We start from the raw sequence: 72,089 nt of genomic DNA, 5'->3' as shown, positions 1-72,089 counted from the left end.
GTAATCAGTTCCAATTATTGTTCCTATACAGTTAAATTTAAAATACTTTTCAATGAAAGAAATGGCTTCTAGATCTTATACACATTTGAGTTGCAGTTGACAAATTTACCTTAAAATATCACAAACTATAACTTGGTTTCATTGTACATAGGACTTCCACAGACCTCACACCACTTATGACATGAGTGTGATGGTCTCTGTTTAGACAGCCATTACTCGCCCACATGACTATTGCAGCCATGTCAAATTGCTAGAAAAGTTTCTACACATCTGAATGTCTGTACTTCTTGTCACAGACAGGGAATGAGAAATTTGTAGACTGCCCCATTCTACAGATCACAGTGCAAGTAGCTCTGACATAGAGCTGTGCCTTCATCCCCAGCTCCTGTTCTGTTTCAGCTTCCTACGTATTTCCTTCATAATCCTTATCACCATTTACCTTGTAATCATTATTTGTTTGTTTACTTTTTCCACATCAGTTTTCTCCGTTAAAATGTACCTCCATTAGAGTAAGGACAATGTCTGTCTTGTCACAGTTGTGGCTGCCAGAAGCTTGTACAGAGGGGATACATGACTATTTATGAAATGAATTATTAAGAATTATTTTAAAGGCACCAGAGGATGATGATGGTGTGAGAGAAAGGGCAAAGGAAGGAAACTAAAATTTATTCAGTCTTTATCATGTTTCAAGCCTTACACGGGGCATGTGACTTATTTCACCCTCACGCTAAAGCTGTGAAACAGATGTTATCATTCCTGCTTTAAAAAAGAAGGGAATTTGAGGTTCAGAGAGGTTAAGAAACTTGCACAGGGTCACATAGAGAGCAAATGATAGAGCTGGGATTTGAAGAATTTGGCTCCAACACTGACAGGATTTGTTGAGTGATTACATGTGTGCAAGAGCCTGGGAAAAGGGGTAATGGATCATACACTAACACAAAGGAGTACAAAACTTAAAGGAGGACCATTCTGGGATTCAAGAAGGAGTAAATATGCATTCGGTTTGGGCAAGTTTTGTTTTTGGTATAATCATTTGCATATGAGCCTAGGATGGAGATGATGGTAAAGACCTGAGGCTGGAGTTGTTGTGATGTCTAGAATTGACTGTGAAACACTTCCACACATACAGTGTGATAGTCTATGTAAGATACTTAGGCCACACGATAAGCCAGGTTCTGCTCATCTCTAATCAAGCATGCATAGTCCAAGAGGAACAGCTGATCCTCTACCCAAGAAATCCAACATGCGAAGGGAAATAAGCCAGATAGAGAAAAATGATGTATGATCTCATTTATATGTCAAACCTAAAAAAGTCAAACTTACAGAAACAAAGAGTAGAATGGTGGTTGCCAGGATTTGGGGAGTGGGGGAAATGGGGAGATGTTGGTTAAATAGTACAAACTTTCAGCTATAAGAGGAATAAGTTCTGAGGATCTAATGTACAGCATGGTAACTATAATTAATAACACCGTATTGTACACTTGGAAATTGTTAAGAGAATAGATCTTAAGTGTTCTCAACCACATACACACAAGACAGTAACTATGATAACTATGTAAGATAATGGATGTGTTAATTAACTTGACTGCAGTAGTCATTTCACAATGTATAACAAATTATCATCTCATACACTTTAAATATATGCAATTTGCAAATCATAGCTCAATAAAGCTGGGGGGAAAAAAGAACCCCATGCTCCAGAGGCAACTCCTATGAGTACACTCATTTCTGACATCTGGATCTCTATCCAAAACCAATGCTTTGTTTATTAGCATAGCAATCGTCAGAAATGAGTTTGTATTGGTGAAATGAATGACTTTTTAAATTTTTTCAATGAAATGTGCTTTCAGTGAAAGTAAAAGTATTAATAATATGTGGATCAGATAAAATACTTTAGAAGTACGTCCGACCTATCCCTACGCGTTCATAAACAGAGAATAAGAAATCAGCAGAGCCAGTAGCCTGCACTCTTAGTGATGCCATTGGTGAGTGTCAGCCATGAACTTGGGAGGACTCAGATTGTCAGAAGCTGATAATAGAGGTGAGCAGAATCTTGGTATCTTCTCAAGTTTGCAGAAGAGATTAAACACAATTGTTTCTTTTGTGATTACTCTCTAATAAATATTTAGATAATAAATGTCATATATGCGGCAGAATTTGCTCTGAGACTTGCTTTCATTATTACCTGGTGGTGATAGTGAAGTGTAGCTAGCTTCCCCCCTCCCCAGATTTTTTTCTGTGGCTACTGTTATCTACCAAAAAAGAACCTAAGAGTTGTGTTCAGGTCAGCCCTCAACAAGAGTTGTCCACATACAGTGGGTAGTTCAGATCATCCAGGAGGAATGAGAACACCACAGGAGGGATACCTGATGTTTTTCAGTATTTAAAAATGCTGGAGAAAGGGGAGTCCATAAAGAGATTGAAAAGTAATCAAAGTAAAGGAAGGAGGAGAACCAAAACTCAGTTGTCATCCAAACCGGAGGATTTAAAAGTTTTAAGGAAAGAGTGATGAGCAGTTTCAAAGACTTATAAAAGGCTAATAACACCCAGCCTGGGGGAAAAAAATGATGATTTTAACTATTAGTACTTTACTGATGACCTCAGTGGGAGCTGAACAAAGGTAAAGAGTAAGTCCTGAAGTCAAATTTCAGTACACTGAATGGTGAATGGGCAGTAAGGAAGTAGAAACAATAATGTGTGTGTGAGAAGTTTGACTATTAAAAGCAAAAGAGGGAGTCAGTTGAATGGAGTAATGGAAAACAGAAGTGGCTGTTACTTGTGTTTTTCTTTTCAGATTTGAGAATCTTGAATACAAGTTGCGGATGCATTTAAACGAGCAACTGATATATGGAGCAAGGATGAAAAGCAGAAAGAAGACTGACCAAGAGGACAGATGACGGGAAATCCATTGAAAATATGACTGGAGATGTAGGTAAGATGCGGCTGGGTGGAGCTGTGTCTTCTTTCTGATTTCAGTTTTGCCACGAGGAGGCAAGGAGAGGTGTATGTGTAATTTGGCAGAGCTGAGGGAAGTTTGCTGTAAAATGCAGAGAGGGAAAGAGGATGCCTAAGGATAGTACTAATGATTTGGGAAATTCGATAGGGGACAGCATTTCTTTGGAAGGTTGGATTCCTTACTACCTTGCTTAGATTTATCACGCTATTTCTGCCCTTAAAAGAATTAAGAGAAGTGTGTCTGGATGGCTCAGCCGGGTAAGCGTCAGAGTCTCGGGTTTCAGCTCAGGTCCTGATCTCATGGGTAGTGAGATCCAACCCTGCTCTGGGCTCCGCAATCAGTGGGGAGTCTGCTTGAGATTCTCTCCCTCCGCCGCTCCCCAAACACCTGTTTCCACTCTCTTTCTCAAATAAATAAATCTTTTAAAAAAAAATAAAAACAAAAGAACTAAGAGAGACTACAATCGATTACTAATTACTAATAAGAATCTCATAAAGACAACTCATAGAGAATATGTGTATGGCCTAAAATGCCTTCCCTTGGCTTTCCCGGGCAGCAAGTCCCAACCAAAGGCAATTTATTAACGTGTAGCTTACTTGTATCTTTGCAAAAGTGATGGAAAAGTCAACAGTTATAAGCTCAACGGTGACAGAACTATAAACGCTACTAAATAGTAAATGCTTATATTCTGCCATAATATAACTATAAAGTTCCTATAAAATTAATGTACAGATTAACTTTGCATTTAAATCAGTCAAAAAGCTGTTTATATACTGCATAGAATTATAAACTCTCCCTATCTTTGATCTGGGGAATAACCAGCTCAAACCTCTCTTTATGTTTTATTTTTTACTTATCATAAAATGAAGTGCTTCTTAAGAAAAACTTATTTTTTTAAAAGTTTGTATTTATTTATTTGTCAGAGAAAAAGCCCGAGTGGGTGGGGGAGGGGCAGAGGGAGAGGGAGAAGCAGGCTCCCTGCTGAGCAAGGAGACGTGGGGACTGGATCCCAGGACCCTGAGATCATGACCTGAGCCAAAAGCAGACAGCTGATTGAGCCACCCAGGCATCCCCAAAAACAAAACTTATATATGTGCTACGCCTGGAATATTTGAAGGCTGTTTTACAGTTTTATTAATGTCTATTGCCTAAAACAGGATTTTGTGGTTAGGACACATGTAGAGTATATAAGAAATATTTGGTAAAGGATTTGGATGTATTCTTTGTATGTGTTCCAGAAGAATGTTGCCACTAAGATCTTCAAAACTTTTCTCTCTCCACAGCAAGAGGCACTGCGTCCATAGCCGTTAGTGAGCATCCTGTTTACAGCTGATATCCTTACAGACCTGGAGGTATTGTACTTCCCACATCACAGCAGAAGACATGTGTTCATGCACTAACATCCTGTGTGGAAAGCATTTCAGTTTCTAACATCACAACACTGTGTTCTCTGAATAAGGGGGAGAATTCCTTCACAGGAGTTCAAACAATTGGCCATCACACCTTTTTGAAGTTCATAAAAACCTTTTTGATTTTCAAAGGCTTTCCCAATCAAGGAACAATAGAGGCTAGAATTTTCACACAATCATTTAATCATAAGATGGGGACAAACACAATAGCTGTTTTGTCATAAATTAACATCCATGCCATTTTTTGAGCCTTTGGTGGAGATCTGAAGAGAATGAAGGAAAAAAAAAAAAAGGAGGGGTGATGATCTAATTTTATTGTTCTTCATTTTTTTCAAACCCAGTGGTAGAAATCCCTACCTTCATTTAGGGGGAGAACAAAAGAAAAGGAAATGTGTATAAATGTCTTTGAAAATGTTTTTCTAATACAAATTTCAGAAATATCTCCAAATACTACCTTACTAGATGCACAAACTTTCTCAGATTCTTTAAACTGACTTAAATGTAAGAATCAGTTATTCCCAAGGCATACCTCTGGCGTACAAGAAGAGCAATTACCTCCTTCAGTCAATTGCAACCTAACTAGAAAAAAGTTGGGGCACCATAAGCCTGGAGACTAAGTGAGGGTCTGACTCAGCTTCAACATATTATTGAACAGCTTTCCCCAGTCTGTTCAAGCCCAGTTGCAATGCCTTCCCACTCAGCACTAGAATAAAGAAACCACAGACCTGCGCTGAGAGGAAATAAGTCATCATTATGCTATCTAAAATTAAAGTACCTATTCCTGCTTTACAGTTTATCAGATGTTTGGTCCGGATGCTGATTGTTTTAAGTCTGTCTAAACATAGTATATTTCCTAAAGGAATGTTAGCAAACTAAACACTTGCTTCTAGTGACAACATCCTAAATTTTATTAACATAACTAAGATAAATGAGTAAACAGACTCAGTGCTAGTCAGTATGTGTATTTCCCAGGAAAGCTAAACTCATGACAGAATATGATTTATGCTTTTTACTGTAAATTATTAATTATCAGCCCTAACAAAGAATTTACCTAGTGCTAAATTCTTGGAAGTAAGAAACATTAACCTTCCAATTGTGAACGTAAAGTCATTAACTGCCTTTTTTCCTAGCTCCTGATAAAATTATTTGTGTAGCGGTAAACAAAAACCAATGAATTGGATAGAACAAACAAGTATCAGAACTCTATTCCCTATCACATCTTACACATATTTGTGGTTTGGGTTTTTTTAGTGAAAAACAACTTTTAGGGATGGAAACTTGTGTAAGCCACAATGTTTATTTTCTCAAGGTTGTTTTTATGCTGTAAATTGAAAAGGAATCCACTTTTCTGGATTGAAGTTTTTGCCGTTGGGGATTACAACAGCTTTGCTTAATTTTTCCCCCTTTATTTTTAAGTTCCCCACACTTTCATCCTCTTCCTGAATGAAGAGTAGTTATTTGGCTGAAATTTATTTTCAGCACATGACTAAAAATTCTTTTGAAGAAGCTCAAAATAACACAGGAAATACTGAAGGGTTAATGGCTCTGACTCCTAGTTATTTAGACTTACAGAAAAAAATTAAATAGATCAATGTGTGTAGTAAGGGCTCTTAAGACATTTTGAATGAAATAAAAATTGGTCTATCCATCAGGTAAACACACCATTCTGGAGGGTATTTGGGGAAATTGGGGAAGAATTATAATAACGTAGGTCAGCAAAGCACCATTTAGTACTCTGAGTTGTCTTAAGGAACTGGGTTTCTCAAAGCTTTGATTGTGTAATGCCGCTGAGTCACTTAGGAAATTATGAGACTGAATCCTATAAGATGCCACCGGGTCCAACAAATATTATGCTTTTCTTCTTCCATCTCTTTCAACACACCTGCATAGTCTTCTTGGTTTGAAGGTCATCCGGCTGCCACATGAGTAACCATAGCCGATCTTTCCTGTAACTGATTTTAGTTTTCTACTTTTCACTTAATTAATAATCCCTGCAGAATTTTGGTCTTTTGTTCACCCTGGTTTACTATGTGATCTGATGAGGCAATGATCACACAGCTTACAATTGAAGAGAATTGTCTTTCATTCAATTAGCCTGGCTTCTAGCATAAGCTACAAGTAGTGAAAAGAGTCACTGTAATCAAAGACTCTTTTTCCTAGAAAGGTACCCAACCATTTATGGTATGACTTCTAAAGTGTTGTTATATTTGGCAAGAGCCATATAAATGGTATCATATACAAAACCAAGAGTTTTTAAGATATTTAAAAATAATTAGGACTAGTGTTCTAATGTGAGAAAAAGAGCCCAAAACGTTAGGCAAAAAAAAAAAAAAGAGTAAAATAGCTATAGAAATGTTAACATATAAAAATGCATATGAGTAGGTTATGTCTGAACAGTCTCTCTTTTTTTTTAAATAACTAGATTTTAGGTTGAGTTCTAACACTGGAAAAAAAAACCTAAAGAAGATCAATTTTAATATTCCTGTTTACTTTGATATATTGATAATACTGTTATTTGATACTAGATTCTAAGTCCTTCATCTAGACTTCAGAAATATTGCTAATAGACGGAAGGTAGATTCTTATACATGACACTAGGTCATCCACTCAGCAAGCAATTATTAAATAGCTGTTGCATGCATTGCACTAATGCATTGGAATTTGGGTACAGAGAAGTAAAAGACACTGTTCTTAGAGGAATTTTTTTTAAAGATTGATTTATTTATTTGAGAGAGAGAGAGTGCAGGGGGGAGGGGCAGGAGGAGAGGGAGAGAGAGAATCTCAAGCAGACTCTCTGCTGCCTGAGGAGCTCAACAGCTCAATCTCACAATCAGGACCCAAGCCAAGCTGACATCAAGAGTCGAATGCACAACTGGCTGAGCCGCCCAGGTGCTCCTGTCTTAGAGGAATTTTTAAACTCTTTGGCATAAAAGAATGAGTAGCTTTTGTTGCCTCTTCCTTCTCTGACCATTTCCTAAATTCTGCTCACACTTTCTTCTCTTTTGCTTATCATCTTCCATGGACATCCTTTACTGCCAAGTCCAGGGCCTAGGCTCCAACTTATCACTCATTAGGTTATGTATCCAAAATCTCTATTTTTTTATCCCAAACTCTTGCTCCGGCTTCAGAGTTGTGTTTTCCTTTACTTCTGGATAGATCCATGTATGTGTCCCACAAGCTCTTCAAAAACTTCAAGTTGATGTATATTCTCTATGTCCTCCAACTTTTTCCTTCTACTTTCCCTAGGTCTGTTAGTGGCTCACAAAATCAGGAATCCCTCTCACTCGTATCACATCACTAAGATCATCTAGTGACTGAGTTGAGTTTCTTGAAGGGAGAAGATTTTATCATTCACCTTTTTATCTCAAGCCCCAAACATGGTACCTAGAACATGGTTGCAACTTCATTAAATATTTGTACAGTTTAGTTGAAAGGAAGGACACTGCATCAGTTAGAGTCTTGAGAGTTGAAGTGACATAGAATTAAGGCACAATCATGGAGGAAATAATTCAGGAAAGGCAAGAAATGCTAATGTGTTTGAACAGGCAAGTTTGGATCCAGTCTTAAAGGAAATGGTGTCAACATGGCACAGAGGAAATCTCTGTTCCACAGATACAGATAATCTTTTCTGACCTTACGTGGTTATCTCACAAATATAAGATTTTGGTCATAAAGGAGAATTGGAAAGATAAAGTCTCAATTTCTGTCACCACTGTTGAAAAGCTATTCAAGACCATGCCATAAAGATGGAGAAATAATGAACATACTCATGGATGAGAGATGGCAACATTTTCAGAATATTTTGTACCAGACCATACATAAAGCATAATCTCAAATTAAAATATACGATCAATTTGGGTTTTGTTTCCTTACCTGGGTTCTTTATAATATCCAGTTATATAGGTTTACTTTCTTCTGGGTTGTAGACTTTGCCCTGAACTAAGAGGCAGAAAATCCAGGATCTAGCTGTGGTCCTGTCTCCAGAAAGTTGGAAACTCTGTTACCACTGTCCTTGGTCTCGTTTTCTTTTTCTTTAAATACAAAAGCTAAATTAGGATGTGTAGTTTACAAACTATGTTCCTAATACAACCATTTTTATACTTTAATTTTTTATGGTTCATACTGTCAAAATTCAAAACATAAAGACATAAGTGAAAAGTCCTGACCCTCAACGATCCATTCCCCAGACTGATGGCACTAAGGCTCCCATTTCTTGTATATCTTTACTGGGATATTTTAAGTATAATTATGAAATGTCTTTATAAAATATGCATGTGGATATATGTTATATGAAATAAATATAAAATATATTCATATTTTCTTTTTTTTATCAAAATGGGGCATATATTATTCATTCCATTCTGAGCCCTGCATTTTATAATTAATTATATATCATGGAAATCCTACCACTATATAGAATACCCATCTTCTTACACAGCTGCATGATAATCCATTGTATGAATTTACAATCATTTATTTAACCAGTCCCTATTAGATTACAATTACAGAAAAAACTTCAATGAATTAATTTGTATATAAATTATTTACACAGTGTTGTAAAATAGAGCCCCAGAAGTGGAATTGTTGGATCAAAGAATATATGCTTTTATAATTTTTATAGATCTTGCCAACAGAAGCCCTGACAATTTACATTCTCAGTGACAATGTATTAAAAAACACAAGAGCTCAGAGTATATCATGAAAGATTTTATATTTAAAATTTGATAAGTAAAACATGAGATCTCAGTGTCATTTTAATTTTCATTTTACTTATAATAAATGAGTCTTTACACACACATATATTGAACATTTTGTTTGTTTTCTGTAAACCTTGTGTTCTTATCCTTTGACTATGTTTCTGTCAGGGTGTTGTTGGCTTTTCAATTATTTTAGATACTGTTTATATATACATGTATGTGTGTGTTAAATATATATATATTTGGGGGGAGAGAGAAAGAGAGAAAGTTTGAGAGGAGGGTTGGGGGGAGGGGCAGAGAGAGAGGGAGAGAGAGAATCCCAACCAGACTCCTTGCTTAGCTCGGAGCCTGACATAGGGCTCGATCTCAAAACCCCGAGATCATGACCTGCACTGAAATCAAGAGTTGGACACTTAAGCGACTGAGCCACCCAGGCACCCCTCGATACTGTTTATATATTTTAAAAATTAAAATTTTGTTTCAGTTCCAAACTTTTTTTGTTTAAATTGTTATTGTCTTTAGACTTTGTACTTAGTGGGTTCTACCTTACCCGAACTTATCAACGTATTTTTGGGTATTTTTTGGTATTATGTCATATTAGAAAGGTCTCCTTCCCCACTCCAAAACTATTTTGAAAGCTTTTCCATGATTTCTTTCATAGTAAAGTTCCACATCGTTTATGTGAAAATCTTATCATAGATATAATGTGATCAGCAGTGGGTTCCCATCCTCACCTAGCCCCCATTTTCAAGTAAGAATTGACTAGATTTCTCACTCTCAATGAGGTGTGGGTTGAAGACAAAGTGGATGGCCAAGCTGGGAAGGAAATTTTACCAGGCAACCCTGTAGAAGTATTCTCTGCTCCTACTCTCCTCAGAGGGAGCTGACAAAATGGGTGCCCAACTATTCTCCAAAATGCTGGGATTACTGCCGCCAACCACGGACCAAGAGTCTTCCCCATCAATTTTTTTTTTAAAGATTTCATTTATTCATTTGTCAGAGAGAGAGAGAAAGAGCAAGTGCAAAAGCAGGGGGAGCAGCAGGCAGAGGGAGAAGCAGGCTCCCTGCCGAGCAAGGAGCCCAATGCAGGACTCAATCCCAGGACCCTGGGATAATGACCTGAGCTGAAGGCAGACGCTTAACGGACTGAGCCAACCAAGCGCCCCTTCCCTGTCAATATTTAAGCAGACATGAACTACTGCCATCAGAAGATGACAAACCACAGCCAAGACTGAGCGTAGACAGCATGCTGGTTATCACAGAAGTTTGGGCTTCCTGGTTTTGTAGGCTTATTGCTGTTTGGGTCACTTCATTAAACTCACAGAAATATCTATTAATCCCACATGTTAAACAATTGAATTTTGACACATCACTTGTTTTATGGTGGGGGTCTTATTGTAGCATGCTATGATTTTTTCTTTTTTTTTTTTTTAACATTTCAAGCTATGAAACATCAGGAATTCATTTCGATGTAAAGAAGGAAGTCTGCCTAAATTTGACCTTTCCCAGTGTTTCCAGTGTCATTTACACTTCAAAAATAGTGTTTCCCCTCTGATACAAAATGCCACTTTTATCACATAGTATGTACTGTGTGTGATGTACATAAATGTACAGATAGATTTTTTTTTTCTGGATTTGCTGCCCTGTTCATTGAAATGTCTAATAGAGTGCCAGTTACATCATTTTAGTTCTTGTACTTTTGTAACATGTTTTAACATCTCGTAGAACTATTAACCCCCACCACCATTAATTCTATTTTTCCCTTATTATTTTCTGACTATTCTGACATATTTTCAGTGAACTTGAGAATCATCTTGTCTAGTTTCAAATCCTATTTTTTGTTGGAATAATACTAAATTTATGGATTATACCTTAGTGAGAAGTGACATAGTTGATGTTAAATTTTATTATCTAAGTATGCAATATGTTTTTTCTCTCTGTTATGTCTTTTTGGGGGCATCCCTCAATATTGATTGAAAGTTTTCTTCAAGTTGATCTTGTACCTATCATGTAAAGTTTGTTGTTAAGTATTTAATTGTTTTGATAGCATGGAGATAGAGACTTCCTCAAATATTTTCTGATTGTTGACTGAATGACACAATTGGTTTTGTTCCAGAAAAATTACTGAATTTCTTTACTGTTTTTAATATTTGGAGTTTATTTGTTTGTTTTTATTTTTAGCAATTCTCTTGAGTTGTCCAGATAGCCAATGAAATTATCTACAAATATTGGTAACTTTTATCTCTTCCTTTCTAATATTTATAAGTCTAATTTCTTCCTTTTATCTAATAATCAGACTAGGGCTTCCAGTTCAATATTAAATGTTAGAAATTATAGTGGTCATTCCTGACTTTAATGCGACTTATTCTACTGTTTCACCCTTAAGACTAATCCTAGCATTGGTGTTGAAACATATATTTTATTATATCACAAAAGCATCCATCTATCCCTATTTTAAACTTTTATCAAGAATGGAGTTTGCATATTATAAAATATTTTTTTATTTTCTTTGAAAATATTGAAAATGTTTCTAACTCCTCTAGATTCAGTTTTGGTAAATTATATTTTCCCCCAGAATTATTCATTTAATTTAGATGTTCATATTTTTGCCTTTTTGCATGGAATTGAGAATTAAGGAAACCAATCCCATAGAATTCCTTTCATTTCCTTTTTATTTGTGATTATTCCTACATATTTTTTATTTGGAGTTGAAGTATACCCCTTCTTGATTGAATTAGATACAAGTGTATCTACCTTGTTGTTGTTTTTCCCTAAAGAACTAGTCAATTGATTTATCAGTTCTACCATTTTCTGATTTCCAATAACAAATCCACCCTTCTCTTCCTACTTGTTTTTTACACTAACTTCTTCCTTATGCTTTCCATGGATTTAATTTCTTACTTTCCTGAGCTTATGATGTCCCCTCTTTTGTCTCTGATAAAATTCTACTCATACTTCTCTAGCTAGGCTCAGATAATTCCTTCTGTGACCCCTTCATCAGAAGCAGTCATGCCTCATCTTTGCTTACATGTCATCTGTACACATTTAATTTGTGGTGTCTTTTATATTATATCTTAATTTTCTTTATAGCTACTTGAGGCCAGGACTATACTTTACTTCTCTAACACACTGCTTATAATAGAACTCAAGTAATGTTCAATAATAAATCAATAATACAGTGATTCAGTGGGCATGCACAATGCTTACCATCTTATCCATCATCTTCAGCCACATGTAGAATCTATTTTTTAGCTTAAAATTCAGTGAAATGGATTAAATCCAATAGACAATGAAATTAATTGTTCACAGAGAAGAAGTTCTTCAGGTTATGAATCAGTGACTCCCTAATGGACCTTCGTACTTTTGAAAAAATGGAACTGAATGTGTTCTATTTTATCAGGAAAGATGTCAAACCATGCACCTGCTTATTCAAAGTGGACTGAAGTTACCAGGCTATTTCTCAACAAATGAAGTACTTAGAACCATGGACTTTCTTTGCACTAATTTTCTTCAAAGATCTTTTTATATATAAGGTAATTCTTAGCCGTTAGTGAAACAATCATCTCACCCCCCCCCACACACACACACAGAATCTGATTTTAGATGTATCATAAAAACTTCTCTATCCATAGAATACCATTTTCATTCAGCTCACTGAAACCTCAAAATCTGGTCTGAGATATGTTCATTTGCCTAAAGATTACTTTCATCTCTAAAAATGGAAATAACATATACTATCAAATAACCAACAAAGTTATAGATCATCTACTTTATGCAAATGTTTTGAAGATTAAATTTGTTGAACTCTATCCATGGAGTATATGGTTGCCTGGGTCTTAAGAAATGAAAATTAAGGGCGCCTGGGTGGCTCAGTTGGTTAAGCGACTGCCTTCAGCTCAGGTCATGATCCTGGAGTCCCGGGATCGAGTCCCGCATCGGGCTTCCTGCTCAGCAGGGAGTCTGCTTCTCCCTCTGACCCTCTTCCCTCTCGTGCTTTCTATCTCTCATTCTCTCTCTCTCTCAAATAAATAAATAAAATCTTTAAAAAAAAAAAAAAAGAAATGAAAATTAAGCAGGACATTGAGTGACGGGTATTGAGAAAAAGAAGGCTAGAAACACGAACTTTTTCTTACCCTATGTATTTGCAATTAGCCATCATCTTTATAGCCCTATGTGCCACACCCTGTATTAATGTAAGTTTCAGAGCATGTTGTTTAACCTTCAAAAATCAGTATGGCATCTATTTATTCAAATTAACAAATATTAAATGCCCACTGTGTACCAAACACTTTTCTAGGTGTTTGGGATATAGCAGTGAATGAAACAGATAAAAATCCTTTTCCTATTTAGCTTACATTCTACTGGGAAAAGTTGAATAATAAACAATAATTGTAATAAATACACAAATCGTAATAAATACATAAATACACAAACAGAATTGTAATAAATAAATACAAATTGTAATAAATACACAAAACTACAATAATTGTAATAAATCCATTAAATAGTTTTTTTTTAGAGAGTAATAAGTGCTGTGGGAGAACAAGGATGCCAGAGGTGGGGAAGGTTGCAATTTTAAACAAAATGATCAGGGCAAGGCACACTGAGTTTGTAATATGACACACTTCAAAAGTTCAAGTGTAAAGGAAACCAGTCATGAGAATATCTGGAGAAAAAGAGTGCTCTTGGAAGCAACCAGGGCAAAGTCAGTAAGATGGGGACAAGCTTGGCATGTTCAAGTAGCACTGGGAGGCTAATGTGATGGAAATGAGAGATCAAGGCAGAGAACAGAGAAAGAAATGGAGTCAGAGAATTACTGGGGTGAGGGGTGGAGGAGCTGTCCTTGTAGGAATTGGATTTACTCTGCATGCAATGGGAAGCCATTGGAAGGCTTTAACCAGAGGATTGACATGATGTGATTTACAGATTACTCTGACTCTGTATTAAGAAGAAACTGTAGTGAGGCAAGGGTAGTAGCAGGGAGACTAGCTGGGAAGCTATTGCAATAATCTAGGTGAAAACGATGGGTTTTGGACTGGGGTAGGGCCACAGGTAATGTAAGAAGTGATCAGGTATATTTTGAAGGTAGACCCAACAGCATTAGCTGGTGTATTAAATGTGGGATATGAGAGAAAGAGCAGGGAAAAAGTTGACTCCAAAACCATGGGCCTGGAATCATCATCAAATGACAGGGTGGGAGACTGCAGGGAGAAGAATTGGGGGAGAAGACCAGAGTTCCATTTTGGACATGTTAAGTTTGAGATCTTCCTTAGCCATTCCAATGTAAGTTTTCAATAGGCAATTTGACATACAGGACAAGGGTCTGGGCTAAAGATATATATTTGGGAGTCAATGGCATATACACAGAATTTGAATTGGCAAGACTAATTGAGATGGCTAAGGGAGGGAATGTATATAGACAAGAAGAAAAAGAACTAAACTCTGTGGCACTTCAACACTGAGAGTTTTGGGGGCGGTGGGGCAGGGAAGGGAAAACCAGTAAGAGGAAAGTAAGAAGTAGTAACCAGCGGCAGGGGAGGAAAAACCAGGAAAGTGTGGTGTCCTCAAAACCAAGAGAAAAAAATATATATCTATAAGGAAAGATGCTTTAACTCTGCCCAGTGCAGCTGACATGTTAAGTAAGAGGAGTCCCAAGAACTGGCCATACATGCATTTAGCAGTGAGAATGTTGGTGAGCAAAGCAAGAGTGGATGGCATGATGGGGGCAAACTCTTGATGAGAGGGAGTTTAGGAGCTAGAAACAGACAGGGTGCATAGACAGCTATTCCAAAGAAATAGATACAATTATTAAATCTGTTTTACCGAGGTCCAAAGAGTGTTTGTACTTATCCAAGTTCATATAATAGTAACCAGTAGAGCTGGCACCTGAAACTAAGTTTGCTGGAATTCAGACTCCGCTCTCTTGACCACTGCGTTATATTGCCTGCAATCTGCCCTGTTGACAGATGAAGGAAGAAATATAGATTAGAAGTGCCTAATTGTCTCTTATCTTTTGTGTTTTTCCACCAAGAATTCAGACCACCATTCCTACAACCTTCCGCAGCATAAATTCCTTTCTCACCTCTTAGTGTCATTCTCTTTGTGGCCTTCTTATTTTTTGCTTGTTTATACATCTTAATCCCCTTCAGCTGTTTTGCCCATCCCCCACCCCGTCTTCCAGCAACCACCAGTCTTTTCTCTGTATTTATAAATCTGTTTCTGTTTTCGTTTGTTTGTTTGTTCCCCGTGTGGCCTTATCATCTCACTTTTGTAACCACTTATCCTCACTCATCCGACTCCCTCCTCTTAAAAGAAAAAAATTATCTTGTTTACCTGTATGTCCAATTACCACATTCAACTGTTTCCAGATCTCTGAACCCATACTTTATTTCCCATTCACCTAGGAATCCTATCCTTTGGTTCATTTCCTCTACTCAGCAAACTCTATCTGTGAGATTTATAAAAAAAAAAAAAAAAACTACCACTGATCTTGGCTGAGAGATTAACATAGCTCATATAGTCAGAAAATAGAGTGAAGCATCTTTGTGTGCATATATATGGTTGAGGCTGGAGGAAGTAGCAGGCAAGCAACAAACCAAACTGGAGATAAAACTCCAGAGTAAGTTAGATTTCTAGTAAGATCTGTAGTGGTGTTGGCAAAAATGGACTCAAGGGTGGCAAAACGCAATACGGTCCAAAGCATGAGAAAGGGAGAAATTGGAAAATAGAATTTCATGCCAAAGGGCTGGCAAGATACACCAAGCGAGGATAAGGAGTGAGTCTGGTAATCATTGACATGGGCCAGTCAGATGGCAGGGGAGATCATCAAAGGGAGCCAGCCCAAGAGCATAGATGACTTGGCATGAGCATCTTGCTTTTCCTTTTCTCCTCATCGCATGTCTTCAAGAAGCTGTGGCTTATTTGTTCCATAAAGTACTACCCAAACTCCTCCTCATACTGGAAATTCATAGTCATGGTGACAAGCCCAATATAAACAAAGCCTCTATTTTACAATGCACTCTATTTTAGGTCGCTTGAAATACTGATTTCTTCACAGGTACTACTAACCTTTATTGACATGACAGTCCTAGTCATAAGATGCATTTTTGTAACACACGGATCTATCCCTGACAATGCATGCATTTTTCAGCCTGTTTTTGCATACACTAAGCTGTTGCATGTGTATTGCCGACACTATCTCAGTGAAAGCCCATGACTCATGATCTGGGGCTCTGAGTCATGCTCTGAAGTTATGTGAATTAGTTTTAATTTGGTGCTTTCCAGCTATCAGTATAAGCTTTGCCTGCTGAGAGCTTTGTTTTGTTTTCCTTCCTAGTACTTGGAACTTGCTTAATTGGTAGTTGATAACTTCCACAGTGTGCATTTTATATGACGGAGTGAAAGTTGGCTCAATGGCAAGCAAAAAGAACAAAACAAGTAGGCACTAAAAGGAAATGGTATTGTGAAAGACATTAGTACGGAGGAAAACAGAGATTTGGGAGATAAAAAGTTTTTTGTTTGTTTCATTGTAAAGCAATTCACTTCATCTTTTCATTGCAAATCACAAATGAAGATGATAACCCTGGAGAACTAGACAGATAAGGAAAGAGGAGATGGGAGGGAAAAGTCTTGTCTGTTCATGTATCCGTACAAGGGTCTCTGAGATTAAATTATTGTACCAGAAAGGGAGAATTGGATTAAATAAGAAGAAAACATGCACGCACCCGGTGCTTCTACCATAGCCTAATGCCTCAGGAAAAATAAAATCTGAGGTTGTAGCATCATTTTATGTTCTGACACAGTCTGGTATTTGAAAGGCTTTATGAACTAGCATCTGAGAAATTAATTGCTCCTACAATTGAACTATCTGGTTTAGGAAACATGTAGACATTGATCTCAGTAAATTCACTTATATGTTATAACAGATAGGGAGGAAAACTTTAATTGTTAAGGCGTTTAGAAGGAGGATCTTCAAAGTGTGTCTATCATTTCCTTTTTTTTTTTTCTTTGTTGCTCTACTATTTAATCTTCGCTGGTTTTCTGTGGTCATTTTTTTAGTAAAAAAGTTTAATTTTTGCTAAATGCTTCACGTAGATTTTCAGACTTTTAAGTAAGGAATACTTTACATTCTGGGAATTCTACAGTCTCTTATTCATAATAGTTTTATACACAGTTAACACTTTATTATTCATTCCCAGTGGATAATACAGAATTAATTTTTATTTCATGCTGTAACATATTATGTTTGTTTTCCAGAAAATTCATCTACTTTTGGTCTGTAACAAGATATTAATAAAACAAGAAGGCCAAATGTCATTTAGCATCCAGGATAAAGCCAGTCTGTGGTTCCATGCTTTTTATGTATTACAGATGTGACTAATTCAGAAGCAGATTGCTCTTGAGTAGATATACACTGCATTCCACTTTAACAAAAATAAATCTATTTCTTTTTCCTTTTTTTTCTTTACTTTTCCTTTGAAAAATATTCCCCGAGTCTCAGCTATTGTGTAGGCATTGTGATAGATGTCACAGATGAAGATGTGAACAAGAAGAACAGACACATCCCTCATTCTCATGGACCTTAACATCTAGAGACGTGGCCAGTTGTTGAAGAAATCCCAATTTTCAATGTCATATAGAAAAGTATAATGAGTTATATATTAATCTGTGAGTCAGGCTTCCTGAGGAAATGACAGACCTGGGACCTAAAGTAATAAGAAGGATAAAGCCAGATGTCAAGGAGGAGATTTGGGGGGTGAGTACATTCCAGGCTGAAATTTGGTGTAGTGGTCAGGGTCAGATCATGAACAATCATGGACTGTTCCATCTTTCCCCTGAACCCAAACCTGGAGATGCCACAAAGTTAAAAAGGAATTTGATGGGTCCCAGAATCTAAATCAAAAACTATAAAAAGCTCTTGGAGAGCCAGGACATAGGTCAGATCCCACAGAACCTGGAGGAAAGCTTTCTAGCTCTACTTTACTCTTCACATTATGCTGGCCAATTAAGTGTGTGCTCTGCCTTACCAGGTTTGAGGAGTGGACAGAAAACATAAGCTCCAGTTCAGGGCCTGCCCCAGGTGGCGGCTCATCTGGGCCTTGCTGGTGCTTGGTGGGTAGGAAGAATAGAATAACCACCTAGTGCTGAAGAACTAAGTAGCTTCCCATCACTGAACTCCTACTGGGTAACTACAAGAAGAAGAGGCAGCCCCCAGAAAAGCAGCAGTGATTGGCACAGGTTGAGGGAGGACAGGTTACAAAGTACAACACTAGAGACTCTTTTACCCTTTATGGCCATTGCCCCAACACACACTTCATTTTTACCAAAAGGTGTGTCAGCTACGATCTGAGTCATCATCCTTCCCTTCAGGTACACATCACCAGTGAGAAAGACACTGGTTCCACAAATCTGAACACGCAGGAAAAAACAAAAACGAAAAACCAGACATCTGAGGAGCACATATAAGCTCTATGAAAGAAAGACTCTATCTATAGGAAAGCAAAACTAATGGACCAGATTAATATATGCAAAATATCTGTATCGAGAATAAAGAATATTGTAAACATCAAGCAGTTAAGAAGGTCATTAGAGATAGTAAGCATGAAAAATATAATATTGAAATAAAGGACTTAATTTCTTAGATTGAGAAAACAAAGCATCAAAAATGACTTCAGAGAAGTTCACCAGGGACTCCTTTGATTAATACTGAGATTCCTATACAAAGTGAAACAATTTTTCCTCTCCAATCATCGAATATATATTTTAAAATTCCTCAAAGCTTTCTTTATGACCTGTCTGTTAGCAGAAGTAAAACAATCAGGTAATTCTCGGTAAAAAAAAAAAAAAATCATTTTTTCACAAATAACACAAATAGGATATAAATACATACTTCTTGCATAATCTTCGGCACAGAGTTATTGAGAGGAAAAAGTGAACATCTCTTCAATATCACTCTCAACACAGTGTACTTTTCTTTTCCTTTAACAGAAATAGGATAACATGTTATTCTGTAACATGGTTTTTTCATTATAAAATATATATTTTGAATAATGTAATATAAGTATATATTTCCCATGACCTTATTTATAGCTCATCTCTTCTTTTTTAAAAATGTTTTGTCTTGACTTTCTACTTTATTTCAAAAGTATACACAGTTATATGCTCATAAAAAAGCAACTAACATGCAAGTGTATATAGAGCAAAGTCAAAAGCCCCTTTCATCCATCTATCCCTTCATCCTTTTATCCATTTATACATACACACATGAAAAAATATTTTATATATTCCCAATGCTGTGAATTCAAGGACTGGGGAAAAAAAAAGATAGAAAAAGAAGCTTCTACTCACGTAGGTAATGAGAGAAGACTGCATCGGTTTCCGTTGCACACGGGTGTATAAATTTAAACTCTTGTGTTGTAGTTTAAACATAAATGGAATCAGACTCTATGATACCACAGTTTATTTTTTCACTGGATAATATTTCTTGGCAACCATCTCAAGTGAGCATATGGTACTAGCCTCTAGTATTAATGAATGAGAACTCCATTTTGCCATTGCAGCCCAGATAACATCTAGGTCTTTTACCAGAACTATTTGGAATTCTATTAGGCTGAACCTTATTCTAAAGATAAAACGACATGTTCGCCATGAAGAGTTTTCTGAATAAACAGTGGTAATACACAAACGTCTGTCTGGGACAAACAGTAACAAACTATAGACAGTATTTGAGTTTTTCTTTCATTGGAGTTTAAGGAGTTTAGTAGTGTTGCAGATGCATCCCATTTTCTGGGCTGCTCTGGGTCTTTGCAAAAATTGCACTTTAAAAACTAGCATGAATTATGATAAAAATTAAATAATTATTAGAAAATAATTTCTACAAAAAATTGGAAGGGCATATTTACGGAGTTTTCACAAACACAAAGGAGACACATCGTTATGGTTACTACTAATTTTATAGTCACTGCAATTTGGAAGTACTCTCTTTTCTTAACATTGTGTTCATTAAAATAACCCAACTTTTCTTTTGTGGTTATGTCACTAGTTCAGTTTAACTATATTAGTAATAACCTCCTGGTTTGTAGTAAAAAAAGAGATGCTATCTTTTCAGAATTTTTGCTATTATACTCATTGTACAATGATGACATTATTTCTTTTTATTTTTTTGACATTTTATTTATTTTTATTTTTTTAATTTAAATTCAATTAATTAGCATATAATGTATTATTGGTTTCAAGGTAGAGGTAAGTGATTCATCAGTCTAGTAGAATAGCAAGTGCTCATTACATTACGTGCCCTCCTTAATGCCCATCTCCCAATTACCCCATCCCCTATCCCTCCCCACCAGCAGCCCTCAGTTTGTTTCCTATGATTAAGAGTCTCATGGTTTGTCTCCCTCTCTGATTTCGCCTTGTTTTATTTCTTCCTCTCTTCTCCTATGATCCTGTTTTGTTTCCTAAATTCCACATACGTGCAAGATCATATGATAATTGTCTTTCTCCAATTGACTTATTTCGCTTAGCATAATACACTCTAGTCCCATCCATGTCCTTGCAAATGGTAAGATTTCTCTTTTTTTGATGGCTGAGTAGTAGTCCATTGTGTGTGTGTATATATGTATGTGTGTATATACACATACATATATACACCACATCTTCTTTTTCCATTCATCTGTTGATGGACATCTAGGCTCTTTCCATAGTTTGGCTATTGTGGACATTGCTGCTATAAACATTGGGGTGCAGATGCCCCTTCAGATCACTACATTTGTATCTTTGGGGTAAATACCCCATCGTGCAATTGCTGGGTCGTAGGTACCTTTATTTTCAACTTTTTGAGGAACCTCCCTACTGTTTTCCAGAGTGGTTGCACCAGCTTGCATTCCCACCAACAGTGTAAGAGGGTTCCCCTTCCTCCACATCCTCAACATCTGTCATCTCCTGACTTGTTCATTTTAGCCACTCTGACTGGTGTGATGAGGTACCTCATTGTGGTTTTGATTTGTATTTCCCTGATGCCAAGTGATGTTGAGCATTTTTGCATGTGTCTGTTGGCCATTTGGATGTATTCTTTGGAGAAATGTCTGTTCATGTCTTCTGTCCATTTCTTAATTGCATTATTCTTTGGGTGTTGAGTTTGATAAGTTCTTTATAGATTTTGGATACTAGCCCATTACAATGATGACATTATTATACTCATGACATTTTATAGGATTACTGGAAAAATTAGAGATATAAAGTTATTTGGTTCTTCAAACCAGGTCTGTATTCTCCTTTTTAATACTGGATATTACACAAGCTAACATTTTTGTTAGCTTATTAAATCTCATCTTGTTTAAAAAATCAAAAATTTTACAGAGAATCTTTTTCAATTATTTTTTTTAAAGATTTTATTTATTTATTTATTTGAGAGAGAGAGAGAATGAGAGATAGAGAGCACGAGAGGGAAGAGGGTCAGAGGGAGAAGCAGACTCCCTGCTGAGCAGGGAGCCCGATGCGGGACTCGATCCCGGGACTCCAGGATCATGACCTGAGCCGAAGGCAGTCGCTTAACCAACTGAGCCACCCAGGCGCCCTCTTTTTCAATTATTATTTTTCTTCAATTATCTTATATTTGAAGATATGAGAATGAAGAGGAAAAAAGCAAAAAAAATATAAAATATAAAGTTAGAGAGCAATAGGGAGTTTTATATACAGTTTAATGAATAGTATATGGTTAAAGACAAGAAATAGTGCTATCAACTCACAAATGATTAAATAAACAGTAGTTAAATTAATCAAAGCTTCATGTTGCCCTTATTTAAAACAAAATATTCCCTCTCTCTGGTTCCAATTATTTTCTTTTGTGTTGTCTCTGCTGATAAATCTAGATCCTTATGGAGAGAGTGATTATCTTATTCCTCTTTGTCTCCGCAGAAAAGGATGCACAAGATACCTCAGTAGTGCTTAACACATTACTTGTTGAATTAATGAAGAAAGACATTCACAATTTTTCATGACCACTATCTTCAGGCTCGGACAAGAGAACAATCACAATTTTATTTTGCAACATTTCTCCCCAGGGGTAGTAGAAGCTTCCTTTAATCTTTTGTGCATATCATGTCCCAAGTGACTTAAATTCATTCTCATCCTGTCATTGGGAGCACCAATGTCCCTGTTTTAGGATCTTGAGGAAAAAAAAATACTTACAGTCTAATTCTAACTTGACTCCTTTAAGTCAAGCTTGCCTTCAGAATATTTTGTAATTGCAGTAATACCCTAAAAAAAATCATTCTACATTTTTATAAGGCTTTAGGTATAATTTTTACATATATTATTTTATTTAGTTTTGTAATAACATTGTAGCATCAGTGCTGTTAAGGAAAAATGTGGAAAAAGTGAGGTAGAAGGACGCTTATATGTGCTTTCAATGAATGTCACACTGGGGCATTGTTTAATAGGCTCACCCACAAATTGTCAAAATCTCTAAAGCAACAAACCCTTTCTTTGACATATCTTTATTACTGATCAGAGTCCAAACTCTATAATGTTACATGTTACCTTGTAGATTTTGTCTCGTAGAGATGCAAGTAATTTCTGTTTAGATGAAATTAAAACCAAAAGATATGGTTTTGTGGCCCTTTAGGATGTTATCTAGGTTTGTACCTAACCTAGAAATCCAACACTTTTTGTTCAGTGCCTACAAATGCCCAGTTCCTCAAATGCCTTTTGAATCAGTTTACCATCTTGTTTCCCTAATTGATATTGACATTGCCATATTGATATATACTTAGTCTTTATATAATCCCATGTTTTTTAATGTTCTTGAAAAATTATTCTTTGATATTTCCATCCTCACTTTCAATTAGCTTCCTTGAGTCGATTGTAAAGAAAGAAACACAGAAGAGTTATTATAAATGAAATGGGGGCTTATATGATCACTTGAGTCAGTGTATCCTAACTATTAATTCTTGGAGGATAATGACTCATAGGTCACAAAGTTCTGTAAAAACTGAAACTAAAACTATCCAGCATTTGCCTATGGGAAAACTCAACAGTACCAGACTCCACTAACAGGAAAGATGGAGGAGGAAAGCGAGATGAATAAGACCAACCATATAGAACCATCATTTTATTCTTCCTCTACAAGTTCAACATGAAAAACATATGAAAAAAGAGAAAGAGAGAGACATATGATACATGGCCAAGTCAAGATGAAGACAAAAAACGGCTACCCATTTGCGAAACAGAGACATCAACAATTTATTTAAATAGTCATCAAATCAAAAGCAAAACTCAACTCTGATGAGAGCAAGGTCACTTCAAGTAGTGCCTTAATTCTGTTTTCAGTTGTTGTCTTTTACACGAACTAGAGAAGTTTGTTGTTTTTTTTTTTTTAAAGACCCCATAAATTTATTTTTATCGGCGAGGAAAACCAAACTCAGAAACACCTCAGCAGAGTCCCCTTACATCTCTTTGACCAAAATTAGATTATATGTCCATTTCTAAACCAATATTTACAAAGTCTTAGCTTCTATCAATTGCAACTCACCACTTGGGGCTGCGCCTGGAACTACCACTCCCCAAGGATAGGGTTATGCAAAGGAAAGTAGGTACCTGAACAAAATATAGTTTGACTTGAAAGAGAAAGGAGAGAATCCAGTGCATAGTAAGCAACCAATGGCATCTACTATGAGACAGCCTTTAGTTTATTTCGGCTCTCTGGTCACAGCTGTCACTCAGAGCTGGCTCCATCATCCAAGCTTAGATAATGTGAGCTCTTTTCCAGGATCTTGAACTCAGAACTAGAGAATGAAATTGTTTGGTTTTGAAGATGGTGTCCATGAAAAAAATCCAAGTGGAAAAGTGATGAAGACGAGTGTTGGTACACCTTGTCTCTGGTGACCGTGATCTCTTCAGATGCTCATGAATCTTTCCTCTTCACATGATTCAGTAATATGATCCAATAAATGTTTCTTTGTCAAAGTTAGTTTGCATGGGACTTATGCCACTTGGACCCAAAGAGGTCTTGAGTAATAAAGCAGTGCCTTATGTGATCTCTGCTCCTGTGTAGTAGTCCATTACCCATTCACCTCTCATCTCATAAAAAAAGTACCCTGTGACGAGGAATGATTTCCTGACTCCACCCTCACCTCTGGGAATGGGCCCAGATTGTTCTTAGCTGGATTAGTACATCCCACCCCCTTGGCTATGGTGATTGGTTCAGAGATCCTGAGTTGATATGAGTCAGACTCAGGACTTCTGCTCAGCTTTGGGAGCAAAAAGATTTCCGATGATGTGACCTGACCTCTGACCCAGCCAGCCCGAAGCCAGGTCCACTGTGCAGATGGGAACCCCAATCCTGCGATTTAACTTCGCTGTGCCTCAGTTTCTACTTCTCTAAAATGGAGATATAACAGTCTTCAGAAAAGTTTTGTAAGGATTAATGAACTAATGCATGCAAAGCAATTAGACCAGTGCCTGACACGTACTTAGTGTTCAATAAATGCTACCTATTACAATTATTAAGGCTTAGATTGTCAGTTACTGAGCAAATGAATACTCTTTTTTATTTGAGCCAGTTTGTGTTGGAATTTCTGTCTCACAGAAGAAAAAAACTAAACTAAACTGTATGGATCACACAGAGAAGATGGGGAATTATTCTCTTCTTCTCCCATCTAAGACGGCATGCATATGTCCATCATATCATGCTACCCAGAGGAAGGGCATGGCTCAGTTAAGAAAGAGGCAGAATACAGCCATGTGTAATAAATCTATCACATTCTGCATGGAGCTCTAGTCCCTCCCCCAATAATGTGTCAGAGCTGTGTGTAGCTTATTGGTCAGTGGCTCTCAGAATTGCCCAGAGGCCCTGTTAAAGTACACTGGCCCTACACTCTGCAGTTTTGATTCAGTAAGTCTGCCCATAATTTTGCATTTCTAACAAGTTCACAGATGATGCTGATGCTGCTTGTCCCTAGACCACACTTTAAGAACCACTGTTCTAAAACATGGAATCCTACCTAGCCAGTAATGATAAAGGCATAAAGATGCCTGTCTCCTCTAGCATTCTAGGTAAACCATAGAGAAGCTGCCTGAAGGTAAAAGGATTAGCTAAATTAGTGGCCTACCAGATCCTAGTGTGTCAGATTTGTTCTCTTAGCATTTTGTTAAACCATCTTTTCTGGTTCTTTATTCATTTATGTCTTCCCTAATGCAAATATTAAATCAGTAAAACACGTGCATCTGCCCTTATAGTCCATGGACTGAGTAGAGGTCATGATAGCTATTAAGGTAGAGTAGGAAAATGATTGGGTAGAACAAGTTATATTCTTGGATGCAAATGCCCCATAACAAAGCCAAAAACGATCTATGTATATATACTAAATGTGGAAGAAAACTATTAACTGTATTGAATTAAGATTTATTTTCTGGCTTTTGTGAGTGATGTTTATTTCCTTGCCAAATACTGCATAAATAATATTTATAAAAGTTATACAAGTTGTTCAGATATTTTAAGGGACTGCTAGTGAGAGAATGTTTTTAAAAACTTTTATAAAAATGAGCAACAGTTAATAAATCATAGAAAAATATACATAGTGTTTCAAAAACATTAATTTGAGATACTTGTGTTACTTAAATATCTTCATATTTTCTAACATTCCCTTTAAGATATGTAAATTGAAAATCTAGGGACCCATTACAAAATTTTAAAAATAGCAAAGGTGCCAGTTTGTAGAGATCACACTGAATTAATAAACATCTTCTAATGATCTTCTCCCAAAACATTTAAGTAGAAATTATTTTCAATTTTAGCTATTCATTTTTTAATCACTAGAATACAAAGAATCACTAAAAACAAACCATATCTTTATCATCTTCTTTATTTATTTGTTTTGGGTAATCTTAAGACTTAAGGATATCCAGACAAATTCTTTTTAACTTAATGGAAGGAAGGAAGGAAGGAAGGAAGGGAGGAAGGAGGGAAGGAAGGAAGGAAAAGAAAGAAGAGAGAGAAAGAGAGGGAGGGAGGAAGGAAGGAAGAGAATGCCATGCTAAAACCGCATAAGACATGATTTATCCTCATAGAAAATTTTAATTAACGGCTTAGTAAACTACCCTAAACTTATGGGTTCATTTAAATATGGAATAAAGCTAAGTGTAGTGGTACAAAAAGCACCATTATGACAAATAACAGAAAATTTATCTTGGTATTATGCCCAGCACATATTCATTCAGACTGAGAGCTGTGTAAAAACAAAATGGAGCCAGAGGGAGAGGCTTGAATAAAGAAGTAGAAAACTAGATGTTGGCATTTTCTCATAATTCTTGTCGCCATGCATTGGCTACTGCTGTTCCTATATAGAAGTGACAATATAACACTCTAAGAACTTTCTTTTTCTTACTAAAACCAAAATAAGATTTCAAGCTATACGATAAAAGAGTTTGGGGTTTGGCGAAACATTCAGTTGTCTTAGTGCATTCATTCTATATGCGTGTTGCAAAAGATTTAACCTAAATAATATGTTGAAGTATTACTAGACGATAAATTGTCAGCAATAAAACTCAATAGCTTTTTTATATTCCTGTAAAAACTATTAGAAAACTTAAGTGAAATTAAAAAAGACTTATTTACAATAACTCCAAAACAATGTAACACACAACAAAGGAAAAGGTGAGGTTGAAGGAACACACGGGATCCAGAACATGCAGGACTTTACCTCCAGGCACCTGGATGCCATGCCAGGGCTTAAATGGGAACATGTCCCAGTCTGTGTTTTTTAAAAACCCACTTAGGCTGCTGAACAGAGAATGATGTATAGGAGCAAAAGTGGATTGGAAATCAGCTCTCGTCTAGGTGAGTGGAGATGGGGAACTGGATGTATGTTTGTAAAGTGCTTGGCATGGGTTCTTGTGCAGAGTAAGCACTAACTAAAATAGTTAATCAACACAATCCCATATTTATATTTATATGTTTCATAATTTTCCTCTGAATCATGTCCCTCCTATCATGTCAAATTCAGATATAAAAGCTAGTTAAAGGCCTTCTGTTATTCAGGTTTACTTTATTTTTCTCAATTCCCCCCCAAAAAAGTCATTCCAGGAAGCAGAGCAAGTGGAAGCTATCAAGCCATAAATTCCTTGGCTTTCAAACACCAAATTTTCACACTTGCTCCACATCCACCCTAATTCTTTCCCCCTGGTACACTTGGAAGAAGCATTTCTCCACCCAAGGTCAATCACTACCTCAACTCAAGATTCATCCCCTCCAGCCTTCTTGAGCCACCTACCTCTCCTTTTCCATTGATCACTTCTCTCTCTGGTATCCTGAACCACTATTTATCTACTGACTCCCTCCCCCAGCACATAAATATCTGAAAAGAATTCCCAACTTTCTTCTTCACTTCAAAGTTTCTGAAGCTCTGAAATTTGTAGTCTCCTTTTCCTTACACTTATGGTGTCTGTTCCCTTACTTCCCCCTCTTTCTTCAACCTCAGAGAATTTAACTTTTGGCAGGAACTATTCTTGCCAAGATCACCAATAACCTTTCTGCTACCCAAGAAAATGGGTTCTTCTCAGTCCTTCTCTTACTTGGGTTCCCAGATGCTTTCACTACTGTGGAGCAATCTTCCATTCTTTAAGTGCTCTTTTCTTGAATTCCATGAAATTTCTCTGGAAATTCCACAGGAATTTTCTTCCTGATCTCATGAACTATGTTAGGCCCCCTATTAAATTCTTCCAGAGGAAGATATAAAATGAAAGTTTTAGCCAAATCCCTAAAAAGATTCCAAAGTGAAGTGTCAAACCAGATGGAAACTTTTAGAGAAAAATATCAAAATCAGTTTAATGACTCTTCAACCTCATGTTCATATTGAGAGAAAGAATTTTTTAAGATGATTTCTTGAGAATAGCTCAGCTGTGAGCTCAATGTCCATCAGTGGAGAAGGGCTCTCCGTCTGCACCTCAAGCCTAGTGAAAGGGACTTCCAAGAGACCTTTTAAAGGGCTCTCTACTTGTCAGCTCCAGTTCGGGACACAGAGGAAACTGGCGTATGGCATGCTGTCCAAAAATTTGAAGGATGAGAGATGGTCTATATATGAAGAGATGAGCTGAAGAAGAGAGGGCTGCCTTGAAATCAGCCCACACTCCTAGAATCTATAGGTGCAAAGGCTGTGTAAGGGTCCCCAAATCCAGTTGTGGGTCATGCATAACAGAAAGCAGATGTGGAGTTGATTTAGGTCCTGCTTAACAGGGTTATCCTGGGGTATGGTTAGGGAGTGGGGGACTGGGAAGAGGTTCTTAGAGGAGATAAGCTAAAGGTAGCCCAACATTCCTTTTTTTTTTTTTTTTAAAGATTTATTTATTTATTTTGAGAGAGTGAGAATGAGAGAGAGAGAGAGAGTACATGAGAGCAGGGAGGGTTAGAGGGAGAAGCAGGCCCCTTGCCAAGCAGGGAGCCCAATGTGGGACTCGATCCCGGGACTCTCCAGGATCATGACCTGAGCCAAAGGCAGTTGCTTAACCAACTGAGCCACCCAGGCGCCCCGGTAGCCCAACATTCTTAAGGAAGTTCTATGCAACCTGTAAGAGGAGAATATATCACCTTATGCAAGGAAAGCACAGGGAAAAGGCCCCAGTAAGGACACACAAAGCACCCTCAAAAGAGTCAGCTTTAGAGATGTGCCAGGCAGGCCCAGAGACAGAGAGTTCAGTTCAGGATAATCCTACTCAAACAAAAATTTTTCTGTTCCCCTTCCCTCCCCTGCTGCCTTACACCTCCACCCTTTCCCCAGAAGAATCGGAAAGAGCAACCAGTAAAAGGGTAAGGATATGAAAGACAAAGAAAAAAGCAACCACACGTCTTCCCTGTAGGAACCTAAACAGGAGAAGGGGATAGCTTGTACACTGAATGGACTTGGAAATTTTGACTATTATAAAGGAAAAGCAAAATTACAAAATTAGAAACTATTTGCAATTTAGTGACCATAAGAGAAAAATGACACTACTAGAGTTTTCATAGAAGCAGTGGAAGATCACCTTCCACCAAGTTTTAAAGGGGTCATGAGAAATAACATAAAGGTACATTGTCTCTTCACTAATTTTTCCTATGTGCTTAAAGTGCCAATTATAATCCCATAAAATGTTACATTTGTAAATTTCAGCACAGTTATAACTACTTATTTGATGTCTGATTATTCCATGACAGATGTCTTGTAGCTTCATCCCTAAACCAAGAATTCAGGATCCCAGTCTCCTGTTAGTCTTAAAATTTCATACTATTTTCCAGACATGTCATGGCCAATATCTTCTCTCAGCTTCTGATCCTGCTGTTGTTCCCAACTGTGACATCTCTACTTCTTTAATTCACTAAGCTGAAGAACTTAAATTCTACTTAGCTTTAAGGCCCATCTCATATCTTTCTTTCTTCGTGAATTATTTCTCACAGCTCCATGCCCCACTATCTTCTTGGAACTTCTCTAATATTCTCGTTTTCACCTTTCACATTTTCATGTATTGACTTATCCTTCCAACAGTATTATACTATCTTTTTGAGTACAGGCCAACTGTTGTATTTTCACAATCAATTGCAGTTAAAAACGTCATTGGCTTCAGGGCAGCTGGATGGCGCGGTTGATTGAGCATCTGGCTCTTGGTTTTGGCTCAAGTGATTATCTCAGGATCATGAGATGGAGCCCCACAATGGGCTCTGTGCTTAGGGCAGAGTCTAAGATTCTTCCCCTCCCTCTGTCTCTCCCCACCCCCCACTCTCTCTCTCTCTCAAATAAATAAATAAACCTTTAAAAAATTCATTGGTTTCCCCAAAAGAATATTTTTAAGAGTCTACTTTAGGTCAAGCACTAAGCATGGATTAAAAAATATGTAGGATTTTGACATAATGTCACCTGCATAATATCTTGTACATAAGGTGGAACCAGTCACTGGTGTTCCAAATGTGCATTTTGTTTTATGAGGCTTATTCTATTCTATTCTATTCTATTCTGATGGAAAAGAAGTCTAAATAACATTTTGCTGCACTTAAATTCTGCAGGTTTTATTGTCCAGTAGTTTCAGAGCTTCTGGGTCTGTGTATTCATTGCAGTTTTCAGACTGTCATTAGAAAGCAAAGTTCATGGGGCTCCTGGGTGTCTCAGTCGGTTAAGCATCTGACTCTTGATTTTGGCTCAGGTCATGATCTCAGGGTTGTGAGATGGAACTCTGCGCTCAGCTCCACGCTCCACACTCCCTTTCCTGACCAATTTTTCATGATTTCTTCCTCTATTTTTCTTCTCTTTGTTATTCATCATAGTCAAAAATTGTTTATAACCAACAGAAGTTTAACATGCATAACACCAACAATAAACGTATAAAAAAGAATGGTTTGAAGAAAATATGCTGAAATGCTAAGAATGGTTGTGTGGTTGTATAGTGCAACTATGAGCATTTTATTCTTCTTTTTGTTTATTTTTGATGAGTGTTCATTAATAAGTATATATATACAGGTATAATAAAGACCTAATCATTAAGAGTTAACTTTATGAAATGTATACTATCCCCTTTCCTTTTACTAGACTTTAAACCTAAATAAATCCCAGCCTTCTTTTGTTTTACTATTATTGTGTATGTACATAAGTATGTCAAAGGGAAACTGGGAAACATTATTTCAGGGACATAGCTAATTGTATTCATGGTATTTAAAAAGACTATGTATGAAAATCTCCAGTAATGCTTTATTCCTTTGATGAGCAAAGCACTGAGCTAAGACAGACCATTTTTTAATCAAGCATGTTCAAGAGACAACCTGCCCACATGCTGATAACATCAAAAGTAAGTATCTTAATTGTTTAAATAAATGCATCTAAAAATCTTTTTGGACATCTCAAAAACTATTTCCATCAGTGAAAATACAAAAGTACTGTATCTGGGCCATGTTCATAGTTGTTTATTTAAAAAAAATTTTTTAAAGATTTTATTTATTTATTTGACAGAGCGATAGAGAGCACAAGTAGGCAGAGAGGCAGGCAGAGGGAGAGGGAGAAGCAGGCTCTCCGCCGAGTAGGGAGCCCGATATGGAACTCGATCCTAGGACCCTGGGATCATGACCTGAGACTCTTAAACAACTGAGCCACCCAGGCACCCTTATAGTTGTTCATTTTAAGTGTGGTGCATTGTATTATGTTTTATCTCAACTTAAAAGATCAGATAAATATTAAATTCTTTATACTGTTAAAGAGACATAAAGCTAGCTGTATTTTTTGAGAAAATCATAAAACATTAACATAATATGAGTGGTTGAATATCTGAGGCTTCTTCCCAATGCGTTATTTTGTATTATTTTATTGACTTTCAAAGTTTTCCTACATTTTTAGTTATGTCTCTTACCTCTGAGCCATCTCTCTCTCTCTCTGTTTTGTTTTTATTTCTATTTTTTGTCTTTGCTAAATTTCTATCTCTTTGAAGCCACTACTTACTTTGAAGTTTAGCCTGGGGTAGCATTTGTTTTGTAAGCCAAGAACTAACCTGGGAGAGATAATTACAACTATGTGATAGTGTGAAGGATTCTTTATTCTAGCATAAATATTTGAAGGTTAAAACAACTTGGGCTAAAAAAACTGCAATGAGAACTACAAAAAAAAAGTGTTAATGGAATTATTCAAAAGCAATCTTTGAAACGTTTAAGAAGTCACATTTCCATTAGTTGCAGTAAAAGAATAAAAGGATAATTGGCACTGAGATACGATCTTTAAAATTTTCAGTTTTCGCTATTTCCTATAATAATAAAATAATAACAATAGTGAGCCTAACGAACTAAAATATTTTACCATCTTACACTAATGGAGATTATCTATGCATTTTAACACTCATTAATTTAACAAATATTTCCCAAGTGCCTACTAGATTTGAGGTTATTGAGCTGAGCATTGGGAATATAGTAATGAATGAGATGCGGTCCCCACTCTCGGTGAAATTTCAAGAAGACAAGTAAACCAGTAATTTCAATATAATATGGTAAATGTTACAATTGTATTGAAGTTACATATGGAAATGAGACCTATCCCAGTTTTAAAGGTTTGGGAAAAGCGATTGGGAGAAGGTAGCAGACAAACTGAGACCACCTCTCTATGAGAAAAAAAAAAGGCATTTATTTAGCAGTGGGCAGTAACCCTACATTGAGACAATATTTATTTTGTCAACAAATAGGTGAAATAGTTATAAATAATGTATCATTTAAGGTAAGAAAAAAGAAAAGACTAAGAAACAAATGATATTAAGAGGGAATTGAAAAACAAAGATGAAGAAGAGAGTATTTAAAACTGGATCGTTAAGTAAAGAAAACTCTTCTTAATTCTTCTTTTAAAAATACCCTCCAATAATCAAAGAAAACAAGAAACAGAAGCACAAATTCCATATTCAGTGAAAGTAGGAAACAGAAGACATCTGCAACCCCCTCCATAATAGATTATAAACTTAGAAAGCAGATGAAGAAATGGAATATGACTTAGCAGGAGGGAGAGAGTTCAAATCCACGTGCTTATGACAAAGAATCCCGATGCAAAATAATCTGGTTTGTTGTTCAGATCCCCTGAAAGTCTTAGTAATCAGAGATGTCAGGAATCTCTGAAGGTAGGCATATCAAGGTTTAAAGACAGCAGGAATATTTATAAATCTTTAAAAGAAGCAGTGCGACTCTTGAGTTTGTCCTCTCTCTGCTTTTAGGTAACTCCTCCTCAAGTACAGTAAAGGAAATGGATTTTTTTTTTTCCCAAGAGAAATTGAACCTGAATCGTTTCAGACTTGGAAAAGAAGACCCAGAGTAATTCTGGAATAAGATATTAGACTTAATTTTGGATGGTGATGTGGGGAGAGTTGGATGGAATTTAGCAAAAATCTCCATACTCAGTTGTGAGCTAAACAGCTCCTGGATCTATCCAGCCCCCAAATGCCAGCTATCAGACTTACAACTTCAGGGCAGGACTCTGGAGGATCTTTCTCTAGGAACACTAAACCCCCAACAAAAATTACATAGGTCCACCAGTCCAATGGACAAATCTGCCCCAACACAAAAAACTTCCAACCCCTCCATTAATGCTTCACTCTTGAATAAATATTGATCCTTAGAGAATATTAAGGGACAGTCTGAACCATGAAAGACAATGACCAAAACAAACTATGAAGTACACCTCAGAGATACTTAAGATGATACAGGGAAAAAAAAGAAAATATTGAAGGAACCATGATCAATATTCTCAAAAGATGAGATGATTTTACTTCTGTGAAACAATGTTAAGATTCTATAAAAATAGGAATAATCAGAAAACAAAAGGAAAAAGTGTTCTTGGAAATTTAAAATAATACCCAAACAAAATATTCAATAAATGGGTTAGAACATAAAGTCAAGAAAATCTCCTAGGAAATAGAACTTAAAAGCCAAAAATGATGGTAAATAGAAAAACAAAATAAGAAAATGGAAAATTGATCCAAAATGTCCTACATTCAACAAGTATCTATTCCAAAAAGAATTAGTAAAAAAGAGAATGAGAAGAAAATTTTCCCTCCCGAAAAGTAAAAAGTGAAGAGGAATATTTCCCAGAATGAGGAAAATAATCTCTATATAGCCAACTGAGTATTCAATAAATTAACAAGGGCAGAGGGACTTACACCAGCTCATTTTATTATGAAATCTCAAAAATAAAAAGATCCTAACAGCTTCCAGATTTTTTAAAAAATAAAATTACATAAAAGCACTGGGAATGGACTTCTCAACTACAAAATTAAATGCTAGAAGACAAAGACCATGCCTTCAAAAAGATTTTTAATACTAAATTCTATAACCAACCAAAATATCAATCAGGTAAAAATAGGGACTTTGCAAACATTAAAAGACTCAAAAAAATTTACTTCTTTTTTTATCCTTTTGCAGGAAGCTATTGGAGAAACTTCCCATCTAAAATGTGTGATTAAGCAAAGAAGAAAAAGCATGAGTCCCGAGAAATTGAGGTCAAACATGAGAGATATATGAAAGAAATTCCATGGTCAAGGGCAAGCCTAGACAGCATTTGGTTCAGATTAGAGAAGGACGGATGGTTTCAAGAGAAAAATCTTCCCTTAAAAAAAGGAAATGAAAGATTATTTGATAGATTTAAATGGTGGAAAATCTATTGAGAAACTTTGCAGAACTACTGGAGGGGTAGAAAACTTAACGCCTGATCCAAAGAAACCAAATAAATGAAAATTGTAAAGCAATGATTAACTCCAGGAAAAATTTTAAAGTACAAATAAAGAGCCTACATCCATACCATTTAGCTCAGCAATGAAAAAGGTCTGCATAGTCATATTAATAATTCTAACTATGGATTTTAAAAATTGAGTTATAACTATATTGGGTTGATATGGGAATGATAAGGGGAATGTAAAAGAACTAAAAGTTTTACCTGCTTTAAGAGAAAGTACATATAAAATATCTGAAATGAATACACCAAAAACTGTCAATGCTTCGACAGTATTTAGGAATATGTAAGCAAACACCACAAAATAGTGTAAAAGTTCAAAATAGTTGCCTTTAAGTAGTAGAGAAAGCAGGGAAACTATGAAAGAAGGGGATGTCTGGTTTTATTTGTTAAAACTTTAAAAAACTATGTGAATGTGTTATTTGGCTAATAGTAAAAAACATTCAGCATCATAAATATGTTACAGGATATTTAATATGGTTGACCATATAGCTCTACACAGAAAGTGGAAAACAACACAGCTAACCTTCCTATTTTCTATCAGTTCTTTCACTGTGTTCCTGGCCTTTCGACCAGAACATCATCTATTAGTGAATCACCAGCAATTTAATTTCGTAAACACTTTTTCTCATCAAGTCTCCAATCTCGGCACAGGCATAAATCCAAATGGTTTAAGAGTTTCAAAGTAAATGTTGACAGAAGTCTCAGGATATTTCTATAAGATATTTACAAGTAAAACAAGGAGGAAACATTGTCCATTTCTTTGAAGGATATTATATAACATGCGCCTTTCTGGTATATTTATAAATGATGAACCATCTCTAAGAACGTTCATCTTTCTTATTAGAGATATTCCTGCATTGCCAGGGATCTCCTGATCAACCTGACAGACAAACTACTCCACATATTTTATATTTATTTCCAGTTAAGCTTACTTTTAGAAGTTAGGATATGTCAGAGCGCCTGGGTGGCTCAATCACTTAAGCGTCTGTTTTCTGTTCAGGTCATGATCTCAGGGACCAGGGATCAAACCACACATAGGTTCTGCATTTAGTGGGGAGTCGGCTTGAGAGTCTGTCTTCCCTCTTCCTCTCCCTCTGCCCCTCCCCCCCACTCACCCTCTCCAAAATAATAAATAAATAAATCTTTTAAAAAAGTTTCTCTTAATGAAAAAAAGTCAGAAAAAAATAAAATAAAAAAAATTTAAAAGTCAGTAATGTGCCAAAACTTCCAGTAAATTAGTTACTCCTATTATTTCCTTTAATCACTATAATCTTGTGAAATAAACATTCTATTGACAGCAGAGGCTCAAAGGTTATATGACCATCCATGGTCACATAATTGGCATGGAACACAGCCTGGTCCTTCTGCTACCTCCTCAGAAGATGGTAGAGACTTTCTTCTAGTCAATATTTAATGTTACCAGGTTTCCAAATATTTGTTGAGTAATCTAGATCTGTGCTTTAATGCTTTAATGTCAACAGAGATTAAATGTTCCTTTTACTCAGAAGATTTATTAAATCCGATTTGATACATTTAATCTGTTTACCAACACAGTCAAATCTAAAGAAGCAAGAACATGGCTAAAGGAATATTCAGTTTAATAGAGTCCAAAACTAGTTTTTATCTGCTAAATTATCTGGAGAAACATAGAGTGATGTCTGCAGCTTATTCTGAAATGCATCAAAAAATCAGATGAATTGGTGAAAAATAGAAAAAAAAGATAGATGGCTATATACATGATAAAACAAGTATAGTAAAGTGTTGATTGTAGAAGATACAGATTTTTACCATAAAATTGTTTCAGCTTTTCTATTTTCTATTTGAAAACTTTCATAATAAAATATTGGAGAAAAGAACTAAATCCTTTGGATCGCACTGTCTAATAGAAATATAATGAGAGCTACAAATTGGAGTCACAAATACAATTTCACTTTTTCTGTAGTCACATTAAAAAATGAGAAAAAGAAACAGGTAAAATTAATGTTAATAATATATTTTATTTAACACAATGCATTCAAATATTTACTATTTTCAACATGTAATCAATAACACATTAATGAGAAATTTTATATTCTTTTTTCATAATAAATCTTCAAAATCTAGTGTATGTTTTCCACTTAAAGCATACCTCAATTCAGGCTAACCACATTTCACATGCTAAATAGCTACATGTGACTGCTGGCTACTTTATTACCAGTGCAGATCTCCATATAAATACACTTGCTACCATGTTCATAAATTTACATGAAGCAGCCACATAAAGCAAATATAGTAAAAGAAAAATAATTTCAAAGAGAATTATAATGTAATAAATTATGACCACTTTATAGCAAGTCTCTTGGCTAAAAAAAAATTTACCTAAAATTTTTATATATTTCAAAATAAATATTCTAATAAGATTCTTCTGCTTATTCTTAAGAGCAAGAAATAATCTATTTGACAAGTGAATTTGGAATATAAGGACTTAAATCACATTTTTAAAAACTACAATTCTTACCGCCCTCTACTCGTCTTTACTTTTCCACAGTTGTATATATAATAGTGTACAAAAAAAAAAAAAAAAACACCTTTTTTCCAAACCTTAAGAAATATTTTGCTAGGGCACATGGGTGGCTCAGTTGGTTAAGCATCTGCCTTCGGCTCAGGTCATGATCCCAGGTCCTGGGATTGAGCCCTGCATCAGGCTCCAGGCTCAGTGGAAGAGAGCTGGCTTCTCCCTCTGCCCCTCCTCCCATCTCATGTGTGCGCTCTCTTTCTCTCTCTTCTCTCTCAAAAATAAATAAATAAACTCAAAAAAAGAAATATTTTTGCTAGATTTGTGGTATTTTCTCAGCATTTTCTTTGTTTTTCCCTTTTAAATGTCTGCTATGATAACATACTTCTTAATATTAATATTCAGCACACCCCAGAAATAAAAGTAGAGAGACATATACTGACCTTGCATTAGATGATACAATTTCTCTGTTGTTTTAAGACCAGTAGTCTTCTGGCAAAGTTGGAATTTCTAAGATTAGAAATAACAGAATCATTGATCTTTCTCTAGAGACTGAGACTATTATCCAAAATCTTAACGATCATAAAAATAAAAAGTCTCTTCTGCAACATATCTAACAGGAAAATTTTAATGAAGAGTGTTTGTCCTATCATTCCTTAGTGGCTTAAAGCAAATATGATTACAATTCCCAAATTTCTCACTGAGAAAACAAATATCAATTTTGAAATAGATTAGATTAATATGATACACTAAGATTAATATGATTTAGTCAATTAAATGAGCTTTATAGATAGAAATGCATTAGGGGAAAAAGTACATCTCCATTAAATTTGAAGCTGAAGGCAGCCTGCATCCAATGACTGGATGCTAGTGTCCAAATGCCTGGCATTTGGGACAACCCTGAAGCTGGAGCTGAGATGACTCCAGAGCTCCCTAAAACATCATTTCGTTTGTTTCAACTGTAGCACAGTTCAGGCTCCCTTTCTGTCCAAACCTGCTTTCTTCACTCTCTCACAGGTGAATGAAAGCACTTTCCAATAAATTACTGCATACAAATTCCTTCTCAGACTAATTCTGGCCAGCGAGCCGAGAGCTTCCGTGAGGTCATTTCCACCCTCGCCATTGAATTTTATGTGTGAGTTCTTCACTGTCTCTTTTCTCCTTCTGCCGGCACCTCACGTGTCACCTGTTCCAAATGATATGGTTACACGTGGTGAGACCTAGTCTGCTGGTGACTGTATAGAAAAAAACTCCTCCCCTTGCCTCCTACCGACCGATACTAGATAAGCAGTGGGGACAAACAAAATTTATGTTATTCTGCAAAGCCTAGCCTCTCTTGGTTAATACAGTATCCATAAGCATACCCTTCTCTTTTGGGTAATATATTTTCTTGGGAACAAATGAAAGTCAATTTCCTGGGTTGCATTCCCCAACACAAAATGAATCCAGAAATTTCTGTGATACTCATTTTGATGACTAAGAAACATCACCCCCCATTCTTACATTTCTTTTCTTGCCTTTGGGTTCTCAAAATATTATAGTGAAAAATGTTTGGAGATTTTTTTCTGTAAATTTGGCAGTTCCAAGGGCACCTGGGTGGCTCAGTCGTTAAGCGTCTGCCTTCAGCTCAGGTCATGATCCCAGGGTCCTGGGATCGAGCCCCGCATCGGGCTCCCTGCCCAGCGGGGAGCCTGCTTCTCCCTCTGCCACTCCCCCTGCTTGTGTTACCTCTCTCACTGTCTCTCTCTCTCTGTGTGTCAAATAAATAAATAAATGTTAAAAAAAATTTGGCAGTTCCAGAATTTATATCCTTCAGTAAAAAAAAAAAAAAAAAAAGATGATACCACCTTAGAAAGTGATGATGAGAATGAAATAATGTATTTGAAAACCTCTAGTATATTGTAGACAGTAAGTTGGTTTCCTTTTTGTCTTCCTCTCCTGTAATAAAAAATGTCAGTTAAATACAGCATCACTTCAGTTTTACCAACTTGATAGGGTGTTGCCACATGGATAATCTCAAAAGAAAGATCCTCTGAAATTCAGAGTAAATAAAGCAATTAGTCCCAGGCATCAAGGGCATGGTTTATTTCACAAATGAGTAAACACTGTCTACAGGGTTCTGCTATTTATAACTAGAAGTTCATACTAAGATTAGTAAGTAAAATACTTGTAATTTTCAGTTATTAGCTCCTCATTTTCTTTCTCTTATTGTAAAGTAATTCAGGTTCTTTACCTTTTACCCTGTTGTACAATACTTCTACATGTAGAACAATATATTGATGGTTTAGAATTGGTTTTGAGCGGGAGTTGCAAAATGAAATGCTAATGAGGGCCAGAAAGGCATTGTAAAGTGAACCAGGTTTAAGAAAAAAAAGGAAAATTAACACATAGTTCTCTAAGCTATCTTTAACTTCCTCAATTTGGTAGAGCATGGCTCCCAAAATCCAGGTTACGGTCTTTAAATGCCAGTCCTCACTCAGAGGAGCCAGGATTCCTGAAATGGCAGATTCTATGTCTGGGAAAATGTACAAGATGAGATTGGGACAGTTTGTCCAACAGGTAACAAAGGAATTTTCAAAGTTCACTAGGGTGAAGTCAAATTAAGCAAAAGGCAGAAAAATATAAGTCTCAGTAAAGACAATAACCTCTATGGGTTGAAACATAAGAAATATGTTTAAATACATGAGCTCATAATTCTAAAAAATACAAATTAGTCTCAAATGGGGGTACTAATTATTTTGAGAAACTCATAAATAGAGGGAAAAAAATCAAGCATTTATTCAGCCTTTCCTATAAGAACTGTACCACTACATAAACAAATGATAGACAAGAGGATATTTTTCTTAGTGGAGGCATTTCAGGTATTAAAGACAGGATAGTTTAATTAGACTATCAACATTTTGCAACCTTTAGTGAATTGATGGATCCAGGTATTGAACACACATTAATGAGATGGAGAGAGACCCTGAGATTTTGTGCCTCTTGATAGAATACACCACTGCCAATGAAATACTATTTCCAAAAACATTCAAGCCAGTTTACAAGAAATACAGACAATAGAGGAACATGCTAAATTTTACCATAGTAAATCAGCAAATTTCTGTGATAAATACTACAAAACAATCAACTAGGTTTATTGAACAAATAAATAGCCAGAAAAAAGAGACAAAAAGAGGGAGAGAGATTGAGAGAGAGAGAAAAACAGACAGATACAGAGATGGGAGAGGCTATAAATTAGAAATTATTTTAAAGACATCAATTGATTACCTCGTGTAGACATTATTTTAATCCTGATTTAAACAAAGTATAACATTTATGAGACAATTGGAAATTTTAACACACTGCATAATTTATATATAAATGCTTACTGTTAATGTTTCAGTGTGACTGTACTATGATTATGTGATTGTCTTATATAAGTGTTCCTATATTTTATTGTTACGTGCTGAAATACAAAGAAAATCACAGGATGTCAGGGATTTTCTTTTCAATAACACAGCGGAGGGAAGAGGGTGGGGATATAAATGAAACAAGATTGGACTTAAGTAATGACAGTTAAAACCACGAAATAGGGTCATGGGGGATTATTTATTTATACTGTCTACTTTCCTACATGTTTGAAATGTTTTACAATAGAAGCCGTTTAAAATTGAAAAAAAATCTGAAATAAAGAGCTACAGAATGGATTTAAGAAATATCTCAGTTTTGGGTGCCTGGGTGGCTCATTCGTTTAAGCGTCTGCCTTCGGCTCAGGTCATGATCCCAGGGTCCTGGGATCGAGTCCCACTTTGGGCTCCCTGCTCAGCAGGAAGCCTGCTTCTCCCTCTGCCTGCTGCTCCTCCTGCTTGTGTTCTCTCTCTCTCTCTCTCTCTCTCTCTCTCTGTGTCAAATAAATAAATAAATAAAATCTTAAGAAGAAAGAAAAGAAATATCTCAGTTTTGCCTTAATTCTACTGTAAGCAAAACAATAAAATGAGTATGATGGTAAAAGGCAACTGCCTCCCATCCCTGGGGCTGGGACAGTGGAGACTGGTGGGGACTGCAGCAGATGGAAGAGTGCATGCATGCCCATTGCAAGAGGAGTGGCCCAGCACAAGGTTGATCCACACTATATATGGCGGCCAGGTGGATAATGCTAGATTTCCGATGTTTTCAGAAAAATTGCAAGTTGACATATGTAGATAAAATTATCTTTGGTGTTAAGTGTTGGCAACTAATGCAAATTTCCTTTAAATCATTCTATGAGTAAGTATTATATGGATTAAACAAAACATGGTATTTTGCAACCTCTGGTTTATAAAGAATCATCACAGTACCTTAACAATTGGCTTCCTCATCACCAAAGGGGAGTCACTGGTTATAAAACACCAGCAGCTAAGTGTCCTGGAATACTGCCAGGAACCCCTTGTTTGCTCTTCATGCCTTTGATTCACCCCATTGTGCCATGTCCAGTTTCTCTTTCTAGGGCCCGTCTCTCCAGATTGAACCTTTGGTTGGAATGACGGCTTGACTTTTGACACCAGATCCCCTCCTGCATACAGTATTAGTCAGATCTTCAGAGTCTCAGGATGCAATCCAGCACCACTTTCAGCGAAGCTTCCGTAAACCCTCACCTCTGTCCAGTATCACAAGCACCCTGCCTGTCCAGAAGGCCTATTTGGTAAGAGGTTAGTTTATAGTTATCCTAAATATTAATTAATGTGACTTTACTAAATACAAAACACGTTTTCCTCATTCTCATTCAAGGCTAGCTTTCTTCTAGCCTTCACTAAACACTGAACGCCTTTAGAGAGTTATACACTACTTGTTTACAATCCATTCAGTTGGAAAATCACTATTTGGGTGAGTATAAACACATCTAATAATTGACCATCAAAACGACCCACCCACTTCCTCTGAGCCTGCATGTACGAATAGTGATGTGATAAGCTCTCAAATATCTTCTCATTAGGACTTACAACTTGTTTGCTGTTCTTGAGACTGGATATAGTCATATAAATGTTGATTTTAGTTAGATTTAATTTGTCTAAATGTTGCTCTCTGTAATAAAAGTGTACAGATGTTAGATGCTTAAAATGTCACTAATAAAAACAGATAAATTCATAGTGGTACAGATATTTACCATCAAGATTTTCTGAAATATAGACCGGTTTGTTAATACAAAATTTAATAGAACTACTTTCCTACTTCCCTACAAGCTGCTTCTCCACCATTCCCCATTCCTCACCCTTGCCATATGTAGATGAAACATAAACCCCCAATTTTATGTATTGGACTAGTTGGGGCAAAAGAAAAAAAATGAGATGAGTTTCATCAACATCTTTAGCATTTAAATATTTTAATATCTAAATATATACAAAAATAAAATAAGTTGGAACATTGTATGTAAAATATCCTCTGCTTATGTTAAGAGGAAATTTAAATTACCTGTATCTATTATTGCCTCAACAATAAAAGAAAATGTTTAAAATTTGCTTAAATCATAAATCATTTATTTATTGGTGGTCATTCTTCTAATTTCCAGAGCCCAGCTAAGAGGCTTTGGTGCTCTCATACTGCCTGATGTTGGAGGAGGTATGGCAGCCTCAAGCATACCCAAATCAAAAAAATCTTAGTTCATGTCTCATTTAGAGCTGGTTTTTAGAAGGCATTTTTCTCTCCATTAAATATTTTTTTAACACTGTAAAAAAAAAAACAAATATTCTTGTATAAGAGATTCTCAAAACATAACAAAAGTTTCAGATGTGTGGAGGGGTGTGTGTGTGTGTGTGTCTGTGTGTGTGTGTCTGTGTGTGTGTGTTCTGGTATAATTACTTTGTAACTTGTGTTTTTTTTCTGTTTTTCTGAAAAAATTCAATTTCTCCTTATTTTGTTAGCTTAAGCTAGAAAAGTGTCTACTTAACAAAATCTCTAGAACTGTAGCAATTCAACTGTCCTTACATTACATTTAAATTAAGCATTTATTGGATCATGTACTCAAATTAGTCAAAAAAAAAAAAGAGAGAGAGACATAATACAAAATAGAATGTGCTAGAAAAGAAACTTTTTAGACCTCATTAGGAGGTTCTAAAAAGACAAGAGATTTAGTTATTTTCTATATATTAAAAAGACTTAGAAATACATATTTATTTATAAAGGAGTAGTTTAGGTAAACTAAAATGTTTCTTTTGGCAAGAATCATATACTCTCTTATTGTAAGAGCATGATTTATCTTATGCTGATTGAGAGTCATAAATGCCTTTAATTATTCAAAAAAGAAGAATACATCATTATTACCACATTGTACAACTTAATCAATTGACAAAACTTTTAGAGACTGGGTTTAGCAGTCAAACTGTTAAGCAATATGGATAAAATCTAAAGGTCTTTTTTAAATTTTATTTTATAGAGGAAAACCATGTTTGAGCTTAGTGACTTATCCAAGATAACACGGATTTTTTTTCTTGTAGCAGAACTGATATTAAAACCCAGCTTTAGTAAATTACGCCACAGTAGCACACATACTCCCCCACATCTCTGGATTATACCAATGAAGGTTTATTTCTCATTCACTTTAGTTGGCTACTGTTTTACAGGTTGAAGCAGTCTTATTTGGAGTATGCCATTTTTCAGGCAGAGATTAAAAAAATGTTTTACAGAGCTATATAGTGCCTCTTAAGGCTTTTGCTCAGATTCAACATACATCATTTCCATTCACATTCTATTACCATATACTTTGCAAATTACATGGCAAAACCTGACTCAGTGGGGTAGAAGTGTATAGTCTTCTTACAAGGAGTTTAGCTGAGAAGTGGAAACAAGTACATTATTTACTACAGTAGGTCCTCAATCTCCAGAACTGTACTCTCTCTCAATAAACAGTGGGCCTCTCCATTTCTTAGAGTCATGAATGCAGTGGGTCCTGAGGGCTCACTGGCTACCATGTCAGATCTGACTTCTAATTTTTCAGGCAGACTGAGATTTTACTGAAAACATTAAGACTGAATACCATTTCCTCTGTAGGCTAAAAAACTAAAATTACCAATAGGAGTAAATTAACTCTGAGCTAGCACTAGACTCATAAGGAAGAAGTTGCTTTTTTTAATGACGATCCTTCTTAGGTTAAAAATTAGTCTTTTTAGATTTCTAAGACATGAGTCACATTTTTAGTAAATATGTTATTAATTCCCTAACATCCATTTCAACTCATACCCACTGAGTAACAGTTGCTCAGTTTGGGATATTATTCTTGATTCAAGAGATGGGTCTGCTCCAGCAAAGAATAATCCCATTCATTTCCCTTGCTGGGTGACTATTTCAGAATGGTCTGATTCCCACCATTCACATATGAGAAGAAGGTCTCCAGACACTTCTGGAAAATATCCTTATTTACTAGAAAAGGCGGTATAATGGAAAACTGTTCTCTCTACCTTTCACAGAATGTGAACATGAAGCACCTTGTCCTAGTGGCTATTGGCAGTCATCTTGACAGCCTTAGGCATGACAATTTGAGGACAAATCTGACATCAACAGTGCTGAGAGAAAAGCTAAGAAATATTGCTAGAGCCTTAATTAAACTATGCCTAAATCCTATCTCTGGATGTATAGTTATGTGAGCCAATAAAATCCTTTATTGTTTAGACAGATTAAATTGATATTCACATACTTCAACCACAAGTACCCTAAGAAAGCATCAGTTCTTGTCTCCCTCTTTATTTTCCCCACACCCCACCAATAGCCAAAGCTGCAAGATTAGTGTTGGTTCTGTAAGAGTTACAAGCAAATATCTACCCCTTTTCTTGAGTTTTACAATGAAAACTGTTCTCTTTTTTATTTTGTTAAAAATATCTTCTCATATAGGAGTATACCTAACTACAAGACATGAGACATCGTTTATATGTTATATACTTGAATGAGAATTTTAAGCAGATAACAATATGTATTCTACTAGAAAAGAAGGAACAAATAAAGATGACCAAATCAGACCTTAAAGCAGGCATTTATAAAATGATCTCATCCTCAGTAGACTACCCATGACTTATTGTCATAGCAGTGAACATTGCCCCCAAATCAGTAGATATTCATAAGACCCAAGAAGTTGTTAAATAAACAGAAGCATGAGAGATTCTCACTAATAGTTTTCAGTAGGACACTAAAATAACATGGATGGTATTAAAAACCACTATGCAATTCTCTGTTCCTCTTATTTTAACTGCTATGCCCTCCTCTACCTATACCAATATGCCAAAACAGTAAGATGATACTGTTCCTATAAAATATTAGTTACAACAAATATACTCTTGACCATTAGTTATTTGTATCTCTCTCTTATAATGTGCCCATGGCAAGGGTTAATTCCAGTAAATTCCTGCTATGAATTTAATCTGACATGCAGAACATCTCCCCAACAAACATCAATCTTTTGGTCCTAGCTTATACTTTTAAACTGCATATCTGCAAATATCCCAGGGGGGGCAGAGCTGAGAGAACACAGGAACAGAGAAATATGAGTCTTAACAAGTTGGAAATTTTCATGTATGTTCTAAGCCAGCAAAACAAGATTTCAATAACAAGGGCTTGTCAGAATGTATCACCTGCACTAAAGACGAAAAATAAAATAAAATACAGGCATTAGAAAAGTCATAAGCAAATTTTTCCAAAGTTTTTTGGGTATCAGAAACACTCCAAAAAGTAATATAATAATATTTATGAATTAAGAACAAACATAATATGAAGTTGCTGAAAAAAAAAAAAGAGTCAAATGTTGACATTTAGGAGGAAAGAAACTCAGAACAAAATGCAGACAATGCATTTGGCACCCCAGAGACACAAACGCTTCATGTGTTGGCAGGTGCTGCAAGGGAAGCTGCTCCGGGAAGGTGTGCAGCAGGAGCTTGAGGATTTCCAGAGGTGTCGGTGACGGCATGGTAAGGAGACATGCAGAAACTAGAGGGAAGTGTGACATGGAGAACGTCTGGGTATGAAATGTGGCACAGAGGAGAGTGGTTACCTGCTCCAAAGTGAGTGTGGAGACTGTGCCACTACACAGTTGAATCTTTGATTCAGGAAGGCCAAGGACACAAGATTGGGAAGAAGAACTGGAAATGAAAATTTTTAAATATGCAAGATGGAAGAAGGAACCTCAGATAAAAGGCTGATGGATCAGGATAGCACCCAGTTTCCTGGGTGAGTCTAACTTTTCTCACAGACCACTCTAAAGATTTTATTCATCCATTTATTCATTCATTCATTCATTTAGAGAGAGCGTGAGTCAGGGGAGGGGCAGAGAGAATCCCAAGCAGACTCTGCACTGAGTGCAGAGTCCGACTCAGGCTCAGTCCCGCAACCCTGAGATCCTGATGAGCTGAAGTCAAAAGTCAGATGCTTAACCAACTGAGTCCCCCAGGAGCCCCTTCTCACAGACCACTCTAAAAAAGATGGCAATTGGATCAGGGGATTATTTCCTCATGACAAATATACTGCCATAGTAAACATCTTCATGGGAAATATTTCCCTATCAAATTTCAAGTCACAGGTGGATGATTTTGGACAACAGGCATAAACTAACCAGGAATGAATGCTAAGAATGAAATCAAAAAGATTTTTCAGTTTGTGATAGACTTGCTTTCACTTAGAAACTAGTGATGTGTCCACTGGGGATGTGTCTATAATAATATGACTATTTTACAATTTATTGGATATGGGAGATATGCTGATGTGTATGGATGTTGGTCTGCAATTGTGACAGGCTTATGGGCCCTATTAACTGTTCAGACCCTTTCAAAGAGAGTACATGGGAAGTGTGAGGTGGATTAATGCAACTAATTTCAGCTAATGAACAGAAAGAACTCTATACTTAGTGAAGTATGCTTGAGATTTCATCTGCAAAACGAGCTCCAAACATACACATGCATCTGACTGAGACTTCTCTGGCTAAGACAGAGCAAAAAATAACCATGACCTTTAATTTCTGAAAGTTTCACTCTAAATGATTAAAGGATTTAATTTGGGACTTCAGTTTCTCCCTGAAAATACAATAATAGGAGTTATATTGTTCAAACTCAAAGCAGATGTATATTGCTGGCATTGTCTTACTTATATAAATTTTATTCTATCATTGAGGCTCATTGCCTAGTCTCAGTAAATTATATTGGACAGCATGACTAGGCAAAGTTTAAGAAAAGAAATCAAATAAATGGTGAATTCTTCAGCCTAAGGCAGGATTTCTCATCCTCAGTACTATTGACATTTTGAGCAGATAATTCTTTTTCGGGGAATGTCCCATGCATTGTAAAATGTTTAGCAGGATCCCTGGCCTGTAGCCACTAGATATCTGTAACTCTAAGTTTCCCCCACCCCTGGTTGTGACTACTAAAAATGTCTCTACACATTGCCAAATATTCTCTAGAGAACAACGTTCCTCTGATGGAGAACCTCTGACCTGGAGTATAGCGTGGCCTTTAGGTTAATTTAATTAATGCCAGGTTCTGACTCATTCCAGAGCCTTTTAACAGAAAAAGCTGAACTGTTTACCCATACATACAAGAAAAGTGGTGCTTTGGGGCGCCTGGGTGGCTCAGTTGGTTAAGCGACTGCCTTCGGCTCAGGTCATGATCCTGGAGTCCCGGGATCGAGTCCCACATTGGGCTCCCTGCTCAGCAGGGAGTCTGCTTCTCCCTCTGACACTCTTCCCTCTCGTGCTCTCTCTCATTTTCTCTCTCAAATAAATAAAATCTTTAAAAAAAAAAGAAAAGAAAAGTGGTGCTTTTCAGGAAGTAGCCTCATGAAGATGGGAACAGGATTACCCTGAAATTTTCTGTTCTCCTCTTCCAAGGGAAACCACCATATGCATACTTAACCACAGGGGGAGTGATAAGCCTAACAAGTCACGGGAAACAAACCAAAAACTATTTTCTGCCACTTCCCCCCCACCCGCACATTTTTGCCTAGGCTCCTATAGAATAGGAGCCAAGAAAAAATGAGGGCCTTATTGCATTGGTGAAATTGGAACTAAGTAATGCCATTCCCCCCATTGCCAGATTATATAGGTTCAACAGCCAGTGAGTGGGAATGGAAGGGATCCCTCTCACTATTACATTTAATAACCCACTTAAGGAATTTTTGGTGTCTGTCCCCATAGCCTTGGACTTGGTGATTTGAAAGCCCTACTTAGCAAGGGAGAAGTCATGTTCCATGTAACTGGAAGCTGAGACAGCCCTCTGCCAATTAAGACTTCTCCTATGGCTGAACCAAGAGGCAGAGATGGAGGTTACTCTATTCATCAGGGACATTGATTCCTATTACCATGGGCATCAGAGTAATAATTCTCTTACTGTCTCACAAATTTGGAGCAAAGTTCTTAGCCATAACTGCATCTTGACTCCCTGTGACTACAGCTCCTACCAGGCAGTTACTCTTCTCTGGGCTCCAGTAATACTGTTTCATCCCCTAGCCTTTTCAATTTTAGCTTTCCACAATTGCTAGTCCCTTCTGCTCTAAAGTTTCCAGAGGAAAAGCCAAAGCTGTTGCAATGAGTTGCAAGGACCTACACAGTCTGTTACATCTATTTGCTCTGTTATGTCTCTGATTTCATCCCCTACCAGCTGCCCCCTCATTCCCTCCATCCCACCTACATAGACCTTTTTAGTGTTGCTCAAACATACCAGGCGCAATCTGTCCTGGGTTTTTGTGCTTACTCTTCTCTCTACCTGAAATGCTTTTCCCTGATGCCTGGGATCAGCATCAATATAGTCCAGTGGAGAAGGAAAGATGGAAAGGAAGGACATGAAGCTAGTGGAATAGATGAAGGAAGATTGGCTGTGTGGTGACCTTGAGTCGGAGGATGGGTGTGTGAGATAAGCTACACTCTCTACTTTTGTATGTTTGAATTTTCCATAATAAAAGGCTGAAAAGAACCTCTGGGGTGGGATCTGAAGAGTGTGCATTTTAGCAGGTAACCCGTGTGGTATTCATGTATGAAGTTGTTTGGGAACCCTTGCTCTGGTGCCTGTGAATCTTCCTCTCTGTTCTGTAGAGTGGGAGGTTTCCACATAGCTTTCGTTGCAGTTTCTCCTCATTCCTCCTGGTAATATTCTGCTCACCAGCCTCTCCTTACAAGTCCCTGCCACATTCTTAGAATCTTTTCCTTTCTGATTTTCACATTGGATGTCCATCCAAAGTGCCAGCTCCTTATCTTCCTTAATAAGCCTGATAGTTTTCCTCAAACCCTTTTGCCAGAAGATCAGGGGACATTCTGCTCTTACATAATTACAGAGTGCCTGGGGCAATAAGATAAACACAGAACATGCCCTTCGGGTCACTGGAAACACTCCCTCCATGTTTATAGTTCTGAGTTTACAGATGATCTACAGCTTTTGAGCCACCTCCTGCTAAACTGTCACAACAAAATGCCCATTTGCCCTGAAATTTTTCTCTTGAACTTGCTGACACCTAGGAAGTTAAAAACTCCTGGGACCCGAGAGGGCTATAATCCTGTTGCACATAGCAAACAGCTGTTAGTTTATGAAGGGGTTGGTAATTAACAATTTGTATCAGCTAAGTGTCAACCAGGACACTTCATAGGCACCATAAACACACAAAGGCTCTGGAGCCCAATTTTCCAAACTTGGGCACCACTTCTTGCCTCCTCGTCTCTGATGGGCTCTTTTTTTTTTTTTTTTAAATATTATTACAGTGTAGTGGGCTGGGAGTTGAAGACAAATCAGCCAGTATCCATAAGTTCTTAAACTTCAATTCCTTTATCTATGAGATGAGGAGATCTGATGAGGCTTGATCTCTGAAGCCTTACTACTCCAAGTGTGCTCCCCAGTCCAGCAGCCCTGGCATGCCCTGGGAACTAGTCAGTAATGCAGATTTTTAGGCCCCATTCCGGACCTACTGAATCAGTCTTTTAAATAGACCTTCACCATGGCACTTTTTCATTTCTGTTATAACAAAGTACCACAAACTTAGTGACTTAAAACAAATGTATTGTGTTACAGTTCTATGGATCAGACAAGTCTCACTGGGTTAAAATCAAGGTGTTGACAAGGCTGGGTTCCTCCTTGAGGCTCTGTGAGATAATCTATTTCTTTGCCTCTTCTAGCTTCTAGAAGCTGCATTTCTTGGCTCCTGGCTTCCTTCCTTCATCTTCAAAGCCAACAGTGTTATATCTCTGACCTTTCTTCCAGAATCACATCTCCCTCTAGCCCTAAACTCAGTGGGGGAAAGTTCTCCACTTTTAAGGGCCAATGGGATTAGATTAGTCCCATTTGGATTATCTAGGATAATCTTGCCATCTCAGAATCCTTAACTAAATCACATCTGAAAATCCTTTTTGTCATATAAAGTAACATATTTCCATTTCCAGCTATTATGATGTAGGCATCTTTGCAGGCCATTATGCTGCTTACCACACACTGAATTTTGAGAAGTTCTACTTGTTACAACATATTCAACTCTAAGAAAATACATGGAATTCTTTTATTTGTTGTTAACTACATTCTTCCTGTGACAGGCTGAATTGTATCCCTCTACTCCCCCTACCCCTACCCCCAAATTCATATGCTGAAGTCATAACCTCAGAATATCACTTTACTTGGAGATAGGGCCTTTAAAGAGGTAATTAAGGTAAAATGAGGTTATGGGGGTGTGGGGCACTAATGCAAAATGACTGCTGTCTTTATAAATAGACTACTGGATTAGGATGCAGATGAGCATAGAAGGAAAAAAATCATATGAAGACAGAGAAGACAACCATCTATAAGGCAGGGAGCTGAGACCTCAGAAGAAACCAAACCTAGCAACACCTTGATCTCGGACTTCCTGCCTCCAGCCTGTGAGAAAATAAACGTCTGTTGTTTAAGCCCTCCAGTCTGTGGTACTCTATCATGGCAGCCCCAGCAAATTAATACGTCCCCCAGTGCAATTTCAACAGACTTTAAGACAACCATGACTACACTCTCATCCTTGTTGCTTTACTATTGAGCTACAGAAGTCCTTCTGAACTGAGTTTAATCACTTTTGTCTCTCTCTACCTGATAATAACTTGATCTCTACCTCAGTGTTACACAGAATCATAACCCAGCCTACTTGCTTTCCCTGGTGACTCGGTTTGTGGAAAACATACTCATCCTTCTTAACAAAATGCATCAGCTCTGCTCAGTTCTTCATAAACTCCTGGCAGCTTTACCCAAGATCATGTGCTTTTAATTACTCCCTCTCTTCCCAGGATTATCTGTCCTCTGCCACTGAATCTTCTCTAACTACAAAAACACTTGGTTCCACCTGTTCAGTAGAACCACCACCCTATACCTCTGTGAAAGCATCACTGGAGAAAGTAATCTGGACTCAAAGTCTGCGTTCTTATCACCAAGCCACTGCTTCACACCTCACAGTCTGACTTCTAAACAAACATGTGGCCAGAACTGTCACCTCTGGTATCACTGGTGACCATTTTTATGACTGCCAAATCCAGTAGTCTCTTCTCACTTCTCATTCTCTTAGATCTGTTGCAGTTTCTACAGTATAGATGGTACTCTTTTACAATGCTGTACTATTTCTTTTTTCTTTTCCTTCTTTAACCCCTCCTTCTTTGCTTCTCGCACTAAGTCCATTTCTAAAAATATTCAGTGAGCCCTTACCATGTTTCAGAACAGGGCTGATTCCTACCCTTAAAGAATTTGCTTTCTCGGGCGCCTGGGTGGCTCAGTTGGTTAAGCAACTGCCTTCGGCTCAGGTCATGATCCTGGAGTCCTGGGATCGAGTCCCACATCGGGCTCCCTGCTCAGCGGGGAGTCTGCTTCTCCCTCTGACCCTCTTCCCTCTCATGCTCTCTTATCTCTCATTCTCTCTCTCTCTCAAATAAATAAATAAAATCTTTAAAAAAAAAAAAAAAGAATTTGCTTTCCCCTCCTTATGTGAAGTGGGCTTTTCCCATGTTTAAATGCAGTTGTTTCCCAAAGATCAACCCTTGATATTCTCAGTTTTTATGGTCTTTCTCATAGTAGTGTCACTCCTAATGATTTTAACTGGGACCTCAGTGCACATAATTCCCAAAACTTTATTTCTTTTCCATCATTTTCACTATTCTATCATCATGTTTCCCCACTATTTCATGTTCAGTGTCTAAAATTAAACTCTATACAAATTAGCCAAAATTGCACTTACTGAAATTGTACATTGAAAAAGATCAAATATACAATATTAAATACCTTGATAGACCTTAGCATTAGGTTAAAACTATAATATAAATTTTAATGTGGGTAAATACAAAGACCTACAAATATTAACCACACAGGATCTGCAAAAGGAGGCATGAGACTACATTAAAAAGCTAGTAAATCTTAGACTGCATTTACAGACCATAGTTTCTAGAACAAGAAGGAAGGGCATTCCACTGTTGTCTGGGCAGATAATACTAGAGTCAAACTTCTGAAATAGCTGCTAGAACTTACCAATGATAGCTAGCCAAAGAGCATGAGTAAAACAATCGAGAGGGACAGAATCTGAAAATTGTTTCTATGACAAAACATTAAAAAAAAAACAAAAAGGAAATACTCTGGATCAAATTGATAGCTTCCTGAAGAGAAAGAGGCTGAAAATCTACAAAACAAAGAGATGAAAAAATATGCTGAAGACAGAGAGCACTGTTTAAAGAACAAAATGAAGTGGAAATACTTAGAGCACAAAGATAGTAGAGAAAGATAGTAACCTTCAAAAATGGTGAGAAGAATGGGATCAGTTTATTGCAGCTTTAGAAATACAGCTGAAGGGACTGATCTCAAGTAACATACAGAAAAATAATGAAATTGAACAATTAAAAAAGATCACATTGGAGGATTCTGACACAGAAGAACAAACTGTGGATGTCAAGCCTACACATATGAGTTCAATGGATCCCGTCAGAGATTTGAAATTCAAGGAATGAAATAGAGGATGGGTCTGTAGCCCTTGACTCTTGTAAAGTGTCAACAGAAGATAATCAAACTACTCAATTTCCAAAACCTGAGTTAGAGATTCAATTTACACCTTTATAGACAAACAAAATGGCAGTGAAACACCCTGCTTGCATTTTACCAGTGACAGATGGTTAAGATTTCCAATGCCCAGAAGAGGAAGACTAACGAAATGGAGTAAAGTAGTCTATTTCCAAGATCGTGGAAGAGCAGAAATAGTATTAACCATCCTCCTGAGGCTCTCTCTCAGGACTGGGTGAAAAGGGAAAATAAGAAAGAACTAATTTGAAGTCCCCTATTTCTGAGCATAGGAATTCTTCTCTCAAAAAGGAACAAAAGGCTTCCACACATCTGTCATCCAAGAAGCGTATTCTTTATGGAGTCAAGCATCCATAGGTAGTATAAACTTGGCCACTAAATAAAAAGAAAGAATGCTACAGAAATTTGGAGACCTCTTACAACATTTTCCAACAATCCTTCAATCAAAAGCAAAGAAGATAAATGAAACAATGAACTCTACAGTGCTCTCAAATATAGAAGTTAAGAAAATGTGTCTTAACAAAAACAGGCCAAATGGAAATTATACACAAATGAAATTTCATTTCCTATTACATATATCTGGCCAAGTGATTTTGTTGGACCATAAAGTGAAGGAAAGTAATCATCAGATTCGCAATGACCTTGAACTAAAACAGCCAAATAAATCACTTATGAAGAATGTTTTAATATAAATTTTATGTTCATAATCATTGTAATTTGCATCCTGACTTTTCAAAGATAATTATATACATTATGATGCATTAAATCCCTCTGTATACACATTGCTATTTTATGCACAGTGTAATTTTAAATTCAATAAAGAAAATAAGACAACAATACAAAAAAAATGGCTAGCTTCAAGTGTTTGAAGAACTGACATGTGAAAATGTAGCTACAAAGGGCAAAACATATGATAAAATCTGACTCAGTATAGAAGACCTTTCTAATAAAGATGTTAAAAAATATATACAGTTGCCATATAATGGCCTCTGCATCACCAAAATTCTACATCACCAAAAATGTCCAAGAATTTAGGGGCTATGTTGAAGAAAAGGCATCTAACCTGATAGACAATGGACTTTGGATTCAAATAGTGTTGAATTCATATACTGGCTTAGTGACTTCCACCCAGGTCATCTTGGGGAAGTTATTTATTTCTCTGAACTGCATCTACTCATATATGAAATTGAATAATATTAACTTTGAGTATTGTAAAGATAATACGTGTCAATCATTTGACCCTTATTATTATAATTTTTAACAATGTATAGGTGGAAATTTTGACTCAGTTAGGCCTAAGTTCTTTCCAAGTCTAAGATCCTATGATTCCAGATTTGCTGAGAACCCAGTTGAGATATGTAACACTGTCTAAATACAGCTGACCTTTGAGCAACATGGCTTTGAGCTGCAGGGGTCCACTTATATGTGGATTTTTTTCTATAAATACAGTAGAATAATTGTAAATGTATTTTCTCTTCCTTATGGTTTTCTTAATATTATTTTCTCTAGCTTACTTTATCGTAAGAATATAGTATATAATACATATAACATACAAAATATGTGTTAATCAGCTATTTATGCTATCGGCAAGGCTTCTAGTCAACAGTAGGCTATTAGTAGTTAGGTTTTAGGGGAATTAAAAGTTATACATGAATTTTCAACTGTGCAGGACATCAGTGCCCTTAACTTCTGCATTGCTCAGGGTCAATGGTACAATTGTTTTTCTACATTACAAAAGAGTTACTTTATCCCTGTGCTAGAGGTCTCCAGAGAAACAGAATGTATGAGTATATATGGATAGATACAGATGAAAGGTAGATAAAGATAGATTTAATTTAAGAAATTGGCTCACATAATTGTGGAGGCTAGCAAGTCTGAAATTTGTGGGGTAGGCTGGCACACTGGAGACCCAGAGAAGAGGAGATGTCGCAGTCTTGGGTCTGAAGGCAATTTAGAGGCAGAATCCCTTCTTTCTCAGGGTGTCCCAGTCTTGAAATTAAGGGCTTCAACTGGTTGGATGAGACCTGCCCACATTATGGAGCATAATCAGCTTTATTCAAGGTTTACTGATTTAAATGTTAATCACATTTAAAAAACAACAACAACAAAAAACAAAAAAAACCTTCACAGCATCTAGACCTGTGTTTGATCAACCATCCAGGTGCCATTGCCAGGCCAAGCTAAGAGTTAAATTCTTCACTAAAATCCCCATTGTACCCCAAAGTGAGTGGCACTGTGACAGATGATGGTGTCTTCCCATTGGGAGAAATAGTCTCCCTGCCTGCACACTGCAACCTTAAAGGTTTCCTTTCCAGGTATCTCATCATTTTCACTGATCAAATAGATCTACAGAGTCTCCGGCTATATAAATGTATTCCATATTCTATTCTCTTTTCTTAAAATGATCATTTGAATTGGGAATCTGTTTTGGAAGGATTACAGCTTTGTTAGAGTTTGCTGCCAACAGTGACTTCCTTTCATCATTGACCACAGTCCCTTTGGTGTGAGTTCCTAGTGCTGAGTCACCATTCACCCTCCAGAAAAGTGTGAATGATCAATATGCTTGATCTCAGGAAAGCCAAATCATATGCAAACACTCATTTTGACTCTTAAATATCTGCATTAATATACCTGGAACCCTTAAAAAAGCAGAAAACAAAATGACTGTTTTACTGGAGGGACAGGGATTTGTTTCTCTGTTGCAATGACAGTGAGCCTAGGGAAAGAGCTGAGAGAATTGGGTTATTTCAGGTTCATGTTTTTCTCTAAATTATAGATATAATTTCTCCATGCCAAATGAAGTGTCTAAAGTTAAGACAGATGTTTCAGATGTTTCCATTTGAATTATTTTTAAAGTTTTCAGTATGATAATGGTTATTTTTTTTAGTCTATACTTTGGAGCTACAGATTGAAATATTTACTGAGAAAATGGTAAAGTGTCTGACATAATGGTTGAAGCTGGGTGATGAGTACATGGGGATTCCTTATACTATGCTATTTTATGGGTTTGAAATTTTCATGATAAAAAGTTAAAAAAATTTCTCTATGGCATGCTGGTATTTTCCTAGTATTTTTTAAATAGACAGGCCAGTGTTTTGCTGAACACCTCTTCCTTAAAGCTACAATCAGTGCATGTCAGTTTATATCTTTGAACTACATGACCATAATCATTAATCTTGCATTTGTCTCTATACACGTACCTACTTCTTCAAGTTCCCAAGCTGCTCCCTCTGGGGAAGAGGGCAGCCATTTTCAACAGAAGCACAATTCTTAGCCTTTGGGGCTCAACAAGTTAGTGAAAAAAAGTTCAATGAAGCATCTCATTTAGATAATTTTCAACACTCTTATGAGGATTACTGAAATGCCGGCATGGATTGGGAGGTGTTCTGGTCTTTAGAAAGGATTGGTGTTCACTACAACTACCATTATTTTAATAGTTGCTTCAACGACTCATCTCTGACCTCAGCCTCATTGACTTCTCAGAAAGACCATCTGTCAACATAAAGGTTGAATTTAACAGGTTGCTTTCTCAGAGCTTGAACTAAGGTCTACACATTGCAGCTCACTTAAATTGCCTTGTTCTATTAGACATGGGTGACAAATAATATACCTACTGGATCACTGCAAAAAAATTCTCATATATAGCATTATAATTTTTCAGATAACATTTTTTTCAGTAATAGTTTTCTTCTTAAGTAAACTAGATTTTTAATGTCATCTGCTGTATTTATGCAACTTCAGATTCTTCTCTCCCAAATATACAGCTCCTGCTGAGCTAACGGTTTTCTATTTTCATCTTGCTATTTATAAAACACTGATGTTTCTTACCAAGAATCTTTGGTTTAATCTACAAAACTCAAATCGACCATCTGAACCCATTGCCAGTGCTGAAGTATTACTGTTTTAATGTCATTAGTCAATCATAGAAATGTTTTCTATGCACACATTCATTTCAAAATTATGTAAAATAAAATCCTCCAAGGCTTTCAGATTGCAGCCTACAATTGTTTTTTGTACTTTAAAATACTCCAGACATATTGCTGAAGGAGTATACTATTTATGAAAATTATTCTTGGCTTCATTTTTTTTTCAATGAGTTTAAAAAGCATAATTTAGAAATTTATTACATTTGTTTTTCCTCCTTTACTATGTCATCAACACGGGCTGCACATTCTTTGAATTGCAGTAAAAAATTTGGCTGTCTAGACACAACAAAATAACACAAGGTTTACTTCAAGTAAATCACTAACTTGTGTTAGCCAACAATAAGCAGAAAGACTTTCCCAATACTTTTGCTCTGTTTCACTGGAGGAATCTAGGCTCTAAGGACCATATTCATTTTACATTTTCTCTTCTATCTTTTCCATTCTATAAATAAAGATTTTAAAAGAGAAACTGCCAAAAAAATGCAGAGCTTGGCTGGAATTGTCTAATATATCTTTATTGGATAAATTTATGCCCAATATACAATGTAAACTTTGCTGAACAAACCTAGAAGCAAGAGAGGTCATCTGTTTCCCTAACCTGCATTTAGAAAGCATCAGTGCCGACCCTTGTTTATTAGAATAATATTACAGCCAATTTAAGGGAGAAAAGAGTTTGGAGATTTCTGCATGGCCCCTTTCTTTTACAGAAACCAAGGATATATCAAAGGAGAAGTTGTCCAGGATCATTCATACAGAAGTGTTCTCTGGACTCTACTGACCCCTCACAGACTTCTTCCTTAAAAAGAACTGAGTGGACCATAAAGACTTCTGTCCTAGAATTGAAAGAGCAGTTAAATTCATAGTAAGCTAATTGAATATGGAAGGAAAATGATTACTTTTATTATATTTATATCTAAATCATTTGTCTAGTAAGACCTCCTTAAGAAGCAAAGCCCGGGAAATTTAGGTCTCCATCTGTTCCTTTTGGTAAAAATTAAGAAACACATGCAATTTTTGTTGTGGTTAGCCATGACAGAAAACATAGAAACATGCCTTATAGCTTCTCTACAGGGATTTTTAAATCCTCATGGAGATTCCTTAAGCAGAATTACTAATGCTAATTTTGTGATTCTCTATTGGTTTTACTTGTTTGTTAATACAATAACATTCAAATCCTATTGTCTTAAATCTAGACTTACCAAGAGAGATTTCTAGCTCCATGTGGGACAGATTACTCCCATATTCCCATTACAAGCAATTCAATAAGTAAGGCAGTGAAACATCTATCTACACACTGGCTGCTACTTTAAGAAACTTTATCTTCCTGTATTAAAACTGTTATATCTTGATATTAGAAAACCCAGAATTCAGAAGTACACTGGATTGTTTACTACCAGCCCTGGTATACTAAACTCTGAAGAAATTTCACATTTTCTTTAATGTGGTGCGGTTTGTTTATTTGTTTGTTGGCTTTTGCATCAAAAATTCTTTCTGTAGAATCTTAATCAACAAATCTTCCTCCAACACTCATGCACACACACTTACATGCTACATGCCTACGACGCTACAGACTTAACATCTAGAGTTCAGTATCCCAAAATAGAAGAGTGAAAGGCATGTCCCCGGGTTATAAAAATTTAGCAGAGACTGACCCATCCCATTGTGAAATTTCTTTGAAGTTTCATGTCTTAAAATCTGATATTTTATTTTTTAAATTACCACAAATTTTGCATTTGGCTGAATGTATCTCTGTTTTAACACAAATATTATGTCTCAAAGAACTACGTGAGCAAAACTGATATTCCAAGAAGCTATGTATCCTGTGGCTTCACATACACAGTGATACGGGTCATGGGCACCTAGTTTGAGAGTCTGAAAGTACAGATGTACGTTAGGAAAATTGAGTTGCTATTTAATATAACCTGCGTAATTGTCAATCCCACTTTTACCAGGCATCCAGATAATTTAGACCAAGTTCACATGGGGCATTGAGATGAGGTGGGCAGGCAGTCTTAGGTCTTTCAAAAAGCAAGTAGTACGTGGAGTTCAGGGCAGGCAGGTGGCTGAATATTAGGGAGTCATTCACTTGCTTATTCACTACATTCTGAACTCCATGCACTGAAATAGGTAACTAGCAGGAAATACAAAGATGGATAAATTAAAATTCCTAACCGAAGAAACTCACAAACTAGTGGAAGAAAACAGGCATCTATACTAGAAATTATAAACCAAAATAAAAAGCAAAAAAGGTGGAGAAACGAGCTAAAAGCTCTGGAATGGAGGAAGGAGCAGGAAGTAAAGTGGAGGCAGTGGTACAGAAAGAAAATCCTGTTGATTTTGTTTCTTTCATTGTCTTAAGAAATTTAAGAATTGTTTTAAATTTCTGAAGCAGTGCTCAGAGGCTCAGAGAGAAATGTGAAGAATGCAGGTTTGTTACTTTCTCTGAACTAAGACTTTGGTGTAAAGAAGTCATGTCTGACTTATTGCAACAAGAGCAATTCTAGAGACATCCTCATGAATAACTGATTTATTCCAACAGGGAAAGAACAATTTTGTTGCTTTTAAGGATTCCTCTCAATTTAATCAAGTGGCTTCCTCCTAAAGACAGGGTCAAGTTACAGAGGTCTTGCTCCAAGGAGTAGGGTACCAAACTGGGTAAAAGGACAAACCTGAAAGGTCAAGTTAGATGTCTCCTCAAGGTTAATAGGATGGAGTTTGGAGATAAGTAGTCAAGAAAGACACCTTATGTCGCTGTTTTGAGCAAGTCAGTGTACAAAGTAATAGGAAACATAGGGAGAGAAGAGGAATTTTTGTGGGGATTGGGAACAGAATTTAAAGTTCAGATTTGGACAAATGGGATTTACCATGCCTTATAAGCCAGCAAAATGGATGTGTAAAGCCTTCTGTTCAGTTTATAAGTCTGAAAGTCAGGAGAGAGATTGAAACTACAGATTTCAGGGGCAGTTTTCAAAATATAAATAATGACAGAAGCTATGAGAGGAGATGAAGATTACTTAGGAACAATGGGTAGGATAGGGAATGAAGGAAACCAAGCCATAGCTCTTAGGGAAACCAGCCTCTTTGTGGATGGGTAGAAGAGGGAAGTCAGCAAAGAAGACTGGTAAAAGGTAGCCTGAGAATGAAGAGAAAGACCGTAAGAATGCATTTTCTTAGAAACTAGTAAGAGAGGTTTTTAGAAGGAGGGAGTGATCAAATGTGTCAAATTCTTTTAAGGAATCAAGCAAGTCAAGGGTCAATCTAAGGATGTGGATATTGTTTGTGACCTTGATGAATACAGTTTCCGGGCAGCGGTAAGAAGCACATTGTGGGGCTTTAAGAAACCAGCAGGAGGTTAGGGAGCTAAGACAAAAGTTATGGGTAACTTGTTCAAGCATTTGGGCTGTAAAAAGCAAGAGAGAGGTCAATTGCTAAAAAAAGATGTGAGATCCAGGGAGGAGGACTGTTTGTTATTCTTGCCTTCTACCTGTTCATCTTTTTCTCTTTTTTCTCTTTCTTTCTTGTTCTCTTTTTCTCTCTCTTTCTTTTGCTTCCTTCCTTCCTTCCTTCCTTCCTTCCTTCCTTCCTTCTCTTCCTTCCCTTCCTTCCCTTCCTTCCCTTCCTTCATTCTTTAACATCATGTACTTGCATCCAGTAAGTGAGAAAGAACACAAAAGTGGGAGAAGTTGGAGACTGAAAAGGAGAGAAAATAATTTTCAGGTCTAATGCAGGGAAGGAGGAGAAACCTCAGAGAGGAGGAGGCAAATCTTTTCCATTAAAACTGGAGGAAAGGGAGAAAGAAAAGTGGGAGGAGTTTAGCAGTGTATATTTGTGATGCTGAAACATTGAGACAGTTTTTATCGGGTAGCTTCTATTTTCTCTACCAGGATCCTCTGCAGAAAATGAGGTGAAAAGTGGAGGGAAATGGTTGAAGGCCATGTTTGAGGGGATTAATTAGATTTGAAAGCACTATAATGAAGAACAGGAGGACAACTTGTTCAGGAAATAGAGAAAATTGCCTATCAGTGTCCGTGGCCTATCAGCAGAAGTGGTTAACTATGGGGGCGCCTGGGGGGCTCAGTCAGTTAAGCATAGGGCTCTTGATTTCGGCCTAGGTCATGAGCTCAGGGTCCTATCCGCACAGGCTCAGCACTCAACTTGGAATCTGCTTGAGATTCTCTCTCTTCCTCTCTGTCTGCCCTTCCCTGCCCTCAATAAATAAATAAATAAAATCTTTTTTAAAGAAAGAAACGGTTAACTGTGAATTTAATGAGTGGTAGCCATCCTGGGGTTTTCCATTTTGTTTCGTTTTGTTTAAATTTCTGTAGCAGTGCACAGAAGCTCAGAAAGAAATGTGAAGAATGTAGGTTCATTACTTTCTCCACCCTAAGACCTAGATGTGAAGAGGTAATGTCTGGTTTATTTCAACAAGACCAATTCTAAAGCCATCCTCATGAGTAACTTGATTTATTCCAACAGGGTACATTTTTTGTTGCTTTTAAAGACCGCCTCCGATTTAATCAAGTTGCTTCTCCCCAAAGGAAAGATCAGGTCACAGAGGTCAAGAAAATGGTCTCAGCTATCGAATCAAGTAAATGAACAAAACCTGAATGACCAAGTTAGAAAATGTTAGGGGAACTGAGATACAACAGAATACATACAGAATTCATTAAAGGAACCAGTTCTTAGAACGAATTTGGTCATATGAATGATGATCTACTTAATATGTTGTACAAAATCAGAGAACAAGGAGCTAGGCTAACTTGATATGATATCATTGGCCAAATTCTCCTAAATTCTTACTACTTAAGGAAAATCGGTCTGAGAGGTCGAGTTAAATTCACAGATAGGAATTAAATGGCCTCAATTGTGTGGATTGAAGGGTTGCAGAGTCAGGCAGATTACATAATAAGGCTTTGTAATCTTAGAAGACCTCCTTCCCCACCCTCTATTCCCTAATCATACACTCGGAGCATTTGTGTGGTATCACCAAAATGATGGGTGCTGTAACTCCTACATGGGAATTTAGAGGATATGCTGTGATCATAAGCAAATATATCATAATGCAATGAAGAAAGAGGAACACAAAAGAATGACAAGAGAACCAGAGTGAAAGAGAGGTCGGAAGTTCAAGAAAAGGAAAATTTCATATGTGAATAAAAACTGAGCGAAAGGGCAGGAGGATGTAGAAATGTTAGGAGCCCTTCTTACTTTTCTTCAAATATAATACACTCTAATGTAAGAATGTGGGGAAAAAAGAACAGAAGAGAAGTGTAAACAATGGGAGTCCAACACAACATTAACAAGAAGCAATAGCAGAAGCTATGGGGGATGCAGGGCTGTGGAGCCACGGAAGCCATTGGGAAACCAGTAGGAATCTGCTAGAGGGATAGGGAAGCAACAATAACAGACTGGAATCTGGAGCAATGATTCTGAACTGCTATTACTCTTAAAAATGTTTTCAAAAATTGTTCAAACTAAGATTTATCACAACAATCCAATGAAAAAGAAAGAACCATATATAAGAACAAGAAAAATTATGCCCTTTTTAAGGTGACTGGCACAATGACTGTTTTGCTGTGGCTTTTATTTAATAATGTTGAGAAGCTCAAAGCTTTGAACATACATGTCATTGCATATATTTATAGACCTCTGGGCTTTTGATGCTTTGGTTATAAAAGTGATAAAAACACTATTTACATGTAAATATGACTCTGTCTCCTACATTGCCCTAAACCCTTTGGAAAGGCTGCTGCTTGTGCAATTCAAAAGTTTCCAAACTTCATTGCCTCAAGTTATATATTGGATTAATAAATAAAATAATAAAAATTCTTTTTTTCCTTGGCTCAGCATGCCTTTATTACCCACTTTGAGGACAGAAATCAGTTACAGGGAATCCTGTGCAAATCAGGGCTTTTGTTTTTAATTTTTATTCTTCTTCCAATGAAGTAATTTAGGAGCTTGCAGTGAGGGATCTTTGGAGTAGGCAAACAGCTATTGCTGAAGCAGCCTGGGTATCTGGAGCGTTGTTGGGAAGCTCTGACCCAGCTGATGGGGCATGTGGGGTGCCATGGGACATGGGGCGCCAGCATCGAGAATAATCGTAATGGTAGCCAGCATTTATGGACCACCTCCTCTGTCCCAGGCCTGGTGCCAGGGTCCTTGCCACTCCTATGCCACAGGTCTTAGTACAGTTGTTTTGCCAATGGGTAAACTGAGCCACAAGGAGACTGAGATCCCCAAGGTCCGCATTTTTTGTAAAAACCTAGACAGTAAATATTTTAGGCTTAGTGGCCTGAGAGGACCTATTACAATTACTCAATTCCACTGTTTATAGCTCAAAAACAGTAATAGACAATATGTAAACAAATGGGTGTGACTGCGTTCCAATAAAACTTTATTTATCAAAACAGATAGAAGGTCAGAGTTGTCCATGGGCTGTAATTTGCAGACCCCTGGATTAATCTGTGCATTCACAAACTAATTAGATCATCTTTCACGTATATACTATAGTTTATATAATCTAGGTTTATTATTTGGCTAAATATTTCTAGAACAGGGTTCAAACTATAATTATTTTCTTTAGATATTTACCTACTGTTAAAAAAATATTAAGACAATTTAACTGATGCAAAAGAATTTTAATTTAACACTTCATGAAACAGACAGACTTCTTTTGGACAACTGCAAAATGGAGTAGAAGGCAGAAAGCTTTTATAAGATAAAAAATAAAAAACAAAGAAGAGAAAAATAAAAAATATCTGATTGGTTGGGGCCACACAGTCAACTTGGTTTGGAGTGAAAAGGAACAGGGAAAAAGTATAGAACCCAGAGTTGACTTGGTTTTTGAGGATTTGTTAGCTTAGTGTTTGAGGAGTGGTGTCAAGTGGAGCATTAACAGGGACACCAAAATTATCTGAGTTTTGATTTGCTGACATGGCACCCTGGGCAGGAACTGCTCCATTTGAGGCCCGAAGATTTATTTCAACACTACTAACTTATTGAAATGCAAGCTTTATGAGGACAACGACTTTTCTCCACTCACTGTTACAGCACTAGTACATACTAGGTAATAAGACATATATATTATATTTAATAAATAAGTTGAAAATGGATTTATTATGCAAATTAGCTATATTTGCACAGAATAAAAGTTAATAAGACTTCTTTACCAGGGAGTCTATATCTGAAATGGAATTTTCGTAAAGAAGTCTCTGGAAGTTACCATGTCTATTTCTACGTACATATTCAAGTATATGTCTTGCCCAAATATATTTGCCAAAGCATAAGTGATCCATACTGTAAGTCACTAATTAAATTACTGGGGCCCCTGGTTGGGCCTCCAACTCTTGGTTTCTGCTCAAGTCATTATCTCATGGGTTCTGGGATCAAACCCCACGTCTGGGCTCCTCACTCTGGGGGTTGCCGGGGGAGTCTGCTTAAAAGATTCTCTCCCTCTGACCCCTCCCCCTGCTCGTGTGCACTCTCTCTCTAAAAAAATAAATCCTTAAATAAACAAACAAATAAATAATTAATTTGTTACTCTACAAAAGTGGTATTTCTTTCTCTGCATTTCTTCTTTATTACTAATTTGCAACACCCCTCGTCCCCCCAAAATAATGTTTTCTTCTCTTTGCATTCCTACTCTAACAATCCTAATTCTTTTTCAAGCTACACAAATGATTCTGTTTATCAGAGAAAAGGTCAAAATGAAACAAAATTTTAATATTTTCATATTCATAAGGTTTTAAAATTCCTTTTTTTATATTCATAATTATGTTTAAAATAGAATAAACATCTGGCAATCAGCAAAGCAACTGCTCTACCTTAATAAGGTATCACCAGGCTGTTTGCTCTGCTGTCCAGTTTCTTTTTAATATCAGGCCTGAATCCTTTTCTTTCCAGACATCCAATGCCCCAACTTGTCCCCATCTCTTTGTTTGCAGGGCATGAACAGGAGGATTTTACAGGTCTTTGCAGGGATATGCTCATGGTTGTGGGGAGGAGGGGGTTGCTTGGCAAAATTTCAGAGCGTACATGCCTGTCCTTCTACTAGATGGTCCCCCAGGCAGTAGGCAGCTTGGATGTAGGGTTTGTTGTACTTTTCCATAGACACTGGCTTACACATGCTTCCTGGCAATGGCCACCACGTTACTCAGCCCCTCTGCCCTCTGCCTCTAGAGAAACTTCCACATCTCCACAAGCACAGGCCCCAGCTCCACTTCCCCCTGCTCCCCTCCCCACACCCACACAGAGGTCACATCCAGCCACCCTCTTCCTTCTGGAGTCACCCAGCCCCTCCTGAGGTAGGGCAGGGACAGAGGGTCTTCAATCTCTTTCTCTTTCTAGGCCTGTTAAGAGCATAATCAGTGTTTTACAACCCCAGGGGATTTCCTTTTGATACTCAAGAGCCTCTCTGAAAGTGAAAACAAAACAAAACAAAAAAACCTGAATATTAACTTTTTTCTCTTTGCATTCCTGCTTTATTGCCACTTGGAACATCCCCAACCTCCAAAAATAAATTAGGTACATGGATAGAGAAAGACTACATACATACTGTTGTCCTCTCCTTGCGTTCCTACTGTAACAATAGAATTCTTTTTCAGGCTACATGAATAGTACTGCTATCAGAGAAAAGGTCAAAAAGAAATGGAAACATTTAATATTTTCAAATGCATAATAAAAGCCAAAGTCTTCGCTATGGCCCGAGGGTCTCCCATGATCTGCTTCTTCTTATCTCTGACCTCATTTGCTATTCCTCTGCCCTCTGCTCCCTACACTAGAGCCACGACGCCTTCTTCCTTTTCCTCAAAATTGCCAACCACATTGCGATCTCAGGGCCTTTGCACCTGTGGTGACCTCTTCTTGGGATTCCTTTTCCCACAGACACATGCTAGCTCTTTCACTCTTTCCCATCTTTACTCAAAAGTCATTTTCTCCATGAAAGCTTCCCTTGCCACTTTATCCAAAATTACCAACACCCCCTTCCAACATCGCATATCGTTTTTCCTCCATATTTTTTTCTAACTAGCTAACTCTTTATCTTATCTTTTTTTTATATTGCTGTCATTAGTCTCCTCCTGCCAGAACGTAGTTTCCATGAGACCCAGGTTTGCTCTATTTTCTTGTTGATCCCCAGTGCCTAGAAAAGTGCTTCACATGTTGTAGCACGAAATAAATATTTGTTGAATGAATGAATACTTGATTTATCTTAATGGAAAAGAGAGGCAATATGCTCAGTATTACTTTTCACTAGAAGCAAGGAAGAGGCAATAGTTTAAAGCACAGTCTCTGATGACGTTTACTGTTCTCACTGCAATAAACACCCTTCTGTTGCATAGGCAACAGAGGCAATTTCAGAGTGGCAAGTGCACAATGTCACAGCCTTGGTGGTCATGAAAACACGAGGCATTTCTTTGTTAGATAGCCACAAAATCCTGATCTTTTTACCCTAGCAGTACCAATGAGTCTACACCACATATAACAAGCATTATCTTACACTTGGAAATGAAACTGACAAGACTGAATACACAATAAGATATAATTCTCCAAACAAGAATTCTGCCATGATTACTTTCTCTTTTACCTGCTGGACAAACACTAAAATCTGACTGCATCAATGCCAACTGATGTGTTTAGCAGAATACCCCCTCTAAAAGATTAACACGATATCTTCCATGACTTGTTATTAGATATCCTGACTCATCTCATGACTTCTAGAACAAACCAAATCATTTAACAAATTGGTCTCATAAAGCTTCGATTGCGCATGATTTTTGCCATTCCAATGCCTGAAGTCTCACTAATTAACTAGCAACTGTGTTAGGCTTTTAACACAGAAATATGGAATGCAGTAGAAGGTTTTGTAATAACAACTTCTTAAGGGACATGAAGCCAAGTATCCTTGGGTTTTGCTGTGATCAAATTTTGCCCAAGTTATCAAGGTCGTGTCCAATTGCACCACCGCTTCAAGGGCTTAGATTAGCATTTGAAAATAGTTGCACAGTATACATTGTGATTGTTTGGTTTCTGCTATCTCTGTCCTTCTAGTGAAACTGAGATTAACACAGGGGCCCTTCAAGTTGAGTTTCTTCAGCATGGAACCGAAAAACAAAACAAAACAAAAAAGCAAATTTTGTTGTAGTAGTGAGTTGGAAACAATACACTTATACCTAGAAACAGACCAAATTCACACAGAGCCATGGGGCTGCCGTATTATCATCTGTATATGCATCAGATGTATCAACAAATATACCCATTCCCTTCAATTACAGATTGATGTAGACCACTCCCCACTGCTCGCATTGCTGCCACATATAAGTTTTCAGGTACACACAGCTCATCAAAGTACACAGTGGTCCCAGGGGTCATAGTGAATTCTCCACTAGCTAGCAAGAGAATATTGTGCAATCTGAGTTAACCAAAGGTGACTGGGGTACATTTGTGAGTTGGCCCTGGTGAATTTATGTCTGCATGTAATTTACATAAAGAATATTTTACTTAAAATGTTATTTTAAAATAGCACTATTATGGCTCTCATCTTCTGAGTTAAGCATTGTGTATATATCTCTAATTCTCTCAATAACCCTAGAAGACAGAATTCTAATCCCCTTTCTCACAAGTGAATAAACTTAAACTCAGAGATAGCAAGTGACATGTCCAAGACCACACGGCTAATAACTGCTAGAGAAGATTTATTCCTAGTCTACCTGGCTATCTCAGGGAGAAGACTGTGGTAGAGTCTGTGAAAGAAGTGATGGGCAAGGTCATTTCTGTTGAAGGATTAGGGATCATTCTTCTTATTCCCAGATACTATGAAAGGAGTACCTACCCCCCGGCAGTTCCATCAGTACTGCTCTTTTTCACAATCATGGAGAAACTCACTGTCCTCAATCTTCACTGTATTGTTTTTCTGCCCTTCCTCCTGTCCTCCTGAATCTAGATTGCAAATGCATTTCCATCAAACTTGACCAGTAATAACAAACTTTCTTCGATTTGGAGCTGTGTTTCTCAACACTTTTTTCACTATTTATCTCCTAAGCAAACTTTTAAGTCATTTTTTTCCCCAAATTGTCCCTGCCATGAAATTTTAATATCACAGATATACTGCATATCTGCTTTTGTACTGTGACCCTTTGAAAGGCCATGAGCCATTGTAATAACCAAAACATGCCCTCTTCCAATTCTCAAAAATATATTTTTGCTTCTTTGAGGGCAATATCACCCTTGGCGAGAATGCATGGTTTAGAGCAGGGTTTCTCAACCTCAGCATTATTGACATTTTTGGCCATATAATTCTTTGTTGTGGGGTATTGTCTTGTGCACTTTGGAATATTTAGCAGCATTCCTGTCTCTACCCAATAGATGCTACTAGCAATCCCAGTTGTGACAAACAAAAATGTCTCCAGACATTGTCAAATGTCTCCAAAGGGGTAAAATTACCTTTGATTAGAACCACTAGTTTAGAGGGAAGGAGACCAGAAGGTCCAAATGGCAAAGGATAGAGAGAGAAAACTTTGAATATTTACGTCATAAAAATCTGCAACCTGGAAGAAGACCCTTACTTGAACCCAAACATGCTGGCACCCTGATCTTGGACTTACAGCTGCCAGAACTGTAAGCAATAAATGTCTGCTGTTTATAAGCCACCCCGTCTGTGGTATTTTGTTATAGCAACCCAAATGGACTAAGATATAGTGCAACCAATGCCAGCTGGAGAAGCCCAGAGGCTCCAGGTCAGAGGTCTTCAAGATGAGAGCGATGAATGATCTCATGAATCTGAATACCTTAGACAACTGACAGAGAATCTTGGTGACCATTATTGATAAAAATGTGGAAAACCAAGTAAACAAACAATAAGATAATTATTAACACTTGAAAGGAAGTTGTAACTAGCACTTAAACTGTCATAATCATGTAGACAGCAATCTAACAAAATAAATTTTCATTGAAGCAAAAGTATTGTATAATTAAATAGGGAGGGTGAAAGAACAGGAAGAGTGCATGAATGAGTGTTGGCATAAGGAAAGCCATGGGGGGAGGGGTAAAAGATAGCTAGATCTTTATCCCAATAAAAAGTTAAGAGTAATACCTAAAACTGAAATAATCAGGAAGAAGCAAAATAAGAATTTAATTTAGAGACATGGAAGCCAATAGGCAAAGACTCAGCTAAACAAACTAAAAGTTATTTTTCTGGAATGGAGAAAAATGAGGAGGAAGGAGAGGAGTAGACACTAATATTTAAATAGCTTTATAAAACTATGACTTTCCAATTAATCTGCATGTGTAAGAAGAAAAAAATGTATTTTTTAAAAAATAAGGGAAGGAGGAAAGAAAGAGGAAATACCAGTAAGGGATTGTATGAGCCATTTAAAAACCCAAACAAAATTTTAAGTATATTTTGGTTTTAATATTTAAAGTTATCAACTATTCTTAACTTAATGACTTTAAAAAAAAATCAAAGCACACTGACTTCAATTTAGGAAATATTCAGGGCAGGGCGTGTTTTTATTTAATCATTAAATGATACATGGGAGATATATCTTAGTTATATAGAAAATATCATATGCAAGCTAAAATTTTTTACAGTTAAATTAGGCATAAGAGATTCTTAGAAGTTGATGGCGGTGGTTGATGATGTAATTTTTTAATGTTCCTGGATCCCCTCTCACAGAATCAGAGAGAGCAATTATATAGCAAAACCAAAAACCTGCAGAAAACACTTGAGAGAAAACTATGTGACAAGGTGTTCCCAACAAACTCCAGAACAAGAGGCGAGGGACAAAAAACCAATAGCCACAAGACCTGAATGCTATTGGCATCAGGGAGGGAGAAAGAAAATAGCCAAAATAGCCAGTAGGTAGTCCTTGGAAAATGTTGCATGCCCATTAGAGAGAAACAGCCAAAACTGGGAATTTTGCCAAATCCAAAAGCAAGTGAGTGGGGGTGTCTGGGTGGCTCAGTCAGTTAAGTGGCTGACTCTTGGATTTCGGATCAGGTCGTGATCCCATAGGTCACGAGATAGAGCCCCGCCTCGGGCTGTATGCTCCACACTCAGCCAGGATCCTGCTTAAAGATTCTCTCCCTATGCCCCTCCACCCACTCAAGTGTGCACTCTCTCTAAAATAAAGAGATGTATCTTTAAAAAAAAAAAAAGCAAATGAGTACAAGAGATTCATGGTCAAGCTTACAAAGTTGTAGCAGGCCAGTTCCATCAACTCTTGAAATTGAGTAGCCAGGGCCCAATCAAAATTGAATAGAATATAAAGGAAAGGAAAGATCAAAATAAAAGCCAGGCAATCTCAGAAATTAAGCTAGGAAATTAAATCTTTGAACACTTACATACGCATACACATACACACAACAGAAACAGGAACTCTGTGAGGTTAGAAAAGTCACTCTGAACCATGGTTACTTCTAAAATTTCTGGAAAAAGAATTTCACATAAAAAAGGACAACAAGAAAATATTATACTCTCTCCCCAGGACTCCTCTAAGAAATTATCAGAAACTTGGTGACTTAAGAAGAAATTTATTTTCTCACAATTCAGGAGACCAGAAATCTAAAACCAAAATGTCAATAGGGTTGGTTCATCTTTGGAGGCTTTGAGGGAGAAACCACCCTATGCCTTTCTCCCTAGCTTTTGAGAGGTTGCTAGCAGACCTTCATGTTCCTCAGCTTGTAGACACATCACTCCAATCTTTGTCTCCATCTTCACACTGCTTTCCTCTCTTTGTGTTTCTCTCTTTGTCCTCTCATTAGAACAACCAATCCCTAAATCCAGGATGATTTCATCTTGAAGTCCTTAACTAATTACAAACTAATTACATCTGCAGAGACTCCATTTTTAAATAAGGTCACATCCAGAGGTTCCATATGGATATAAATTTTGGGAAGACACTATTCAACCCACCACAATGATCAAAGTGAAATTCCATTTAAAACTAATATATGAAAAAAAGAAAAGCAGCAGAATAACATGTCTGCAGAAAATGAAAGCACCCAGACTGAGACATGCCCACAAAATATACCAAAACTATAGCTTTCCACTTCAAAACAAACTAAAAGATTTTAAGCAAATACCGTAAGACTTGAAAGAGCAACATTCAGATTTGAATTAGAAACACTCAGAAATGACATGGCAGAACCCAGGAAAGAATTAAAAATTAAATAGTTTCAGAAATGAATTTTAACCTAATACAACACAAAAGCAATTGAAAAAAAAGGATAGAATATAAGAAAGTGAATAAAATAAATAGAAGTTTTATGAAGGGAAAAATATTAGAAATAAAAAATAAGAGAAGGAAATGGATTTAAGATAAAGTGATATATATCAAAGATAGAGAAAGAAAATCCAATGCATAGATAATAGAAGTCTCTAGATAGGAAAATAAAGGCAAGACAAGGGGGAAAAAATGAAACTATAATTAAGAACACTTTCCGAGAAAAAAAAATGAAATGCTGAATTTAAAAACATATTTCATACCTGAGAATATCCTCCTAGACTAACCAACACTAAGGCATTATCTAGTAATATACTGGATTTAAAAACTTCTGTGCATCCAGGCAAAAGTAACAAGTGATTTATAAGGAAAAGAAAATTAGACTCTCATCGGACTTTTCCACCAACATTAATGCCAGAAGAAAGTAGAATAAGTATTTTAAATATTCATGGAAAACAAGTGGGAGTCAAGGATTTTATATCCTGCAAAACTGACTGCCAAGTCCCATACAAGCTGTAGTCACCATGCAAGATCTCAGAGAAGAGTGTTTCCACAGGCCTTTGCTGAAAAATCTATTAGAGAATGAGCGTCAGGCAACCAAATGACTAATGGGACATTGACATCTTAAAACTAAAGTAAGGGATAAAAAACTAAGTGAATACACTTAGTAATGGCTTACATGTGCTAACAATGGACATGTACCACACATATTTTTTAAAACATGGTGGGGAGAGGAGATGGGCAACAAAATTCAAAAATAATTCAATGTTCCAACTGTAAGTAGACGTGATAGGAATTCTAACAAATATCTGATATGGATTTTCCCTGATTGCTCTTTGTTTAGGATTGCCAAAGTTTAGGAATATCCTAATTCTTCATGGAAATAAACGTAAGAGATTACCAGGTATGTGACATGTTGTTATTCTACTATACATAAAGTTTCCCAAACATATCAGACCTGGTTCCTGGGCAATCTAACATAAAAAGAGGTCTGCATTAAAACTCATAGAATAATTGATTTTGAATGAAATTATTGAAAAGAATGTTTTTCATTAAAATGCAGTCTTCTATAATGGCTTATGAAGTTTTAATAAGCATCAAAGATAGTTTTACATCAAAACAGAATCCAATAAAATTTCTGAAGAATGTTTTCATAAAACAGCACTTTGGTTCTGTTTGCAATATTGACAAATAAGGAGCTAATACATT

At 36.8% G+C, this 72,089-nt stretch overlaps 1 long non-coding RNA gene across 1 annotated transcript; it reads right to left on the bottom strand.

Annotated features, from left to right (window-relative positions):
• Nucleotides 1–14,948: 14,948 nt before the first annotated feature.
• Nucleotides 14,949–41,190, bottom strand: LOC141372909 (uncharacterized). The gene is made up of 4 exons (XR_012378428.1): nt 41,078–41,190; nt 37,205–37,271; nt 18,952–19,040; nt 14,949–15,018 (listed from the first exon to the last, which is right to left on the bottom strand). It is a non-coding gene; the product is annotated as an uncharacterized lncRNA (long non-coding RNA).
• Nucleotides 41,191–72,089: the final 30,899 nt, after the last annotated feature.

The sequence above is a fragment of the Callorhinus ursinus genome, unplaced genomic scaffold, assembly GCF_003265705.2.
Source record: "Callorhinus ursinus isolate GAN/ISIS: 27379988/994484 unplaced genomic scaffold, GSC_fseal_2.0 scaffold6, whole genome shotgun sequence".
NCBI classification, from domain to species: Eukaryota; Metazoa; Chordata; class Mammalia; order Carnivora; family Otariidae; genus Callorhinus; species Callorhinus ursinus.
The sequence above is the reverse complement of the archived record's forward strand: the minus strand, read 5'-3'. Positions and strand labels throughout refer to the sequence as shown.